General features: G+C 36.5%; 3 protein-coding genes across 5 annotated transcripts; 1 reads left to right on the top strand and 2 right to left on the bottom strand.

Moving 5' to 3' along the window:
* Positions 1–20,759: 20,759 nt before the first annotated feature.
* LOC113302144 (gamma-glutamyl hydrolase 2-like) lies at positions 20,760–31,356 on the bottom strand. 2 transcript variants are annotated; one of them, XM_026550992.1, is made up of 11 exons: positions 30,630–31,356; positions 29,970–30,056; positions 28,451–28,540; positions 27,930–28,024; positions 26,051–26,111; positions 24,862–24,951; positions 24,699–24,761; positions 23,198–23,286; positions 22,113–22,205; positions 21,943–22,020; positions 20,760–21,323 (listed from the first exon to the last, which is right to left on the bottom strand). In XM_026550992.1, exons 1-10 carry the CDS (start codon positions 31,119–31,121, stop codon positions 21,981–21,983), a joined length of 1,200 nt encoding a protein of 399 aa, XP_026406777.1. In that variant the 5' UTR covers positions 31,122–31,356; the 3' UTR covers positions 20,760–21,323; positions 21,943–21,980. The 2 variants fall into 2 exon arrangements, with proteins under 2 accessions (XP_026406777.1, XP_026406776.1); XM_026550991.1 differs by lacking the exon at positions 20,760–21,323 and having other exon boundaries at positions 21,703–22,020; positions 30,630–31,355.
* Positions 31,357–34,548: 3,192 nt separating this feature from the next.
* Positions 34,549–39,687, bottom strand: LOC113302143 (phosphoribosylamine--glycine ligase-like). 2 transcript variants are annotated; one of them, XM_026550990.1, is made up of 6 exons: positions 39,392–39,687; positions 38,680–38,998; positions 36,983–37,372; positions 36,452–36,825; positions 35,521–36,051; positions 34,549–35,242 (listed from the first exon to the last, which is right to left on the bottom strand). In XM_026550990.1, exons 3-6 carry the CDS (start codon positions 37,269–37,271, stop codon positions 34,784–34,786), a joined length of 1,653 nt encoding a protein of 550 aa, XP_026406775.1. In that variant the 5' UTR covers positions 37,272–37,372; positions 38,680–38,998; positions 39,392–39,687; the 3' UTR covers positions 34,549–34,783. The 2 variants fall into 2 exon arrangements, with proteins under 2 accessions (XP_026406775.1, XP_026406774.1); XM_026550989.1 differs by lacking the exon at positions 38,680–38,998 and having other exon boundaries at positions 39,392–39,675.
* Positions 39,688–59,206: 19,519 nt separating this feature from the next.
* Positions 59,207–60,148, top strand: LOC113305798. Its single transcript, XM_026554799.1, has one exon. The coding sequence runs from the start codon at positions 59,207–59,209 to the stop codon at positions 60,146–60,148; it is 942 nt and encodes a 313-aa protein (XP_026410584.1).
* The last annotated feature ends 11,941 nt before the right edge of the window (positions 60,149–72,089 follow it).

Here is a 72,089-nt window from a genome sequence, read left to right as displayed (position 1 = left end):
GCAGAGAGTTGTTTTTGACTTGCATTGGCTATCCTAGGAATATCAGCGTTAGAAAGTTCAATGGTTATATCTTCCTTTTTTGTCAGGCTTAGGAAATAAATTGTTAGTCCCATGTCATCTACATACTTAACGACAATGCTAATTGGTTGCCAAATTCTTGTCCATACCTCCTCCTTCAAAGGGAAAATGGCAGATAATTTGTTTATTTCCTTACACTCAATGTATCTCTTAACTTGAGTCCTGGGTTTTACCATGCCTCATGCAATCTTATTCCAAGAAGTTTGATGCGATATCTTCACAAGCCCCCATTTCCCTGAGATTTATACATAAACTTATAAATAAAAAATATCGCTTAAATAAAATACAAAATCACAAACCTACATAACCGTTAATGATCTCTTCTCTGCTTCCTATAATCATAAGTAAAAAGTAAAAGAAAATCAAAAATAACGAAAGCAAAAACTCTACTAACCAATAAATCTCGGCCCCAAAGGGAAAGATAAAAGAATCCATCCTTGGAGATAAAAATTCAACTAGCACACTCACAAACTAAATCAGATCTAAGAACCGGGAACAATTGTGAGGCTGAGTTTGCTACAGAAAATTACCATTACTTTATTACTGTTATTAATAAAATACACTACCTCCGCGATGAAAATGATTCTTTTTTCTAATTCTCTTTGGCCAAAAATAAGTCAAATCGAAGAAGTTATAGTATCAAAGGGATAATATATTGTTGTGAAATTAGGGTAAGAAATCGCTCCAAGGCACGAATGAATCGCTGTCTTTTAAGAATGTTTTTCCCCCTCTACAGATCACAAAGGGTTAGATTGAAAACCTTCTTTCAAGATACAATGGAGAATTTTCTGTAGCGAATTGTGATTATCCGGACAGACCAGAAGAAACTCTTTGTAACCGACGATGTTTAATTCTAATATAAAAAAAAACTAAGAGATTTTTTTTGATCATCTTTGTTGTTGGCAGTGGATGCCTATTCATAGGAAATAAGACGTCAGTTGGATACGTCCTTTCAGACCCAACAGACACATCTCAGGTCTATTCATACATGCATGTTCATATATGTCAGTTGAATTTTGAATCCACAGATCCAAGAGACACCTTCCTGACAGGACACAAAGCCCTTTGGCTTGATCCTTTCTTTGCAGCAACAACAACAACACATAATAAGTATAAATTTTGTGAAAACCCTCCAACATTCCCCACCGTTTTCAAAAATTTATGAACTAGAAACAAATGAAAACAAAAAACTAAAACAGGCTGCGTCACCGAAATAACTGCCTACGTACCCTTTCGGGATCAAGCCACCGTAGTTCATGCAATCGATTAAAACAGTATAATCAATATAGATACTAAGCATCATCGTAGGAATTAGCACATAGATGAAAGTAGCTTCTGGCTTTGAACTTTCACTTAGTGTGAATTACTCAAAGTTCAATCAAGGTGCTATGGTGAAGTTGTCTGGAACCAAGAACCTTGTAGTGATTGTACCAGAATCATTACACATGTTAATTCCCATTAGGAGAGTATAATTCTTTGTTCCTACACGTTGATGGCCTTGCGTAATATCCTGATTTCATGAGTACTTTAGAGACGGTCTAATCTCATAGAAAGCGGCCTCACTTTCTTACTCATATAGGTGAGTTTCACAGTAAGTGATTCTGCGAGTCACTTCTTCATACACAAACTCATTAAGGATTAATGTTAATCCAGCCTAAACCTTGCAGAATTTATACACTAAAGGTTTTGAAATGGGATCTATGAAATGCTTTAGTGTATCTCCAATGTCATACATCAGCTTGTTAATACCCTTTGAACTTAATATATATTTCAGTACTTAAGTAGGGTTCCTGTTGTAGTATGAATCTACATAGACCTTAATCCCATTCCTTGAGATGTTGTCGCAATCATCTCTCTTGGCAATCCTTTCGTCAAAGGATCTGCTAAGTTTCTCTTTGATTCTACATAATCAACTGTGATTACTCCTCTCTCGAGTAATCCTCTAATAAATTGATGTCTTAGACTAAGATGTCGTTGCTTACCGTTGTAAGTCTTTTGTGCAACTTTATACAAGGTTGCTTGACTGTCACAGTGAACCATAATGGCTGGTGTAGGCTTCGTCCAGATTGGGATATCTATTAATAGATCTCTCAACCATTAAGCCTCTTTACATGCGTCTGCAAGTGCAATAAACTCTGCTAACATTGTTGAGTCAGAGATACATGTTTGTTTATTGGAACTCCATGATACTGCAGCACCACCCATCGTGAATATCCAACCCGAATTGGATTTTGAGTTAGACTCAATATTATTCCAACTTGCATCACTGTAACCTTCAAGTACAGTGGGTTCACCTTGGAATTGTAAACCATAGTTAATGGTCCACTTTAAATATCTGAGAACTCTTGATACGGTATTCCAATGTTCTCTTCCTGGATTGCTTGTGAATCGACATAATATTCCCACAGCGTATGCAATATTGGGTCTTGTGCAATGCATAACATACATAAGACTCCCAATCACACTAGCATAATTTAACTGGTCACAACACCTACTAGTATTTTTCATCAATTTGACATTAGGATCTACAGGAGTTCTTGCTTCTTTACAATCTGAGTGATTGTACTTTTTAAGGATGTTTTCAGTATAGTGAGACTGTGTCAATGTAATTGATCCTTCGTTTCTCACTATTTTGATCCCTAAGATCATATTAGCTTCCCCCAAATCCTCCATATCAAAGTTGGATTCCAGAAACTTCTTTGTTTCTATCACACATTCTATATTTGGACCAAAGATTAACATATCATCTACATACAAACAAATGAGAATACACATTCCGTTCTTGTATGTAGAGTAGATACATTTATCTGCTTCATTCATTTTGAACCCATTAGATATCATCACTTTGTTAAACTTTTCATGCCATTGCATAGGCGCTTGTTTTAGTCCATAAAGATTTGAAAAGTTTACATACTTTCTTCTCTTGTCCAGGCATAACAAAGCCCTCAGGTTGTTCCATATACACTTCCTCTTCCAAATCACCATTTAGAAATGTCGTTTTTACGTCCATTTGATGAACAACTAAATTGTGAACTGAAGCAAGAGATAACAACACACGTATTGACGATATTCCTGCTACTGGAGCGTATGTATCAAAATAGTCTATACCATGACGTTGGGTATAGCCTTTAGCAATCAACCTTGCTTTGTATTTGCTAATAGAACCATCAAAATTATATTTTCTTTTGAAAATCCATTTGCTACCTATTGGTTTACAACCTGGAGGTAAATCAACCAATATCCATGTCCCATTGGACATTATAGAGTTCTTTTCATCGTTAATTGCTTCTTTCCAAAAGATAGCATCACGAGAAGTTATTGCGTCTCTATAAGTTAAAGGATCCGAGTCGTCACTAACATTCACCTTAGTTTGGTGTGTAATATTATGAATATTACCTTCTAACAAACATGTCGTCACGAAGTCAGGACCATAAGAATTTGCAATCCTTTGTCTCTTACCTCTTCGTGGATCTATAATGACTTTCGGTTCTGCTGTACCACTTGTACCAGACGTGACACTTGGTCATATTACCTCCTCACGAGTCCTTTTGGAACTACCAGAGACAATATCTTCAGAAGATGATTTGTTCATATGCTCAAAGAATTCAGCGTCAATGGATTCAATAATATCATATGAATCTAATTTCAAGAACCTATAGGTGGTACTATTCTTTGCATAACCAATAAATACACACTTATGGGTCTTATTTCCTAACTTAGTCATTTCTGGGTTTGGTTTTCTAACATAAGTAAGACATCCCCACACTTTCAAACGTTTAAGATTAGGTGCTCGATTGAACCATAGTTCATATGGAGTTTTGTCTATCTTTTTAATAGGAACTCTATTAAGGATATAACATGCACTAATAAGTGCCTCACCCCAACAACAATCGGGCAGTCCAGAACTTATCAACATGCAATTAACCATATTCACTAAAGTTCTATTTTTTCTTTCTGCAACACCATTTGACTCTGGTGAATAAGGTGGTGTATATTCATGGATTATTCCATTTAATTCACAGAATTTCTCCAATTCTTTGTCTTTATATTCACCCCCTCTATCAGAACGAAGAACTTTAATTTTACGGTTTAACTGATTTTCAACTTCTGCCTTGAATATCCGAAACTTGCTTGCTGCTTCATATTTACTTTTCATTAAGTATACATAAGCATATTTCGAATAATCATCAATGAATGTTACAAAGTATTTTTTCCCTCCACGCGAAACTTTACTATGCAAATCATATACGTCTGTATGAACAAGACCAAGAAGTTCTCTTGATGATTTAGTTACTGACTTATTGACTTACAAGTAATTTTTCCTTGCACACATATTTCACATTTATCAGTATTTTCAACATTGCACTTAGGGATGAGTCCTAGTTTATGCATATTTCTAACAGTATTGTAATTAACATGTCCTAATCTACCATGCCATAAAGGAATAGACTCAACAATATAAGCAGAATCAGATTTTATTAAATTCATACGGAACATGCCGTTACAGTAGTATCCCTTGCCAATAAATATATTATTCTTGGACATTATAAGATTGTCCGACTCAATAACTAACTTAACCCCTCCCTTATTAAGACGACCTCCAGAAATTAGGTTTTTCACCATATCTGGAACATGAAAAACATTGGACAAAGTAAGAAGTTTTCCAGAAGTGAATTTCAAATCAACATTTCCGATTCCAGCGACATTGGCACGAACATCGTTCCCCATTCTAACTTCTCTTGGTGTTGTGCACTCTTTGTAAGTCTGAAATTGAGACTTATCATTGCATATATGAACGGTAGCACCAGAATCATACCACCATCCATCCTCAACTATAACTGAATTGGCTTCCTCCACAACAACAATCAGTTTGGGTTCACTTTCAGATTCAGTTACTGTATTGATTTGATTCTTCTTGTCTTTCTCGTCCTTAATACGAGCCCTGCACTCTCGTGCATAATGACCAGGATTCTTACAGTAATAGCAATCACCTTTGGGTTTCTTAGATTTTCCAGTCTCGTTCCCATGGGGATTTGACTTTCTTTTCTTCCCATTCATGTGATTCTGGGAGGATTCCCCTTGAATCACATTTGCTTTCTCTGTATCATGGTCATTATTCTTGTCTCTCTTACGAAATTCTTCCTCAATACGTAGATGACGTATAAGGGATTCTAGGGTATGGGTTTTCTCCTCATGCTTCAATTTCTTCTTGTAGCTATTCCAACTGTTAGGTAATTTTGCAATTACAACACCAACTTGGAATGCTTCAGGAAGATCAATTTTAGCATCCTTGAGTTTACTGACAAAGAGACCTAACTCATGTGCTTGGGTAACAACAAAATCGAAATCATTCATCTTATAATCAATGTAATTGCTAATAAAAAAACTTTTGGTTACTTGCCTCTTCAATGCGGTACTTCTTGTCCACTGCATCCCACAATGCCTTTGCTCCTCCTTCAATGGTTCGATGTGCACTATATACACTATCAACAAGTCGATTCAAGATATTCCCTCTGCATAAGAAGTCATCAGTCTTTCACTTTTGCCTTTGTTCTTTCAATTCCCTTTTCTTTGCCTCATCGTCACCTTCTTTGTCTTCAGGGATTGGTTCAAGGTCGTCGCTGATGATGTAACTCATATTGACAGTAGTGAGAAAGAACAAAACCGCTTCCTGCCAACGGGTAAAGTTGTTTCCATCAAACCTTTCAAGACGAGTGAGATCCTGATTCATTACTTGAAGAGATTGTACTGTCCTAGTGAGCGATAAATGTTGTACGGTAGACATTCTTAAAACTGTTGTGAAATTAGGGTAAGAAATCGCTCCAAGGAACGAATGAATCGCTGTCTTTTAAGAATGTTTTCCCCCTCTACAGATCACAAAGGGTTAGATTGAAAACCTTCTTTCAGGATACAATGGAGAATTGTCTGTAGCGAATTGTGATTATCCGGACAGACCAGAAGAAACTCTTTGTAACTGACGATGCTTAATTCTAATAGAAAAAAAAAACTAAGAGATTTTTTTTGATCATCTTTGTTGTTTGCAGTGGATGCCTATTTATAGGCAATAAGGCGTCAGTTGGATACGTCCTTTCAGACCCAACAGACACATCTCAGGTCTGTTCATACATGCATGTTCATATATGTCTGTTCATATATGTCTGTTCATATATGCCTCTTCATATATGTCAGTTGAATTTTGAATCCACAGATCCAAGAGACACCTTCCTGACAGGACACAAAGCCCTTTGGCTTGATCCTTTCTTTGCAGCAACAACAACAACACACAATAAGTATAAATTTTGTGAAAATCCTCCAACATATATCCCAAACATTCAAAATACTTTCTTTATTAGATTTAATCATTTCAAACAAAGCAGTAATCTTCAACAAAAAAAGAAAAAAAAGAAAGACATGTACCACTAATACCTTTTGTAAAATATGTTATCGCATATACATTTTATTCCACCAATCCAAAAGAGCTATGGAATTAGAAGAAACACTTGCCATTTTCAAGATTGATTTGATGAACATCCCCTATGAATCTATGATGTATCTAAGTTTTTCGATCGCATACAAAATTATTTTAAGTCCATTTAATGACGGAACGATGTTTAGTTGATGTTTTCACACATCAAGAATATAACTAGAGGGTATTTAAACAATGCTCCCTATCCGAAACCTAGTCAAAACATGTTGTTTTGGTAATTGTATTAACAGCAAAACACGGATCCTTTTTCTCTTTGATTTTCCTCCATATTGCAGGAAAACGTATGCATGTGAACGGTATTAAACCTGCGTAAGAAAGTGCATATGCCTCCGCAGAAACGATTTTGACGTAAGGTACGATATAATTAATAGTTTCTGTTGTTATTGTTACCAAAAGGTTTGATTCGATTTGGTCGGTCACTGAAGCTCATATTGATTGCCAACAAAAACCAAAAAAAAGTTCGCGGTTTTGTAGGGTCATTATGTTGGACACAGAAGCAACAGAACATGAATAAAAGTCTACCCTTTTCTTTTCTTAGTTCCTTGGCTGGTGTTTAATGCGCGCGCAATAAGTGCATGCAGTCCCATGTGTATTACTAGTAGAGATTTGGCACACAAGGAAATAGCCCCTGAGTGAAGTAACAACGGCGTCACTGATGACTTATTGAAAATGGGTACGTATTTTCCAAAACTAAATTAAGCACATAATTGTTCGAGTTAAAAAGCAGATCAAAATTGCAAAAAAAATCTATATCATGCAGTGCATATATGTAGGCCACCACCAACCCATGTTATGTAAGTACTCGAGCCCTAATAACAAGGTGGTGCTACATGTCGTAGGACTACCACTCCAAATGCATGCTACGTAGGTTTGAGGCTAGGGTAAACTAATGTCAGTGTCTTGTCTATCCCATATACCATGCACGTTGGATGCCACTCTAATCCATGGTATAGACACGTTAAATTGTTGGCACAACTTCAAGCGAATTGGGACAATATACGGCGTCATATACATATATGTATGACCCTTTAGTAAGATTTTCAATGCATTATTGCACAATACAGGTGAGAGATACGTCATTTTTGAGCCCCAAAGTGCTTTAACTTAAAGAACAGTATATCATCGTTCACACTTCCACACAGTTACACACCACATGAAGGGGGCGTAACAATTAAGGAAAAACATCTAGTCATATGAGAAAAGGAAAGAACACGCTTAAAATTAACCCTAACTAGCTGGTAGTGAATTTGGATGCAGCAAACAGGTCATGGATATTTGTTACAACACCTTTTTAATCAAACTAGATTGGCTAAACTAGACTCTGAATTAGTGTTTATCTCCGGTTTTACTGCAATTAAGCTACACTACGCCAAATTCAGAAATTTGGTACACTAGCTAGCATACCTCACAAAACTACCAGTTTAAGAAAGTTCCAGACTGATTATTTTTTGAAGCAATGACACAAATTGGTTAAGAACATACTAGTGAGCGTTAGGTAATGATATGCGGAAATGCTTTGTATACACCAAGATTTCTATACCAAATCCATATACTATACGTGTCAATCAAATAGCGGTTACGTATGATTATTGTACGAGACACACCATTCTTTAAAGGTTTCACGGTACACCATTCATGGACCTAGAATTTAAATGGTGTACACTGTACACATAGTGATGTATAGATTTGGTGTATAAGTAGCAAGTAAAGCAGATGAGATGATATGATATATGTACTTATGTTTATCCATATATATTGCGTGCACCAGTAGTTGGTCCCTCGGTTTTCAAGTCAGCGTAGCTTTGAGTGATATTAATGATTAAATACATGAGCTTTATTTTTCACCCGCATTAAAGGTTGTATCAAGGATGTGAATTTTAGCTGCAGCTATAAAATAATTTGTACCTTTGGTGTTAAGCCGGCATATCTACGTGGCCTGAGGAATACACACCCCCAACGGGATGGTTATCTTGAGAATGGTGATCACTAGACCCTGGTATATCACCAGGCTCGTGCTTAAAGCCGGTTTCAACCTGGAGCGTAACAAAAATATCTGCATCTATAACCTGGTAAAAGCAGTAAGCTGCTCAGAAATCAAATCGAGCGACTTTGAGGAAATTTGAAGAGGTGGGGAATGAATAGCTAACTTACATGGTTAAATAAATCTTTTTGCGATCTTTTGGTAAACATGGCACTGATTGAGGAAGCCCGGAACAAACGGGAGGTTGCAATAGTCTCCATTAGTCATAAATCCACATATAAAGCAGTTAATTGAAAATACATAGTAACCCTATAAAGTGAACTATGCATACTAACAAACAAGAAGCGAGGAAATGGGACGATGCTGCAACTTGGTGATCTAAAATGTCGAATAGAAATTCCGCATTGCAACTTGGTGGGTCATGCCCAATATTTGTCGGTGTCTGCGAGTTTTTGGGTTGAGTTGAGTAGGAAGGGTTAGGTGACTGTTTTGCATCTTTACAATAACTTCCAATCCCATACACTCTGGAATAGTTGAAGATTGCCTCAAGATCAAATAACGCGCTTTGGAGCTTTAATTTCTTTAGTAGCAAAAATCTAAAAAGAAAGGAGAAATTTAGATGATCTAGATAAGGGTCCACTAGAGAATTAGCTAGTATATGGAACAAATGCTATGGCTTAATTTGAGGCTTTGACATCTATCAATCCACTATTTCCAACTTATCTTTTCTGTTTCATGTTAGTGGAGTGTGGACTGCATATTCATGTAATGTACTGTAATGTAACCTTTCCACCATGGCCTAGGCCGTAGAACTCTTGAGAACTTCATCCGAATTCAGCTTATTACTTAATTTGATTAATAACAAAAAAAAAGAAAAAAATTGAGTTATATTCCTTCCCCGCCCTCATGGAAAAATAGAACCGACTAATCCTAGAATAAAAGGTCGAGAAACTTTTTACACGATATAATATGTGTATAACTTGAAATAACTTGTAGGTTACTATATATGGAAAACACAACTTTGCGGATACTATAGTTAAAGAAGAAAAAATAAAAGTCTTCGAAATTTATCTTTGAGCATTAAGAAAAAAATTAGTAAATACACTGCTAATTTACAGCAAATAATTATCTTTTGTAAATATTTACAAAAAATATTTACACTGCTAATTAAGAAAAAAAATTAGTAAATTAGGAAAAAAAGAATATTTACAACAAAGATTATTTTGTAATGTTAGAATACGGTCATCCAACTCAAAACCAATTGGCAATGAGTGGAGAGGTCCTAAGGAATTATAAACCGCAGGATCTTAGATTGCCCAACAATGTGAGACTAATAATCTCAACACGCCTCCTCACGTATAGCCTCGTTGGGTCTAACACGTGGATAATTAAATCGGATGACACGGAGTAAAGGCACGGTTTAATGACTCGTCGCAAATAGCCTGCTCTGATACCATGTTACATGTTAGAATACAGGCATCCAACTCAAAACCAATTGGCAATGAGTGGAGAGGTCCTAAGAAATTATAAACCGCAGGATCTTAAATTGCCCAACAATGTGGGATTAATAATCTCAACATGTAATTATCTTTAGTTTATAACTAAATTATGCAAGAAAGAAATGATTCAAAGCTTGTATATACACTGCAAGAGTTAAGCAGTGCTGTGAAAATGATTATACTATGATTTCAATCCTAGTTGATTCCTTCTACTGTTTGATTCTAAATTTCACTGCTGTTGTTAACCTAACCTATGAGACTACGACGTTCATTTGTAGAGATGACGCACTGATTATTCTTTCTTCATAAATAGGCTGCTTAATATGATCCTAAGCCAAATTCAGGATTTGACTACAAAAATCAGGAATAATGAAGCAGCCTATCTGGTGAAATGAATTGGTCAGAACTCAGAAGAGATTATTCTGATGGCCAAAAGTTAAACTTAGAAAACGTTATTTCAGAACATGACATACATCTTGTTTGTTTGCAGCTGACTCGGTGTCTGGATCTGAGTCAACCTCTGACTCGGGCCGAGTCAGCAGTCAAACCGTTTGTTTTGCATTTTGAGTCAGATCTGACTCGACCTATGACTCAGACATAACCCCTGACTCGGACCCATTTGAGTCAGGTAACAAAATACCCCTGACTCACGGGATCAAACCACTGACTCACATTTTTTTGAGTCAGATGAGTCAGATCTGACTCAAAACAAACATATCGAGTCAGATCCAGATGAGTCAGGTGATTTCACTCAGATCCAGATGACTCAGATACAGACGACTTAGATGAGTCAGGAGTAAACAAACATGGTGATAGTGAGAGATTGTTTTGGTACATTATCAAAAAGGTCAAACTTTGAATATAGTATTTAATTTCAATCCCACTATAATAAAAATTAAATATGATGAGATAATCCACATCATTTTCTAATTATTTCCTGTTTAATTCCTCATCATTACAATGCCATAATAATATTTTTTCTCCATTTTTGGTGATAATACATACACTTGATCTTCTTCGAATCAAGGAAAACTCAAATCAACAAATTACAAAATGTAATTCAACATTAAAGAAATAGAATAAAAAAACTCTCTTGTATTGTATTCTGTACATAGTAATTGATCATGATCATATTGTTAGATCTAATTTGATCTAATAACCTCACCAAATGAATTAGAGAAAAAAAAATCCTATCTATTAAGAACAAAAACTAACAAATCAACTAAGATGTGTTTACAACAATCGACCTAATGTCCCATACCAGGACTAGGAACGGATTTCAGAAGCCGGTCCATCCGAGAACCTTCATCAACCTTATCATTTTTAGCTGGAAGATCATCATGCTGAGTAGCTGTAGTAGTGGTGGTGAAGAGGTTTTGATTGGAGGAGAGTTTCCGATTGATGTTGTTGATCATAGCATGACCTTTTTTGCTAGGTGTAGATGAACGAACCGGCCCCTTTGGAAGAGAACTTAGAATCAAACTATCTGATAATGAAGATGGCATCCTTCTGGCATTTGATAAAGGTATTGATGAAATACAAAGCAATAGTACCACACTCATGATGAAGAGAATCAAAGTAATACTTTTTCTGGTTGTTGCCATTATAAGAACCAAAGGAAGAATGAATGAACGAATGAATTGAGTTGTTGATGTTGTTGATGATGATGATGAGATTTGTAAAGTTTGATGAATGAATGAATGAATGAACGAATGAAAATCAGTTGTTGTTGTTGAAAAGTTTTTTGCAGAGGTAGGTTTTGAATGAGGAGTTTTGATGGTAGAGTGAATTGTAAAGGAAATCTTGTATATATAGGAAATGCATCTATGTAGAGAGCACTGTTTAAGACGGAGAAAAGAGAGTTAATATGACACGCCGCGTGAGAAGTTGAGAGAGAGAGAGAAACGTGGAGAGGAAGTTAGTTTTGGTATACACTACAATGGAAAGGAAGAATGAAGAGAGAGTCAAACTTGTGGGGATGTTGTATGGAAAGAGCCAAATTGTCTTTGTAAACGAGGATGGCCGCGTACGTGGTGATTTCTGCTTAGTTGTTGAAGTAGTAGTAGTAGAAAGAGCGCAAGTCACTTGGCTGGCCATTTACTTTGGGACTTGGCGTTTTTATTACATAGTCAATACTGGTAACTGTCCTTTGGAGCAGCTATGTTAGCACCGTCAAAAATTTATATCCACACTCTTCAACTCCACGTGTTGTATGACTACTAATACAACATTTTTGTTGGGGTTTAAAGAGTAGATCTTGATCATGTGTGTCTAATCTCTCTATATTGTACCATGGGGTTTAGGTGCTGCCGCTTAGTTGTCCTGACTTGTACTTGAGTCATGACACATAATAGGTATTTGGTGTAATCCATCTCATACTCGATAACACAACATTCTCACAATATCTAATCTAGTTTCTTGGGTTTTCTCCTCCCTGTATGACGTGAAGAGTGACGTCAAGATATGCCCCTTTGGTAAGGATGTTTTTCCTGGAGAAGTGGCCAATTCGATTCAAATCTAGCATTTACCTTGTACTTACGCATTTCCACACAATGCCACTCCTTGTTGGTTTCATATAAGGTTTTTACATGTCGTCTGTCGGTTTGAAAATTAATTATTAGTTCGTTAATTAATTACAGTGGCACCTTAAATTGACTGTACATTGATGGCAGCAATTGTGTAGTGTGTCCTGTAATTGGATGCACACTTAATTAATAATGTAATCAACCTTGCTATTTGTTGTCATAAATGAACATTGATTGCCGTCGGAATATAAAGTTATCTTAATTTCTCAGAAATTTTCATTGATTCGGCAATGATTATTCACTCGGTGATGACTCAGATCCCTAGCTAATTAGTACTCCACCAGCCGTCCAAATCCCCTATCTATCTACAAATTTCCTACTACTACCCAAAATCCAGTATACATGCCTATCATATGTTTTCGGTATTGCTACTTTTTCTCTTTCGTTTTCCCATTTGCCATCATCTGCGAGGCCACAGACAGTGTTACTTAATTCAGTCTTGCTGAATTTACAAATTGTGGTTTTTCAGCCGTATAGTAAACACTTTTACCATTTTTAGGCAACTCTACAAGATTAGGAACTACTAATCCCTAGCTACAACTCTGACAAATACGTAGTTTATTCGTTCCTAAGAGCTACATAGTTACTTTCCGGGTAGGCACATTTGGAATCAGTTTAAGGACAATTTTTTAGGTGGCCATAAAATGTCAAACTTCAAACTTTTGAAACTTTTGAATTTGGTAAATTTCTTTTGAGACTTCAAAGTCCAACCACCATGGGGCCAAACTCATTCGAGCGTCAGTTGACGATTACTATTTTGCCTTCTTTGTGCTTGCTCACCACTCAACACATTTTATTTAAAATTAACTATGACAAAGGGAATTATGTAGTTCAAAATCGGCTACCAACATTCACAAACAATTCACTGAAAACAAGCTTGGGTAAATAGGTTAAGAAAAAAAAGACGAAGAGCTCCACCCCGTCAACCCGGTATAAGTGAGACTAGATTTGTATCCGTGCATTTCTTTTAATTTGGTGTGCCCCGTCCCGTGGCAATGCATTTTTGATTTGATATGGGCGGTTTCATCTTGCCTCGTCTCGATGCATTTTTGATTTGGTGTGCACGGGGGGTTTCGCCGTCCCGTGAAGATATGTTTTTGATTTGGTGTGGCAGGGCAAATACATTAAATAGGTGGAGCATATGCGCAATTTTTTTTTCTTTTAACTTGGTGTGCCACGTGGAAATGCATTTTTGATTTGGTGTGCGCGGGGTTTCGCCTCACCCCGTGACGATGCATTTTTGATTTGGTGTGCGCGGGACTTTGCCCCGTCCATGGTGATGTATTTTAAATTTGGTGTGGCGAGGTAAATACATTAAATAGGTGGAGAATATTTCATTTTATTTTCGCAGAAAATATGTGGATTATTTTTCATTTTTATATATTAATTTGATAAAAAGAGTCATAATATAGTAGTTATTCGATTTCCAAATTTAATTTGGACTTCAATTAAATTCTAAACACGTTTTCCTTTTAAGCTTGTAAATTTTAACCAATCACATATAGCCAAGTGTCGTCACCTAAATATGGAATTTGGTTTTCTTTTTATAATCTTTTTTCTACTCCTTTTAAATCAACCAAACGTTGGCAAATGCCCTCACCAAAACGCTCGTTTCACAAAACTAAAGAAAAACCTATTTCGATCGATAAGAGCGAGGATTTCCTTACCATTCAACATGAGAGCTTTACTTGTTTAGGATTTTAAGTCTTTAGATTCAGATCCCAAACTTTTTAATACGACCGGTAAATATTTGACCAATTTAGTAGTTGGACACTTAAAATTCACTAAAGGAACCAGAATACATTTGATATGATTAATTAATCTTTAGAGGCTCCATTGGTTTCAGCTACTTATTATAGTAAAAATGGCTCAACGTGGAACAGAAATCATTTTGGTAAAATTATGAACCATATTAAATGTCTTAAAGGTCAGTTCTCTTTCCTTCAGAACCAACAACATAGTGAAGTCAATGCAGAGAGAATTAATCAAACTATCCTTCAATTGAACTATTGGAAGAAAGTTGAAGCTGATTTTTGGCAACAAAAATCAGGTGACCGTTGGATTAAGGAGACTGATAATAATACGAGGTATTTTCACTCTTTAGCAAACAAGAGAAGAGTTGGGAATCATATCTCAGCTTTAAGGAATGATCAAGGACAATGGTTCCATAATCATAAAGATTTAGAATCACTTCTCATTAACCATTTCTCTAAGATTGCTCAAACATCGTCTCCTAATTTTCAGTGCAACTTCTTTGATATCGTTAACCCAATTATCACCCAGGAATAAAAAGAGATGTTAGTTTCAACTCCCACTGAAGAGGAAATTTATTCTGTAGTAAAAAATCTACGTAGTTGGAACTCACCGGATCCTGATGGATTTCCTGCGGGTTTTTTCCAATCCCAATGGTCCACTGTGGGTGATGATATAGTTAGACTGGTGCAACAATTTTTTAGAGACAAAACAATGGCAGCTCAGATTAATCAAACAATGATTTGTTCAATACCTAAGACTCAGCATCCAACTACTCCTAGTGAGTATAGACCAATTAGTCTATGTAACATTATCTACAAGGTCATTTCGAAACTCTTAGTTACAAGGATGAAGCCTTTGATGGAGAATATAATATCTCCAACTCAGGCAGCCTATGTACCAAGGAGTTATATAAATGATAATATAGTGATGGCCCATGAACTAGTGCATACAATGAAGAAGTCTAAGAAAAAACAAGGTTTAGTGGCTCTAAAACTGGATATGTCGAAAGCATTCGATAAAATGGAGTGGTCTTTTATTGACAAAATGCTACTCTCTCTGGGCTTCTGTGAAGATTGGGGAACCTTAATCCAACAATGTATATCAACAACAACTATTTCGATATGTTTAAATGGAAGTCTCACTCAATCGTATATTCCAACTAGAGGGCTTAGACAACGAGATCCACTTTCCCCTTACCTTTTCATTATATCTATGGAATATCTTTCAAGAAAACGATTAATAGAAGATTTTTGTTTTCAGAAAAAAAAAAAAAAAGAAGAAGAAAAATAGAAGAACCTGATTGAAGTGGGTGAAAATGAATAAAATTTTAAGCTTTTTTTATTTCATTATTATTACTAGGAGTTAATTGGGATAAATTAGTACTATTAATATTTAATAGAAGTTAAATTGATAGTTTCAGCGGGCCCCATATAAAATGCCTAAGCGCCAAACTAGGCCGGAAAAGACACTAGTGACTATCATATCATATAAGAAGTGCATATTCTTAAAATGTGGGTTAGTTTTCTTTCATTTCTTGTGGGCTTGCTCGGTGACCAATATAAAACAATAAAAAACTCCCTAAACTATAATTGAAATACTAATACCATGAACCAAATTCTTACCTCTTTTCTAGTTTTTTAATGATCATGCCACCATGTCCAAAACCACTGAACTTATTTAAATGAATTAGGAAGATCTCTTCTAACTATCATAGATCTTTCATCTTCATATGGTCAAATGAGATCTTTTGTTTTCCCTTAATTGACATGTTATATTGAAAACTAAGTTTCTCCAAGGGATACTGATTTGTCATCCATTTCTATAATAATAAAAGTCACAATTCATATACTCCCTCCGTTTCTAAAAAATAGGAAGTTTTTTTTTTGGATATGTCAAAAAATAGGCTTGTTTACATATGTGGAAAGTCAAATGTTATGATTTTACGACTATACTCATAGAGGGATCACTTCTTTTTTTCCATTTTCTCTCCTAATACAAAAAGGGGACCACTTTTCTCTCCTCTTTCTCTAATAACAAATGAACGGGGATCAAAGAATAGATTAGGAAAAAATATGGAAAAGTGGCTAAAATGATTAGTTTTCTTAGGAATATCTATGTGATGTATGTTGTGTGTTTTTACGAAAGAAATATCTCAAAATCAGAAAATCCAAAATATTAGTCATGATGAACCTAATCCATCGAGACACCAACTGATTAGGAACTTAAAAACCGATTGTGGTCTTAAATTTTGTAATTTTTTTCAATAACTTGGTGATTTGAGTGGTGAAAGAAAACCTTACTTTCATGTTATGCACATTCCATAGAACATGGAATTTAGTCCTAATCTTGCCCGGACAAAAGGAGAGAAAGTTGAAACAATCTTCAACTTTGAAAAATGTTTTATCTTTATCATATACTTTTTAGAACTATTTTGCGTTTTTCTCTCCTCCCAAGATCGCTAATTAGCGTTTCCTCCCCAAAAAAATTGAAATTAGTGGATCCTCCCCTCGTTAGTTTTTCCATCCATTGCTCAGTTAGCTGATTCAGTTGTTATGCACGCGTGGCAGAATGATACACGTGTTTCATGACCTTCCTAAAATATCCTCGTCTTCTTCGGTGATTCAATTTTATCATAAGTCTTTAATACGCCTGGTGCTGTGAGGAGACAAAAATATCAACAAGAAATCCCAAAATTCATACGATTGAGATAGATTTAGGAAAAATACCGTACACAACCACCACCAATTTCTGTAGCAGAAACCCTCAACCCCTTCTGAATCTCATCAATTTTTCTATCAAATTGCCACCAAGATCGAATTTATCTCAAACACCAACATCTCTGTATCTACAGCAGCAACTCGTCATCTCTTACATTAACGACATCTCCATCTTCTTTAATCACTGCTCAATATCTCTGCAAATCGAGGACAACCTTAGATTCAATTTCTACAACAGTTCAAATCCCATTCTTTAAAGAACCCTGATTCCAAAATTCAAAAACCCAAAACCTATCAGCACATCTTCAAACACAAAAAATCTACCAGCAACATCTTCAAATCAAGCACCACCACATCCATCGATAAAAACCCATGCTAAGGATGTAGAAGAGATGCAGGTACCGATTCCATTTAACAAAAATTTCTCTCAATTTCAGAAATCTTCTCGCAAACCCTTAATTCCTTTTCATAAATCTTCAATCCCATACACTGCAGTAGCATCAAATTCTGGATAAACCCATCTTTTTTCTTTCACCATAACATTGATTTGTATACGTGTTTTGAATCAAGCCTGCAAACTGGCTCAACAATTTCAATGAGGAAATCATAAGCTTGCTTTTAGAAACGTGAGCAGTCTCAAAAATTAACCAACCATCATGACATACAAACAATGGTCGATTAATATGATCTTCTCTTAGTTCAAAGTTGATAGGTTTCTCTTCTTCCACCATATTCTGATTTCTTTAATTCAGTTTCTATTTTTTATTTTGATGTTCAATCATGTTCTTCAATGATTCTTGACTACATCACCAGATTCAAACCCATCTTCTTCACCGATTTTGTATCTCTTAGCCTTCTTCACTGATTCCATCCTCCGAATCTTCACCAACAAGATCTTAGATTCTTACAGCAACACAGAGAAATGGGGGTGAACTGAGAAAACGGGAAGAACAGTTCTCTCACATGCGACCTAAGTTGTTGACGATGGTGCCTTTGGTTTAATTCACGGAAATATATGAGGACATTTTGGTAACTTTAACCGACACGTGTATCATTCTGCCACGCGTATGTTCTCACTGACTCAGCTAACTGAGTAATGGATGGAAAAACTAACGAGGGGAGGATTCACTAATTTCAATCTTTTTGGAGAGGAAACGCTAATTAGCGATCTTGGAAGGGGAGGAAACGCAAAATAGGTCTACTTTTTAATTTATTTTGTAGATGATGGTTGGACTCACGTCACATGAGATCTGACTTGATACAGGTAAGTAGCTAGGTCACTTAAGGAGGAGGAGGATTAGGTTGACCAACTTCCATTGATATACTTATTCCAGCATCCTAACGAGCCTGTTTGTGAATAAACTAACATGACACTTTCCTAGGGGCTTTTTTTTTATCCTGCAAATCATCTTTTGTTAACAAACAAACAAAGAAAAAAATCTAAGAAAATAGATCAAGTGATTTGTTTTTGTATTAGGACCACATTAACAGAATGAGATAATATATGACACCCGCTAAAAATAAACAATCGGGTGTTCATTCTCATGTGGGAATTCATTTGCGGCACCAAAATCAAATGGCATCAGCTGTCATCTTAGAAACCTCTCCTCTCGCTAATTTCTTCCAGGACATGATTGATGAATTTTGGTCTTGTGATTCGTCTCATCCATCAAATGAAAAGTAGACGGTCATTTCTATGGGGCATTTGTCCCATGTTCTCCAGGTCGTCCTACCCTTTTTTCTTGAACATGTTTATTCTTCGGCATCTTTCGAAAAAGTAGTGTGAGAAAGGCGTTAATCATGACCTGTATTAGATTTTTGTGGTCAAATATTCGGATTTTTCTTGGTGTTAGGTACGCCGTTAGATTAGATTCTTTATGTTAAGTCAGCTTAGTGACAAGATTTCATGTACACATATACTAGGCATACTCTTAGACAGGGGTGTAAATAATACCCGAAAATACTCGGCCTGTTTATATCCGCCCGAGCCCGCCTGTACCCGAAGTAGTCCAAAGCCTGTTATGGCCCGTCATGGACCATCCGGCCCGGCCTGGATTAAATTATTGGGCGGTCTCGGGCATTGCGATTAATTATGATGCCCGGCCTGATACCCGGCCTGGTGCCCGGCCTGAAAGCCTTCTATGTACCATTAATCATTTAATATCCTCTTAAAAAGACTTAAAAGTTACAATTTTATAATTGTCAACTTTGTGTCAAGAAAAATAAAATATATAATTGTTTTTACTTATAATTAACCTTTTCAAAACATTAATGGTAATATATTTTCTTATTAGAAAGTTTATTATACTCTAATTAATTATTTATTATAGGCTAAAATTAAAAATTTGTCAGTGTAATTTAAATATAAAATAATACTATCACTTACGATATGCGATGTTGAAAGGAAAGGATATTGTATTTAATACTGTTCATTTGAAAATTTAAACTTAAAAAAAAAAAAAAAATAGTGGCTTGTCCGGCCCGATCTGGCCTGCCCGTATAAAAAGAGGGCTTTGGACGGTCTTTGGGTAGCAAATTATCTACTTGTGCCCGGCCTGTCCGGCCTGAATTTGTTTACGGGCTCACAAATATTAAGCCTGGCCTGCCCGAATTTACACCCCTACTCTTAGACCTTGAATGGCCACATGGCAAGGCTTAACCTCCACCTTTGTTATCTACTCCTACCTATAACGTTCTTTTTAATCACTGACCAACTCCCTTGATAATCCCTAAAGATCATTTCAAATCCCAAATTCAGATCGCCAAAAATCTTATATATACATATTTAATGCACATTGAGATTGGATTAATGATTGAACAAAATCATGATTTGAAGTTATGAATATAATTATAGAGGCGTGATCATGAAAATAGGTTACCTTTTCATAATCCATTGCTCTAGAGTCTAGAGTAAATATTCTTGAAACCTACTCCTAAGTAACTGCCAGCATTCTCGATTATCTAATTATCAACAACACTTGATTTCTTATTTAGTAGAGATTATACTATACTCCCCTAACTAGGCCGGCTTGTTTAAGGGGCAAAATATGGTTCTTACTAGAGAGACTCGTGTTATCGCTAGGGGGAATCCAGAGTTTGCATTTTTCTAAGAGTTTTTTGTTTTTGTTTTGCCTTAACAAAACCGATTTTTTTCTTTATTTCCATTTGGGGGATTGTTGAGAAACATCCTACTATCCAAGTAGCCGTATTAAACAATCACAGATCCCCTTAAATGGCTTCATTTTGATTTACTGGAGCCTTCTACATCTCATTCTTGCCAATGTTGCCGTTGCCAACTAGTGTACAGTTCCTTAGATATGCCGTGATGATTATATTAAAATTTTCTCCTAAAATTACACAGAAATCGCCGGGGCTAGTCTCTAGAGTGACACTATAAAAAGATAGAAGCAGATATGTTCTTCCCCCTCAATTGTAAAAGAATCCAATTGGTGTGAATGCGCGCTTAATGCTGTTCCTTGTTAGCACAATCTTGAATAAGGAACACTAGTCTTGTGTGTGAACTATGATGGTAGGCACATGATTTTCTTTGCAGTTGGTGAGTATTTTGTCCGACCCACTTGGTTCTACCCTTCTTTTGCATGCGACAAATTTATTAGAGAATATAATGAGGTTACAGTTTGTCTCGAGTCTCAACTCTCAATTTGTCAACTTGACTGATGTTTACGAAGTATACAATTTCCTTACCGACGGACCCATTTCTCCCTAGTTTCAAGCAACTTTGAGAAATCCAAATTTTGAGTGGAATGAAAATGTTGACAAAATCACCTTTTAGGAGCTCATGAATGGGAAGTTCAGGAAATAGAATCTGTCGGTAAAACATTTTAATTTCAACGAGAAGTATTGCCTCCTAATATATGAACAAAGTTACTCATGTGTCAAGCAGACTTGAACACGTCAAGTTGCCACCACAGCATTCGCCATTCAGTTTTATAATCATGCCCCTCTTTCCGTATTCACCAGTTCAGTTTCGTGTCACACAGGCTTTCGCAGCAGATGGGCCACCGAACTCAGGTTACCGATTTTCTCTTCAGCGTGCATCAGAGAAACGTTTGCATATGATTAAAAGGAAAGGAATCCGTAACTTGGGACTTGGAGAAATAAAGCACTAACCCTGCTCATGAATCATTTAACTTTGGGATAGTGTAGGATCCATTGCATGCATCAAAAGCTCGTAATGTTGTCTCCAAAGACGACCAATAACTGCAATTACAGTTGCAATTGTTTAGTAAAAATAAATAGGAATTTTAATCCTCTTTTATTCATAGGAAACACTTTCAAGAATTTCAGTTACTTGACCATATCTCTGCACCACCGAAAGGGTCCTCGGAAAGACACTATGAGCTAGGTCAACTGATTAAGTGGGAATTGGTAAGATGTTAATACTTTTGATTATCCTAATGCCAAGCTTAAATAAAAGCACTTGTAATATTATTACTAGGTCCACAGTGAGAGACTTGATGAGATCCCACAGAAGATTTTAAGTGATTCCGTTTATATCCTTCATAAAGTGCAGGGTTTAATGGCAACGGGGATGGAAAATCTCAAGTCATCCAAAGACGAAATCCACATGTCATCAATGTGTATAAATAACCGACTGACTTATAAACGTTACTTTCATTATGCGATAGGATTCCCACCGGAGTCTGATCTAGGCAGTCTACTAATTGGAACTGTAAACCAGGTATACAAGCTTCAGATTATCAGTGCCAGCGGGAATCTCTAGTTCCAAACTTTATATTTCAAACAATTTGCTCAGTAGTCAGTCCCTTTACATTTCATTACCCATATATTTAACAAGAGATTCATGGTATGTACATACAGTCATTATTTCGTGAGAGGCAACCTAGAAATATTCAATTACAGTCGAGAGAATATGTAAACCTCGTCAAAGCCCCTCCTACATAAACCAAACGGAAAGGCAAAGCATGTTAGACGGTTACAGAGATCATCCAAGTACACCTAGACAATGGTAACACATCCAGGACTTACCCGGCCTTCCCACAATAAGTAGGATTGTAATTGTAAATAAGGCTGTCGAGGACTTTTCTGGCTGGTGGCCTGTTTAAGGACTTTCTTGCCTCACTGTTCAAGAAGAATGAGATGAGAGATATCAGTAAACTCCCATGATAACATATAGAAGCCGAAGCAAAATAGCTCAACAAAAAACATTTGTGTTCCTAAATTTCAGTCACTATTTGCATATGGGAAACCTCCTTTGAAGTATTTCTCCTCCAAATAAATCTTACTCAATTCTTTTTTACCAGAGAATTTGCTAGCCAATTATGCCATATGCAGATGACACCCAGTCGAGTGCTTCATGGCTTCAGATCTGAATGTAATCGCAATTGTAACCCTCAAATATGGAGATGCATTCGTCTAATGTGGTGATTTATATATATAAAATAAGAAGAATGGGAACTTATGACAAATACTGCAAGTTGGTTCAGATACCAGTACCCAAGGGAGAACATTTCCTGATACTCAGTGGGTTTGAACGAAATTGACTTGTGAAGATATGCTATCCCGCGCATAGGCTTTCTCAAAGAAGAAACCGAAGGATTAAATTTACAGAACAGACACAATTTAGTCATTCGAGAATTATGATCACTAAACAATACAATGTGACTACTTGCTTGGGCCATTCTTACAGCACATATTGAGGATTACTAACTCCCTTATAAGTCCTAATCCTAGTACCTGACATAAGCCACTGATATATTACATGCACTATGGAGACAGCTTGATCTATGGAGTTTGACCTCGGCTGCATGAAATGTAAGTCCTAACCTAATTAGACTTACGCAGACTCGACTGAGAATCACTGGCACACCCGTACTCAGACATGGCAGAGCTTGCGTTCTAGATTCAAACCTAAGACCAGTGCAACAGAATGTATCTTAAGGTCATTTTAATCTGTTATATATCAATGTAAGAAAGTCAGTAGTCATTTCCAGAAGAAAAAAAAACATAAAGAAAGTCGGAAATTTCCAGGTTTTTATTACGCAAATGAATAACTGCGAAAATCTTGTGACATTTTAAAGATCTATAGAAGGAAATGGAAGCAGCAATAATACCTGATAAAATAGTTAGCAACATGCTGAGTAACTTGAATCGCATCTTCGGAGTGGGGAATCGTTGAGTATCCCCATTCAAAAGCATTTTTCTACAATACATTTAGATCAGTGTTTGCAAGAATAAGATTGCATTTCCATCGTGAGCAACAACAGTATGAACAAATTAGACACGTTAGATAGATACATGCACAATATATGTGGCTTCTTGGAGCAGTAAACTACTATTCACAGAACCCAGAAATGAAGGTAACAAAAAACACCAAACTAGTGATACTTCATAAAAAGGAAACCAAACCAAGATGATGGACTATGTTGATTTCCAAGTTGAATGCCAATCTATGAGGGACAGAAATAAATAACAAACTACACAGCAGCATAAAGTGAGCTTCATATCATTTTATAGCAAGATCGAAAAGAATTGTAAGATAGATAACTCAGCCTTTTCCATGTTCCAGAAGCTCGGATGACCAATAGTTCTCTCACTGGTGACATACAATTGGTTACCTTTTCAGAAAAAGTTAAGCAAATGAAACAACCACCGAATAGGCCTAATATACCTCTCAGGATTATAGCACAATTAGGTAGTAAACTGAACACCCTAAGAGCATGTTTGGTTGGAGGGAATTGAATCTCTTACCCCAGAATACAAACTTATGGGAGTGGTAAGTTCCCTCCTCTGGAATATGAATCCTGGGGATGGATTCCCTTCCCACCATCCAAACATGCTCTAAGAGCTACCATAAAGGTATGCTAAATAAAGACAGCATGCACGAGAATAGTGGACTTCAAATTCCTAGATCAATGTCATTTATGGGTTCCCAGAACACAATTCCGTTCTCATGTTTGGTAGATAGAATAGAGGAGGGATGGAAATAGGATTCCTCCAAAAACCCATGGGGGTGGTATGTTCCCTCCTCTGGGAATATGAATCCTGGGGATGGATTCCCTTCCTGCCATCCAAACATGCTCTAAAAACTACCACAAAGGTATGCTAAATAAAAACAGCATGCACAAGAATAGTGGACTCCAAATTCCTAGATCAATGTCATTTATGAGTTTTCCAGATATCTGAGAACAACCAAGATAACCTCCAAACTCCAAAAACATAGAAGTAAACCAAGATTTAGAATTTGGAAACTCGGTATAGTCATATTTTCAGAACATGAAAAGGGCTGTGTGCTTATCCTCAAGTGAGAAGGTATTTATGCCTTTTTGTGAGCTCAAAAGTCGGGATAATGTAGACAAAATCACATCATGAAGCTAAAGAACAAAAAGAAAAAAATGAATCCGAGCCTGTACAGTCACCCTTACAATTTTGATGAATAATGATCTGAATATGACTAGGATTTATTATTCAAATTACAATTCTAACCGGAACCTACGCAATAGGAGTTGAAATTGGATTCACATCCATCAACAGAACATAAGTTGAATTAAGTATAAGTAGTTCCCATTTCAAGTTGCGATGAAACACATCTGCAGGAGTTAGAAAGAAGAATACCTCTGGGTGCCACTGGACGGCGGTGACCGGATAGTCGCGTGCTTGTACAGTTGAGACGTACTCCTGGTGAGAAAGTGCCAGTAAAATAAGGCCCTTTAGAAGTGTATTAGAAAATAGCAATCAAGCTTTCGGAATAACTAACAGAGCATTACATGCAAATTACCTGGTCGTCTTCATCTGTGCATGTAGTCACGACCCTAAAAAAACTGCACAATGCAGAATTCTCATGAAACCTCTCTGGCGATACACCATACTGTGACACAAAAATGAATTCAGTCCTATAACGATTCAATATGGACAGGAAGGACTTTATTGGGATTCAAAGGAAGAAAGCTTTAAATCTTTTGAAATTGTCAAGACTTCAAGAACCAAAATTCACTCATATGCTTTGTTTATTATTGTTAATTCGGTGCAATATTAACGAAAAAATAAAAATCACATCTGCCATGCTGACATTGATTTTGAGTCAGGAGTTTACAAAAAAATGAATTGATGCATTCATTACATGGCATGGAAGCAACAACCATATGAAACTTCAAACTCATGAAAAGAATAAAAGTAAAAAGCCCACACTAGGCATTGATATTGTGGAATCAGCATGTTGACTTGTTAGCGATGACTTCCCTGTGGACATTAAAGTTCATTTTTATCGGTGTAGCACTGTGGGTGGAGTAGTTCTAAAGCTAATTTATTCAACTTATTATCTAATTCTTTTGTCATAGATATAAGTCTACCACGCCAATGTTGCCTATTGGCCCTATTCTAGCAGGAGGAAATATCATTCTTAATGTTTTATAAAAATAAAACCGTCTAACTGTAAGTCTACTTGAAGGCTTCATGGATGCATCTTTTTCTTTTGGGACAATTCCTCCAAACTAATTATTGATGCAACACAGTTGTGAACTTGTTCACGCAAAAAGATATCGAAGATTCTCAAGAGTGATGAACAAAGGAAAAACTAAATCTACCAAGAAATGTAAACTGCTACAAGAGATTCTAAAGGTCTGTTATTATAGTGGAGCATGAGATTCTCGGCTATGTTCAATTATTCGAGCCATATTAGAAATAGGCTCAAAGAAAGGAGATGTTCACTGATGACTGGTCAGTTTGGGGGCAGCTCAATCAAACAAACTTCAGCAAGGATCAACAAACATGTCAGTGATAACTGAATAAACCCAAAGTTGGTAATGTTCTATTGCATAATGAAAAGAACGATTGTAACTTGTAAGTCTGCTTTCTGAAAAATCTACATTTTATCGTGTGTGATGGTTTTATAGTGTTTGGAGCTATCACATTACCAAACCGAGATGCATAAGACACACTACTTAAAAAAAAAAAAGAAAAAAAGAAACCTGATGGTTTTGCATGGCAAGACAGTCTGTAGTCAATTTTTGTAGCAACTCAGGAGGGAACCTGCAAAACCGGAAAAACAGGTTAATTTAACATATGAGCACGAAGGTAACATAAATTTCAACGAACTGGAAATTCCAAGATAACACTGGGGTCCAGGAGAAAAAGATTGTGTCCTGAACTGCACACTCAAAGATCAGGTTGATTTTCTATCTATCAAAAGGATTTGGGTTGTTTGTATCCTGAATAGGATGTTTCCAATTCAGTTACTTCACTGAAAAAGGTGCCATAATTTAGCAATTAGCAACCCAATACTGTGAGTGAAACAATGCTGGAGACCTTACTGTGAATGATGGTTTACTAAGGTAAACACAAGTTCATGCAGCAAGCAAGAAAAATATAAATGCCTAAACCCACCTCATATGGTCCTTGCTTACGGCATGTTAAACTTGAATAAAACAATAATACATGTTGGTGCCCTGGACCACTGTGAACTAATTTTTCAAAATAAAATTCATTTGCAGATCTTGAAACTTTCTGTGCAACAAGATATATAACATTGGCAGCTGAAATTGATTTACATTCGATAATGAAGGGATGATGCAGAAAAAGAGTAGTTAAATTTGAGAGCTTGTGGGTCGGCCGAATGAAACCCACTACATCTTACCTGGTCTCTATGGGGAAAAGTATTCCGGTGAATAAGTCAAAGCCAAGCATCGAGTTTAGTGAGTCTAACGTATCTTGGTGGTACCGGAAAGGAGAAGGTCTAAACATACTTTGTTTTGTACAATTCTTTGACATAAAATATGTGACGGTTCAAAGTGAAACTTTAGGATATGGTGAGATGAGGGCTCATTCATCTCACCCACCCCTGCAGAAAGGGTGCTATTGTTTCCATGGTTCAAAAATCTGTTGAGGTGTGTCAACCCCGACTCATTCCGAAAGCCTTTCCATGCCTTAAACCCAAAAATGTTTTCTAGAAGAGTCCCCCGAGGCATTTTTGTGGAGAAGACCAAAAAAATCTCACTGTATTTTATTTTTCAAGGATTAACAGTCAAGGGACAAACTTTAAATTATAGTTCTTCTATTACTGCCAAAATACAGATAACAAAGAAGGGAAGAAGATGTAAGACAAAGAACTAGGTAAAATTTCAACACTAGTTAAAATAAGTTTTACAACTCGAGGCGGATAAGGTGTATGTCTCTGAGGCACTACCTTGCCTCTTTGAACCGCATCACAACGCTAAACGCATATAAAAACCTTAATTGTTTCATTTCAAAAAACTCAAAGCAATGGTGAGAGCACAACATCAAATCCTGTTAACCGCATAAAAATTGTAGGCTACACCCGACAGCTACCTAGAAAACAAAATGTATGCCAATTGAACGGATGAAGTTTTTCTCTTAACTCTTAGCTAAATTAACAGTTCATGCAAGCAATCAGGGTCCACATAGCACAAATGTTTATGGAGAAAAAAGGTGAAACAAGGTCAAACTTGTCTGGGATAAAAGAAATCATTGAAAACCAAAAGAAATGAAAACCCAGGAGGGCCCAGGAAAGATCATTTAACATACTTCAATTTCACATTTTGCCAAATGAAATTGAGCTTACTTAAGTCCACTTCGACACATTGTTAGCACAACAAGAAAGTAATTCTTTACATACATTTTACACTTTTTAATTGTTATTTTTGATCAGGATAACGATAAAAGAATCCCTGACCAATCTATGCGATGCATCTGTATCATGGTCCACATAATGTCAACTTCGTCAGAAAATACAAAAGAAACCCTAACCTACAAAGTATTTGTGGACACTTCATGAGTAGTATATTAACAATCAAAATACTAGAAAATCAAAATAACGGGGAAAGCTTATACCTTTGAAAAACAGTGCCTTCAATATTGGTGGGTTTGATGAATTGAAGAGTAGATGCATGATCATGTGCGCTGAACTTTTCAAGAATGTCAGTATCCTGAAACCACAACATGTGACAGAGAACAATTATACCAAGAGCAGTAATGCTTTACGTAGCGAGATAAAATTCAGTTGGGCAGTGAAAGATGCAATCAAAGATTAAAACCCAAATCCGTTAGCATCGACACTTAAGGAAACAGCAACTCGATCTAACTAGAGAACATGCTAAGAGGAATAAGAGATTAATTTTGGAAGAAACGTGTCCTCAAGACACACCAGTGTATGCAATCACTTTGTCTCACTGTCTTAGACTAGACTACCAGACAGCAAAGAATGAAGGCTGAAGTGCAACTACATTTCATCAAACAAAACACGAAAATAACTTAATAATGAATGTATCTCACCTTGCTGATAAAAAATTCAGATAAATATAATAATATACCCAAGATGAAGTCAAATAAAGAACAAAAGGATAGCAGCTTACCTTGCTGATAACCATGCTTAACAGTTCAAAGCCCAAGCAGATTGCAAGTAAAGGAAAATGGTCACCAGCATCGTTTCTCTTCAGAACTCTCTACATAAATAAATCAAATAGATGTCACATAAGAGTTAATAAACAATAAAATGGATGACAGTGATATTAAAATCAGGATACACATAGCAAGCTAATAAGTAAGTGCACCACGAGAAAAGAGTACTGACAGAGATGTACAGGAACGCCAACTGACAGCAAACTAGGAAATACGTTTCTGCTATGATTTGTATTGCGATTGGAATCAAATGGCAATAGAGGGCAGTAACTATAAATATATATCTGTGCAAATGAAGCAAACTTTAAAGTGACCCAACAAGTTAAAAAGTGTCCTAAAAGAAGACGAAAGTATTTCAAGGTGGAAAAGAAAGCGAAGCTGAAAAGAGAAAAGGTGTGCAGACCTAACACGGGACTTAAGCAACTAGAAAAACCTAACACGCCAACAGTAATAATCAGAGACAACTTCCAATCTGACTCCCTAATATATTCCAGGCGGATAATCTGTCCCTCTGAGGCTTTTAACCAAGTAATGAGTCATATATTAGTCAACACAAGGATCAAGTTCCTTGACAATAAACTAAGGGCGAAAATACCATTAGGAGATTCACTCCACACCTTGATAGAACACGAACACCAAAATCCATCCATGAGACCAAAGAAGCGGAGCACAAAACTGTTGAACATATAACCTCTTGATCGCTTAATAGAAGCTTCCAATAAAATATAGAGCTTTCAAAGAGAATGACAAAATTCAGTATAATATTTCTTCATTCCTAAAGATTAAGATAATCCAGCTTCGCCATAAAGGCTTCACTTATGATGAGAAAGCAAAGGATGACCAAAATTGTTCTCAATATGCGGGGATATCACCAGACTAGCTTGTGAGGCACTTAACTATTGCATTCCTGATTTGAATTATTATCAGAGAGCTTCAATGTTCTGATGATCCAAAATGGATGTTTGTCGATAACCCATAGTTCTCACATCTTGGAGCCCCATAACTTCCCAGATAGTTTCCCAATTCAGGACCACGAGGTAGAACATGGTAATAGAACTGACAGATGAAGAACAGCCATTAAACGCATCAAACAGATACTGGTTCCAAGTAATTTCAAGGTAACCAAAAGTAACAACACACCTCAGGCTGCAATTTTTATTCAACCTGAGCAAAAGACATTTAGTTCCTGACCCTTTCTTATCAAGGCAGTTGATGTCCAGTTTATAGTTTGAACTGATTGGTGTTTCATATCAACACCGCATCGTGGTACCTAGATGCAGACATACAATTGATCTGAATTTTGACAATAACTTTAGACCATGATCTAACAAAATTACATCAAAGATGAAACGTTATAGAAATATAGTAACTAGCAATAAAAACATGAAACAAATTTCAACCATGCTTTATCCTTTGTCTGCAAATATCTACTGAAGATAGCAAGTTAGTGCAAAGGATAACACAACAATTTACCTTAAAAATTCCCTCAACAACCTCGCGGTACAAGCCAGTTTTAGCCCACCCCCCAGTAAAAAGCACTCCATTAACTAGGTTGAGCTTCTGTATACAACACGAGGTGCATCCAATCAGTACAACTTAAACACATATGAACATTCAAGGAAAACTTAACAGGTAGCTCTATCAAGAGTTTCAACTAACAAATACACAAAACAACCCTCAATATTTCAACATCGTACACTTGTGCTTTATATGAAATTAGTTCAACAAACATTCACGACCAAAGTTCGAATGAATCAACTTCTTTGAGGGTAGACCAGTTCAATTATATTATGCAATAACATGCAATAAACCCAACATGGGCTTGGAAAAAAAGATTGCACAAGTACAATACCTTTTTCCATTTCATTTCTACTGTTTGGGTAGCAGTTCTGAAATGAGAGGAAGCATCCATATACGCCAGACCGTAAGTTTAGCCATATTATAACAGATGTACAATTACACCAGAGCACTCATACATATTGATAATAAATATTTGCAAACATCAAAGGCATACAACTACAGAGAGGCCTTGCTATTGACTTACATAGAGAATATATCCAATGAACACAAGAAACTACCAAACAAAACGCCCTAACAAATGAAACAATATCATTTAACGAAAGAAAAACTTACTTCATAAAGAATCTCCTCTGGTTCATTATAAATAAGTGGAATCACACGAGCACCAGCAGATTCAATAAACTTAACATAAGAAGCAGCTATATAGGAAGCATTTTTATCATTATTTAACCTCCCAGAAGCACCATCACCAGGATGTGTTAATATCCCAATCACTGGTCTATAATACAAACTAGAATCAGGAGCAATACAACTTCCTCCGGATCGTACAACACTATTCTCATCATCTCCTGCAAATCGAATCGTTTGATGAGCTGCTTTTACTGAATTCAAACAATTCGTTAGTGAAATCAATAGAGATACCCATAAATAATTCATAACTACTTCCGTATAACGAGAATTCAACGCCGACGAAGAAGAAGATGACGAAGGAGAAGAAGATACTGCTACTAATGATAACGATGATGAATTCTGATGAGACGATTCTGTTTCGTTTCGATTCTCTGAGTAATCAGCTGATGAGTTACAGAGAAATCTAGCATGCATTTTTTAGGGTTGAGTTAGGGTTGGATAGAGAAATGAATTTGAGAAATGAAATTAGGGTTTTGTTATTATTTTGATACATTGATAAATGGGAAAAATGAAAAAGTCGCTCAACTTTAATTGTGAGAGAAGTTGAGACAAAATGAAGAATCTCTGACGGAAGTTTAGTGTTCGAGGGGAACTACTTTATTAATGGCGGAAAGAAGAAAGTTTCGTACTACTACTACAAAGAAAGAGGAGGAGAATACTAGTGGTGATGATTTGAACTCTGCTACGTACTAATCAGGAGTACCTACTCTTTATCATCTGAACCGTTAAAATTGAACTAATTTCTGTTTTTTAGAAATGGATGTGTTAGAGATTATGTACACGTGTCGACGAACGAGTTTTTACAAGTGTTGTTTTCAGTGTAGGGAAGAGACAAGAAGGCTGGCAAATATCGAAAATGATTGATACACTGTCAAAAATGAGCCGAGTGTGCACTGTGAGAGAGAGTGGTGGGTCCATTCATGCCCCACCCTGTCGCAATGCAAAAAGGATGATATTTAGGCCGTTCCGTTCTCGGTGCACATCAAGGGATATTTTCACGGTGTGTATCATTACTCGGCAAATATGTTTGTTTTCGCTTTCGCTGTCCTAGGGGAGGAACAAATTGAGCATAATGTATTTGTATAACATATAGAAAGCTTTGCCTGAACCTGAATGAGTGATAGGAGCTTGCAAGCACAAGTCTGGAGACTTTTGTGGCATGCCTTGCTAGTTAGTGGTGATAGTCAAAAATGTACTGAGATTATTCTGCACCGTGTAATAGTGCATTTGTTTGTCTTGTGAATCTTGATTTACGTTTTCTTGTAAGTATCCGGGATATTGCATAATACTGCACCATGGTTGAATAACCGATGTGTTTCAAGTAGAAATGGCTGAGAAATGAGCACTTTTAACCCTTTTTTTTTTCTTTTATGTGGATTGTACAAGAAGATGATGGATTATCTAGGCATGGATAGTGTAACAAATGGCGCAATCGACTATGAGCAAAAGTAAGCCCATGTTTGTTTACTCCTGACTCATCTGAGTCGTCTAGATCTGAGTGATTTGGATCTGAGTGAAATCACCTGACTCATCTGGATCTGAGTCGATACGTTTGTTTTGAGTCAGATCTTACTCATCTGACTCGGAAATAAGTGAGTCAGTGGTTTGGTCCCATGAGTCAGGGGTATTTTGTTACCTGACTCAAATGAGTCCGAGTCAGGGGTTATGTCTGAGTCAGAGGTCGAGTCAGATCTGACTCAAAATGGAAAACAAACGGTCTGACTGCTGACTCGGTCCGAGTCAGGGGTTGACTCAGATTCAGACGCCGAGTCAGCTGCAAACAAACAAGTTCTAAGAGTAGACTTAACTAATTAGTAAAACTTGACTCGGCTAAAAGTATCAACAGTTTCCCTGCAAATAACTGAATAAGGGCCACCGAACGCTCTACTCTTCGCAAATGTTCTTATTTTATTTATTTTATGGAGAATTGTATTAAACTGGGAACTTAAACCAAAAGTCGATTAGGACATTTTGGTTTTAGTTAGTAACTCGTTATAGGGCGTCATGGCTTATTAGAGGGGCGGCATTCTAATAGGACAAAAAGAGTCATTACATGATCATTCAATGTGTTTCTTATAAAAAAAAATACTGGAAATGACAAATTAACCCTCATAATTGATAATTTAGTTTAGTGATGATAATCAAGTTTAGTGTTCGTGATTAGTTTCACTTATATTAACTCAAAATCAAAACCAAAATCAGATTTTTAGAGTTAAAAAAAAAGTTTAGAGGAGAAGGTCAATCTCAATCAATTGAAGAAATTAACCATCAAAATGAAGAATCATGACCTGAAAATGACCGGATATACTTCTAAATTAGTCCCAACTAGCTTTTTGTCGCTCAAAGTTATCTAAACTACGTAAAAAACTCAATTCTTTTACATTTTTAAAGCTAATTACGGTTGGAATTTTGCTCATAACCAACCGTAAATCGAAGTTACGGTTCGTAAAAGATGAACTACCAACCGTAACTGGTTAAATTTGAAGAAAACCCAATCGTAAAACCAGTTACGGTTGGTAACTAAATGCTCGAAATCAACCGTAACTCAGTTACGGTTGGTAACCAAATGCTCGATACCAACGGTAACTGAGTTATGGTTCGTAACCAAATGTTCGATACCAACTGTAACTGAGTTACGGTTCGTAAACTAAAATGGTTACCAACCGTAACTGAAGAAAATTCTCAGATATAAGAACATACGGTTGGTAATTGAACTATTACCAACCGTAACAACATCAAAATATCAAGTTACGGTTCATAATTGAGTTAAAATCAACTGTAACTCACATAAATCCAGAAATTTCAATTTCAATTTTCATCTAAAACCCTAATTTTTGATAGAAATTAAACTTAAATCGAACAAAATAAACCAAATTGTAACTGGGTTTTCAAAACATACCTCATATAAATCATTACACTACACTTGATTAATTTTCGAATCGTCGATTAATCGAAGACGATGAAATTTTGAGTTTTAATGGAGGAGGTTACGGTTGATGGGAGGAGGAGAAGAGAAGAAGAAAGAAAACAAATTTTCTATTTAGCTTTGATTTAGGTTAAAAAATGTGGAGGGTAATCTAGTTAATTTACATCCCCTATAAAACATCCCCTAGCCAATTAGAGGGACATTACTATCACACTGCCGCCCCTCTAATAAACCATGCCGCCCTATAACAGGTTACTTTAGTTATTGGCACTAGAGTAGGGTGACTTGCAATTTTGTTTTAAAGCTACTAGGGTGCTAAATTGGATCCAATCAACAAAACTCCGCCAAGAAAAAAGGGTGGGCGCATTTTGGGAACCCAGACAAATAAGTTGATGTGAGAAAATGCTGGAAATTAAAATTTTGTTTCGGGTCCCGGTTAATGAGACCATGATCTTTAAGATGAGTGATTCCATATGAAGATGTCGAAAATTGTGATTGAAACGCAGGTCAAATTAGGACAGGGAGGTGCACATAAATTAGTTAGTACTGTAAGGTGTTGCGTCTGCCGGCCGGATAAAACCTTCAGAGAAACCTGGTATGGATTGTAGGCTCAAGGCTGCAGCCGTGTTGCTTTGCCAGTGTGTCAGTAACCGAGCTGGAAGAACAAAAAAGAACAAGCATGAAAATGAAAATAGGTAAAGCTGACAACCATTTCCCTTACAAACACTTCATCCACATGACAATAACATCGTATCTCGAAGTCCTGGGAGACACCCAAGTTGTATTCAGGCCCGTCAATCTCATAATCAACTAATTGAGCTATCAAAAGTAATCAATTTTCAAAAACATAAGAAAAAGTGATGCATATGAAAATTTAACAACCCATTAAAGTGAAAGACCAATTTCAACAAACACTAGGAGGAACGAAAATTATAATGTCAGTTTTTGTGATTCTTCAGAAATTCCATTCAGAAAGACATAATGGCTGATGCAACCTTGAAAGTTTGTATAAAGAGTAATCTCTGCTAATTTAATATAATGCTAGCCTAATACTGTAATACATGACATTTCCTTGAGTTGACAGTATAAGCTAATTTTGACCAAAATGATAGTTTATAATCTTTTTAAGCTTTTGAGACAACACACTAATTCACCACAAATTTCGCCAAAATGATTTCTTAGGAAGTGCTCTCCAACCAATATCTCGTCTAAAAAATCCTTCTGGCCAGTTAATTTTTTCAACAGTTTCATAAGCTTTATCCCGTGCCTCTTTCAAATCTTTTCCTGTTGCTGTAACCCCAAGAACACGACCTCCAACAGCAATGTAATTGCCATCGTCGTTGGTTGATGTTCCTGCATGAAAAACTTTAACCAAAGAAGAAACTTGTTTTTGTTTGTGTTCTCTTTCTTCATCTTGTAGCATTTCTTCTACGTCTTTGAGATTTCGGATCACAGTATCTTTCATGTATTTTCCAGGGTAGCCTTTACTTGCCATCACCACCACCATGGCTGAGTCAGAGGACCACTTCAATGACACATTATTCAACTCTCCTCGGCAAGCTGCAAGTAGAGCTTGTGCTAAATCTGATTCCAACCTAACCATCAAAGCCTGGGATTCATAGTTCAACAGATAAAATCAGAGAAGTGGGAACAACTACATCATAAATCTAAACATATTACTTCTGAAATTAAACAGATTGATTAGTAATGTAGAGCAATCAAACTCTTTTTGTGTGACAATCCATATATTATAACTAATTCAATGATTGCAAAAAGAGGTCCATCAATATTTCTACAAGGTAAGATAATTATCGAAGGTCTTATGCACCATGATATACTCTATACATATCTTATATAGAATATAATAGGGAGGAAAAGAAATCTAACCTGGCATTCAGGGTCTCCAAACCGCACATTGTACTCTATAAGTTTTGGTAAACCAGTTCTCTTTTCAATCATGAGACCAGCAAATAAAACTCCAACAAATTTACATCCTTCTTCAGACATTCCTTTCACCGTAGGCAGAATTATAGATTCCATTATAAAAGACTTAATGTCTTCTGTTACTATAGGAGCCGGTGAGTATGCACCCATTCCCCCTGTATTAGGTCCTGTGTCACCATCCCCAACCCGTTTATGATCCTGAGCAGATTCAAGAGGTATGGCTGTCTCACCATCGACGAGTGCAAAAAATGAAGCTTCTTCTCCCTCCAAGAATTCCTCAATAATCACACGACAGCCTGCAGATCCAAACACACCTTTTACGAGCATTGAGTCAACAGCTTCATATGCCTCGTCCAAGGTCATGGCAACAACAACTCCTTTGCCAGCGGCAAGGCCATCAGTTTTAATGACGATGGGTACTCCTTGCTCTTGAATGTATTGCTTTGCTGCGGATGGATCTGTAAATGTTTGATACTGCACAAATGAAATATTAATTAATATAGAAAAACCCTGCGAAGTTTATTAAGCAGCAAAAGAAAGGAAAACAAATGAATTCCCAAGTATTGTAAACAGAAAAAAACAAAATAAGTCTTTAGGATGAAAAATCTAAACAAATTTCTAGCTCTTATATAAGATGACACATCATTTCCCTGGAGACACATAGAAGAAATATACATTTGGAAGTTGATCAGGAAGTATGTCTAGAATAACCTATGTTACTGTTGACGACGAGATGTTTGACATGCTTAACGAACATTAAAAAAGAATTGTCACCTAAGGATACTGAGAAGCATTAACTTAAAAACACAATAAGTCATGAAAACGTGATAAGACGAATACGAAGTGAGAGAACAGAAGGTGAGTCATGACAAACCTTAGCAGTGGGAATTCCATACTTGTAACACAACCTCTTCATGAAATCCTTAGATCCCTCCAAAGCAGCAGCCTCTGCTGACGGACCAAAAGTAGGTATCCCAGCCTTATTAAGAATATCTGAAAGACCTGCAACCAAGGGAGCCTCTGGTCCTACCACAACCAATTTAACTCCCCACTCTTGACAAAACGATATCACCTTTGAGCTGTCAGAAATGTCAAGGCCGTGTACACAGGTGGCACACCCTGAGTTAGCAATTCCATCATTGCCAGGAAGACAAAATACTCCATCAACAGATGGAGACCGCTGCAAGGCATAACAAATTGCGTGTTCCCTTCCTCCACCTCCAATAACTAACACCACCAACCTCTCTTCTGCACATTGGGAAAATTTCATATCAATTTAGGGTCTTATCAAACTCACATATTATTAGTGTTTCTCATAACCTAATTTTTTAACATTACCTTTCAATTTTATCATTACCATATTCGTGAATAAATAAAAAAGTGACATGTATATTGTAATTTTTACCTGGAGCTTTATCGTAATAATCGAAGGTAATTGCACTGATACAACCAGATTTCTCTGAATGTTCTGAACATCTCTTGAATTCACCAGAAAAAGATGAACGCCTTGGACTCGAATTCGGAAACAGATAAGATTCTCTGATTATGGCAGAAGAATGAATAGGGTTGCATCTTTTAGGTTTACTAACGAATACTGAAAATGAAGGACGATTTAAGGAAAAAGGTTTTGTAAATCGATTCTCATGAAAACTCAAAAACGCTGTTGAGGGATTATTGTATGCAACACATGCCATTGTGGAAGCTGAGAAACTCTTCTTTTCAAAACTCTAACTAGACTACCCCTGCCACGGTGGGGAGCCGACGAAGAAATGGACCTTCTCAAAATGCCACACCCCTGCAAATCCACCAAATAAAACTACTTGGTAAGCATAACAGGGGAACTCAAGAGAACGAGAAATATGTATAATGGAAATAATGTGCACGAAAGACCATCAAGGGTCACTGTGACTCACAAAACAGAGCAAGTGAAATTACAAGCTATAAAACTAAATGAGAAGCTGACCACAGTTTGATAGCAACAGAATGATTGTTGTTGAATTGCGTTACAGTACTTATCAAGAGGTGATCCTTTTGCTCAATTTCATTAACAAAAAGAAAGAAAAATATATGGGAAAGTTTTGATTCTTTACTTAATCACTGAAACAACTTATCAAACAATTAATCTGCTGACATAAACAAAGTAGAGAAAAATTGCTTTGGGTTCAGGGAGACAATTTATCCAACACTGAACCTGCTAAGATTGTAGAAAGTCCAAGACAATCTATCAAACACTTTCAGCTATTGAAACTAAAGAAGGTAGATTCCTTACTGTGGCGGAGCCAGGATTTCTAAATGGGGGGGGGGGGGGGGGGGGGGAGGAGGACGGGAGGGGGGCGCTAAAAAAAAAATCGGCAAACAAAGAATAAACCAAATGTTATATTAAAAAGAAAGCCAAGCCGTATACAAAGTTACAGTAAGAGCAAACCCAGGTCTCAACAGATAAGGGTTGTAGCTGCAAAACAAAAACAAAGTCTACAGAGGTATAAACTGCAGATAGATTGAGTGATCCAGATGCAGACAACTTTCACTCCTGCAGATAGATTGAGTCTATAAGGACTGTGCTCCAGCAAGCGTGTGCCTCCATAACCTACAGAACTAGATAAGGTGATGCAGGGGAGCTCTCATTTATCTGGTTATAAAGGGTTTGTGGCTGAAGCGAAGCAAGATCTGTACAAAACCATTCATGGTATTCGTTGAAGGCCAGTTCGTAATACAAGATACAAAAAAGATTGGGTGTTCAACTAATGTTAAGACTCTCTTTGGTTATCTGTTCAGGATATGACAACAAATGCTATATGTTAGTATCCCAGTCAACACGTATAATGAATTCGTAGCTTGAAGTTGTTTGTACAAGTACTAGCTGACGAAAAGCTCGCTGTCACTGAAATGGAGGCAATACTGATATAATGATCTGTGTAAATTACTTTTTTTGAGTTTGTTCAACTGAACTATGTAAATGGTTCAACTATCGTACTACACTTTCACCGGGTACTTAAATAAAACAACCACCTGGAAGATACTTTCTTAATACTAAATGGTTCAATCAATCAACATAACACACTGCAGGGGCATAAAGTAAAGCACAGACTCCCAACTCATAACCTTCTTTGACTGCAAACCCATAAACAGCGACTGCAGCAGTTTGCAATGGATGCACCAAGCCTGCAACAGTCTAAACACGCTGCAGAGGCAGGAAAAAATAGGAAAACACCATTGCAAGTAAACTGCAATGCACGGCAGGAACAGAAACTGTGATGCAGGTGTCAACAGTTAGGATGTGATTACAACAGATTGCAAAACACGAACTGTCTCCAAAGCACTGCCGCATCAGTTACACAGTTCTAGACTCTCATTAAAAATCCCGCTTCACTGCCTAGAGAAGTCTGAACCATTGCAATAGCTCCCAGACTTGAGCAAGCCACTGAATTAGCAATTGTCATATCAAACCCCTTAAATTAATATTAAAACAAGTTCCAATGCATCCAGAAATCAGAGCAAAACTTCATAATTTCAAATTTTTTTATAAAACCCAAACCCTAGATGCTAACTAGTTGTAGACAATTTCAATAATAAATGACTCAATATCATTGTATCAATATTAGGAAAGCAATTAGCCAATAACTCTCGTCTGTTGATCGAATTCGAAATCAAACCGCAATAAAATACCAAACCCTAAAAAATTAGAAAAACATAAACACTAAACACCAATCAATTTTTTCAAAATGTGAAGTAAGAGGAGGAAACAATTGAGGTATTTGGGTACTAGTGAATGATAATAACAGATAGTAAAAATGATACATGAAAAATCTCTTACCTAAAGAAATCGTGATTAACACTGCATTCACCACCCCCTTAAACAGTTAAAATGATTTTCTCGGCTCTCCTTTTCTCTCTATTCTCACTCTGTAAACTAACCACCGATTGAATTTTGGAAAGTGAGGGTTTAAGGGGTGGACTAAATTTCTTTGACTTGGTGGACTAACCCAATTGACCAGGTGGACTAAATTATAAATTTCATTTTGCTAAGGGATCATTTGTTAACATAGTAAGGTTTTATAGGAAAAAGAAGGGGGCTACACCGCTACAGCCATGATTGACCAGCCTCCGCCACCACTGTTAAGAAGAGAATTAATGTCTACGGTTTATTTGGGTTTATTTTTTTGTGACAGGATCCGTAAACAAAAGGTATTGACAAAACTGACTAACATGAGGATGTTATTAGGATATGATTCATGCCGTAACGGATAGATATTGGGTCGAAATAGATTATAGAGCTATTGAATATGGTTCTACATATCCGAAACATTGCTTCTGATTGATCCATTTATATTGGTCTATATAGGAATTTTGATCGATTGACAAGAAGGAGCTAGCTTCACTTCAAGATCGAGCTTATAAATATTGTTCTTTTGCTGCTGCTAATATTGAATTAGAAGGAATTTAGTATGTATATGAAACTTGACTATGATGATTTTTCAATATTATAATTTTTTATTTTTATTTTTTATTTTTATTTTTTTTTGTGTTGATAATTTACAAACTGTACCATCTGGCAGAAAAGAAGTGGTTTTCCAAGTTCTCACCAACTAACTACCTAGACAAGGCTACTTTCAAATGCATCCGATGTACTGCCAACATGACTCGATAAGACTATACAGCCATTTTACTGATGCCCTTGACTAAAGTAAGTTTTTGAAGGGAGTTCTTAGTTTTGTTTTTTGAGCTCTCTTTGTTGTTCTTATTCCAAGTTTATTATAACTTATTTGGTTTAGTTAGGATTATTTTGTTCCAATGTGATATTCTTGAGTATACAAGTCTGATAGTTGTCGTGCACAAATCACATCCGTGCTTAACGGGCTCTGATACAAATCACATCTGTTGAGGTGCCATTATATGTCTTCATGTGTAGCAGTCAATCAGCATACAGGTTGGGCCTCACCAAATTGAACAGTGAGTATATAATAATTATCCGGGATTCCGGATGATTTATCGCAGAATTTTAATTAGCTTAACATATTTTAATTAGTCATATTTTAAATATTTTTACTAATTTTAATTAGTCTTGACTCGGTTACCTGATTAATAAGTTATTCAGTATACAGTTGAGTTGTTACCATGTGCAAACTGATATTTTCCATGTATCTTTACTGTATTGTACTTCTGAGCTCTGTCTAATAAATAATTAAAATTACTTGCGCTTTCAGTAAAATTATTTTGTTTAATTCTTTTAGATGCAATTACAATAAATTCTGCAAATATTAGGCTAACGACTTATTGAAGACATGTAAGTATGCTAACCAAATATGACGCCAATGAAAAGATATAGTTCACACCATTTTGGAAAAATATTAGGCACTCACATTCAGTGCACGAGTGATAGATACATTTTTTGGTCTAATTTGTCCTCAATATTCTGTATCGTTAGTACTCGATTTCGTATTTATTTCAGTGTTTTGTGTGTTTGTAGGTATTTCTTTGGAAATAAATATTGTTGGAAAATTCGGCTCGAAAAGTTGCTCGAGCACCCCGGAAGACAATTGCTATACGGACCCCCATTTTTGCTAAGTGTCACCCACGGCTATATGTAGTCCATTTCTGTCCACATCACCCATTTTTATCCACAACACCCTTCTCCCTCGTTTGAATTAATTTTTTTGGCGGGAAACTGTTTTTTCACCTGCAACATATTCTTCTTCGGATTTGGAGGAGCTGCAGTGAAACTCAATGGCTGAATTTGCACGGGATGACTTTACGGAGCGTAACAGGCGTGGTATGGTTGATTGTTTCGATTAGAATTGGCTGCATCGTCGGATTGAAGCTAAACAGGGCAAGCCATGTTCACAAGGGAGACAGTCACGGGATTACAGCGAGTTTGGACGTGTACCGCACGCGTTGGTTGCTTCAGAAACGTGAAGGAGTTAAACAATGATTCTATGCACGTATCCAGACGCGTGCAAGAGAAGAAAAAGGGAAGAAAATATTCCCGAGAATATTTTCTTTGCTGCCGGAGTTATGAGGATTATTTGGAGTAATGGGGTGATATTCGAAGGCCTCTGTGGGTATATATAGGCTTCTGGTATCACATTTAGGGGGACAGAGAGTTTGGGAGAGGCGGAGAGCAACAACAGAATAGAAAAAAATCGCACCAGAGAACCACCATTTCTGCTGCTGTTGAAGAACACGAAGAACATAAGACGCACACAGAGCAGTCTTATATGCTATAGTGAAAACGACAGCCACACGAGGGTCGCAGAGATATAACAACAGCAGTTTTTTTTATCGTTCTTTGTAACAGTGTTTTGCAACAATTATAAGCGTTGCAAACACCCGATTTTCATTATTTTCTCTCCATTTCATCTTTGTAAACAAATTTTGAACATGAATCAATATTTTGAGCAAGTTTATACAATGATGAGCTAAACCCATCCTCTGGGGCGACGGAGGAAGCTATTTCGCCAATGAAATGTGGTAATCTCTATTTTATTTAATTTATGTAATTATTATATGATTATTTGCCTTGATAAATAAATAGATAAAATGGTTTTTGTTAAACAATTGTTATTTCAATTGATGGAGCATGCTAGCCTAGGGTTTTAATGTCCCATACTTTCGATTTACAATTGTTATTTCTAAAAAATCAACTTTTGCAATATTAAGAATCAATTTGAATGAAGGATTTGCATAATTATAATTAGAAAATATAAATCACTTTGATATTGGTAATTAGTGGAATTCATAGCCCCAGTCTTCTCCATATTTTTCATGTCATTTTTATTTAAGTTTCCTATATTTTTTTATTTAAAATTAAGTCTAAAATCTGCTTTCACAAGTCTTGAACGAATCTTATTACTACAACAACATTGAAAATCACATCAATTTTTGGCGCCGCCGACGTGGACTTGTCTTTAGGCTAGAGTTTTTAGATTATTTTTTTTAGGTTTTTATTTTATCTGTTCTTCTTTACGTTTTTGATTTTTTGTCTTTTTCTTACAGAATTCGGAATTTGGAACGAAAGAAAATGTTGCCAAAGCTTTTGGTGAATACTTAAAGACTTCGAGTGAAAGGAAAAGCGAAAGGAGCGAAAGAAGAAGATTTTTTTTTATTATTTTATAAAAAAAGAGAAAAAAAAAAGAGACATTTTTATTTTTGTAGATTTTTATTTTTTTTAGACTTTCTTCTTCTTTTGCACTTTATATTTTTAGACTTTGGACTTTAAATTTTGGGACATTATTTTTTAGACCCTACGGAAGGGTAGTTTAAATATAAACTGTTTGCAGAGAAGGACGGTGATTACGATATCACCTCGGCCCCTCGGGTTCGTACATGACATAGGAGTCTTGGCCCGAGTCGACTACAAAGGTTCATCCCCCGTCTGGTACGGGAGGTAAGTTTTTCGAAATACTCGCGAATCCCCTGTTAGCGAGTTACTGTCTTCCTTCGTATGCATATATGTTGAGGACTTGAAAACGGCTGCTTTAATTTCCTAGTAAAGGGCAAGGACTGGCCATACAAGATAAGGGTTCGGATTTCATCACCGTTCTCTTCTTGCCCGCCTTAGAAAAACGACACCAAATGCGAACCTAAGCCTAAAATTTTGACTAGAACGAGACCGATAGGGTAACGAGCTTAACAGGAAAGTCATTCGAAAAATATTGGTTACTCTTTTAAGCATACTTCGAAGTTCTTGACGGTTTCTGTAAGTTGAATGCGTGGCTGCGCCGCCTTGTAATACCGGTGAGGCCTTGGGTATCAAAGCTCCACCGAGCTCCCCTCGCCTCTATTCAACTTACTTTAACTCGGATTGATTCCATAGGGGTTTGCTTAAATTGTAACGAATTCCCGTTCGAAGAATGAGAAGCTGGTCTAGAAACAATCTAAGTGGAGCCATCATGCTTTTTGTTTGCTAGAAATCAGTAGGTTTACTGTGGTGGAGTCAGCCTTGTTTGTGTTTGCATAGAACATCCCTTCCTTTTTAGGACTTTTCTTTTTGATTTTGTTTTTCTAGTGTATGCCCGAAGTTTTTAAACGGTCTTGGAAAAGAAACACTCTAGGTCGTTTGATTAGTGACAAACCTAGTAGTTCTTCTTGTGAAGGCGGGGAGCTCGGAGACTCTTCTTTTGAGAGCCCCGTTTTTGGAAACTTCAGTTTTGAGAATCTTTCCATTCGTGAGGATAGTACCCCTAATACTCCTAGTCCTTTGGTAGTGCCAGAAATGGCAACTTTGAAAGCTTTGCTAAACCCAACTAGGACCTCTCGTCCGTCTTGTATCAAGTTAGTTGAAACCGAGGCAAATTATGAACTGAAACCTGGGACTTTACAGATGCTCCCAATGTTTTTAGGGAAGGAGAATGAGAACCCCTATTTTCATGTTAGTGAATTTGAGGAAGTTTGTAATACTCTGAAAATTAAAAACCTAAGTGATGATGCGTTGAAACTTAGGTTATTCCCCTTTTCCTTAAAAGATAAATCCAAATCTTAGTTGTATAGTTTGGACTCTGAGTCAATTGAAACCTATGATCAACTTACTTCTGCATTTATACATTTGTTTTTTCCCAAGGCATAAAACATCGTCTATTAGGACACAAATATGTACTTTTTCCCAACAAGAGGGAGAATCTTTATATAGGTACTTAGAAAGGTTCAATGACTTGATATCTCAATGTCCTCATCATGGTTTGGAGAAGGTTAGGTTAGTTCAGATCCTCTACGAGGGTTTAGATTATTCAACAACAACCATGGTTGAGTCCTTATGCACAGGTGGGTTTGAGAATAAAACTGTTGATGAAGCGATGACATTTTTGAATGAAATCGCCGATAAGACCCAACAATGGGAAAATATTAGGGAACCCCAAAAAACAATTCTTCTAAGTAGAGGAAATGTTAATAGGGTAGAAGGATCTAATGAGTCAGATGCCAAAAGGTTAGAAGCCTTAGAATTAGGTCATTCTAGTGGTAGTAGTGGAAGAAATGAGCCTTTTTGGGAAGGCCATGTTGTTGAAGAGCAAGCCAATGCTCTTTATAACAACACTAGGTTTGATAACCGACAGAAGTTTGACCCATATTCAGAAACCTATAACCCTCCAAACCTTTCTTGGTCCAAGGGCCAGAATCAAGGTCAGTCTAGTAATGCTCAGGTTCCCCCAGGTTTTGGCTATACTAAGAATCTTTCAGCTCCGGCACAGTTTCAGAACCCTTCGGATAATAAGATTATGAGTTTAGAAGAGTCTCTTGCTTTGTTAACTCGTAACACTGTGCAGTTTCAGCAATCTGTTGCTTAAGGTTTAGAAGAAAATAAGAGAATAGGTCAGGCTAACTCTCAGGCTATTTCCGAGTTGAAAACCCAGGTTAGTCAGATAAATGAGTCTTTAAGAGAAAGAGGTAAGTTTCCTAGTCAGACTCAACCAAACCTTAGAGGAATTAATGAAATAGGTGAAAGACCATCTGATCATGTGAATGCTATTAAAACCCTTAGGAGTGGTAGAGTGATAGACAACAAGGTTTACATGCCTGATAGTGAACATGTTGTAGTTCACCCTTCTGAACCAGAAACTGAGGAGACTGATAGAGTCTCTAAATAGACCAATGAGGGTCATATTGAGCCCGACTTTGTTCCCAGAGCCCCGTTCCCCCAGCTGCTAGTTCCGACTAAGAGGGAGTCCAACTTTAATGATATATTGGAGGTTTTTAAGAAGGTTACTATCAACCTCCCATTGTTAGATGAGATTAAGCAGATTCCCGCTTATGCCAAGTTTCTTAAGGATATGTGTACGCGAAAGCGAAAAATTAGTGTCCAGAAGAAAGCCTTCCTAGCTAGTCATGTGAGTTATATTATTCAGAATACCACTACTCCTAAGTATAAAGACCCAGGTCCCCTACTATTTCTTGCACAATAGGTAAATACCGTGTCGAGAAAGCTTTGCTTGACTTAGGATCCAGTGTGAACTTACTGTCATACCATGTGTACCTTAAGCTAGGACTTGGTGAGATAAAACCTACCCAGATGACACTTCAGTTAGCTGATAGGTCCGTTAAAATTCCTCATGGTGTGATCGAGGACGTTCTTATTGAGGTCGACAAGTTTATTTATCCGGTGGATTTTGTTATCCTAGATACCCAACCTGTCCCTGACCCAGAGAACCAAATACCAGTGATTTTAGGTCACCCGTTTTTAGCTACATCCAATGCGATCATTAACTTTCGAAATGGTATTATGAATTTGTCTTTTGGTAATATGACTATTGAGCTGAACATTTTTTATATTATTAAGCTACCCTCTGAACTAGATGACTCGAACATAGAAGAGGTGAACATGATAGGAACATTAGTCGAGGAGTCATTACCAAACACTTTGTTAGAAGATCCATTAGAGAAATGCCTAGCCCACTTTGGGATTGATTTTGATGATGACGATGTGATTAATGAGGTGAATGCTTTGTTAGATTCAACCCCTTTGATAGACACTAGTAATGGCTGGAAACCTAAGTTCGAACCTCTAACCGTTTCTGAGTTTACCCTAGATCCTTCGTTAGAAAAGCCTCCTAAGTTGGACCTTACACCATTACCAGATTCCCTGAAGTATGTGTTTTTAGGCCCATCTGAAACTTTACCTGCGATTATAGCATCCGACTTGGATAGTGATCAGGAAAGTAGGCTAGTGAATGTCCTTCATAATAACAAGGAAGCTTTAGGGTGGACCATAGCAGACATTAAGGGTATAAGTCCTACTGATTGTATGCATCATATCTATTTAGGGAGTGACACAAAACCTTCTAGGGAGATGCAACGTCGACTGAACCCTAATATGAAAGAAGTAGTTCGAACCGAGGTTCTTAAGCTGTTAGATGCAGGCATTATCTACCCCATTTAAGACAGTAAGTGGGTCAGCCCCGTTCAGGTTGTTCCCAAGAAATCCGGTATTACTGTAGTCCAGAATGATAACAATGAGTTAATCCCGACCCGAGTGACCACGGGTTGGCGTGTTTGTATTGACTATAGGAAATTGAACAAGGTCACTAGGAAGGACCACTTTCCCCTTCCCTTCATCGACCAGATGCTAGAGAGATTAGTGGACATAGTCACTACTGCTTTTTAGATGGCTATTCGGATAATCAGATCGTTATTGCCCCAAAGACCAGGAGAAAACCACTTTTACCTGTCCCTTTGGTACCTTTGCGTATAGACGCATGCCTTTTCGGGCTTTGTAATGCCCTGCGACTTTTCAGCGTTGCATGATGAATATTTTCTGACATGGTAGAACGGTTCTTAGAGGTCTTTATGGATGATTTTTCAGTGTTTGGTTCGTCTTTCGATGAGTGCTTGCATCATTTGTCACTTTTGACTAGGTGTAAGGAAAAGAATTTAGTGCTTAATTGGGAGAAATGTCACTCATGGTTCGTTCAGGAATGTTCAGGGCATATCTTTGTTTTGGGTATGTTTTATTTTTTTTTTTTTTATGGTATTAGGTAGATAAGCCAAAGTGCCTTATTAAAACTTTACAGGTCCCAAAAACCGTAAGAGATATTAGGTCATTCTTAGGGCATGCAGGTTTTTATCGTCGATTCATTAAGGATTTTAGCTTAATTCTAGACCTCTTTGCAATTTTATTGCAAAAGATGTTAAGTTTGTCTTTGATGATGCTTGTTTAGAGGCTTTTGAGAAGCTTAAGAATTACTCACTACCGCCCCCATAGTCCAGGCACCCAACTGGAACCTCCCTTTGAGATCATGTGTGATGCTTCAGATTATGCTATTGGTGTGTGCTAGGTCAGCGAGAAAAAAATTACTTCATGTGATTTATATGCTAGCAAAACTCTGAATGATGCCCAGTTGAACTATACCAATACTACGAGAAGGAAACTGTTAGCCATTGGTTTGCCTTAGACAAGTTTAGACCTATCTCTTAGGTTCTAAGATCCTCATATATACTGATCATGCTGCTTTGAAAATCTTTTGTCTAAAAGGATACAAAACCTAGATTGATTAGGTGGATCCTTTTGTTGCAAGAGTTTTTCCAGACATTAGAGACAAAAAGGGTGCCGAAAATGTTGTAGCAGACCACTTGTCTAGGCTAGTTGTTAGTTCCCTGATGATTCCCTTCCTATAAGGGATAGCTTTCCTGATGAACAATTGTTCTTTTTACCCAATTACCTTGGTATGGAATATAGTGAACTATCTTGTTACTGGTCGAATGCCCCAACATTGGGTGTAAACAAGATCGTTCTAGGTTTTTAGCTGAGGTTAAGCATCTTTTGGGATGATCCTTATTTTTTTAAGTATTGTCCAGACCAGATTATTAGGAGATGTATACCTGAGAGTGACCAGTCCAGTATTATTTCCTTTTTGTCATGATCATGCTTGTGGGGGTCACTTTAGTGCTAAGAAACTGCTGCTAAGATATTGCAGTGTGGATTCTATTGGCCTTCGTTGTTTAAAGACTCCCACAGTTACTGTGTGACTTGGGAACGTTGCCAGAAATTAGGAACCATTTCCCGTAGGAACATGATGCCCTTGAACCCTATTTTAGTGTGGAGGTCTTTGACGTGGGGGGTGGTATTGACTTTATGGGTTGGTTCCTAATTCTATTTTGGTAACTTATACATCCTTGTCGGTGTAGACTATGTCTCTAAGTGTGGATTGAGGCGGCTGCGTGTAAAAAACCAATGACCATAGGGTTGTGATTGAGTTCTTGAAAAATAATATACTACACGTTTTGGTACACCGCGAGCTATATTAGGATGGAGGGTTCGCACTTTTGTAATGGACCTTTTAGCTTTGATTTGAAGAAGAAATATGGTATTACACATAAGGTAGCTACCTCGTATCATCCACAGACTAGTGGTCAAGGTTAGAAGTTTCCAATAGGGAGATAAAACGTATATTAGAGAAAACAGTTAATCCTAATCGGAAAGACTGGTCGTCTAGGCTTACTGATGCCTTATGGGCTACCGTACTGCGTTTAAACCCCCATTGGAATGTCACCTTATCGATTGTGTATGGCAAGGCATGTCACTTACCTGTTGAGTTAGAACATAGAGTTATTGGGCTGTTAAGCAGCTAAATTTTTCACTTGACAAGGCAGGAGCCCATAGGAAACTCCAGCTCAATGAGTTGGAAGAGATTCGAGTAGAGATGCATACGATAGTGCTAAGGAGTATAAGAAAAAATGAAACTTGTGCATGATAGAAAATATCTTAAGAAAGTCATTTTCCAGGTCAAAAAGTTCTTCTGTATGATACCCGCTTGCATCTTTTCCTGGGAAGTTACTCGGTGGACGGGTCCTTTTATTGTTCGCACTCTTTCCTCATGGAGCTGTTGAGATCGAGACACCGGATGGTAGTAGTTCTTCGAAGGTTAACGGTCAGAGATTGAAACCCTTTTAGAGCCCTTTCCTACAGGTGATATTGAGGCGGTCCCTCTGGAGGACCTGTTTACCTTGATGCCATCGAGGCGATTGTATGTTTGTATATAGTTTTTGATTTCTCCTTCACCAGGTACTATCTTTCCGACTTCTCTCTTTACTAATTCCTCATGTTACTTTATGTTGGTATTGCTCTTCATTAGAAATATGGAGGACAATGTTAGATTTAAGTTTGGGGGTGGGGAAGAAACTTTTGTTAGCTTTTAGTTGCAATAAATAAACTCCAGAGCCTAGAAATTTATGTTATAAGGTGGCACTAACCAATCTAAGTGGATGGAACATCTTGGTGTAGGAGTTGAGGAACCAATCTGATAGATGGAAACATCTAAAGAGTCTATTCATAAAAGCACAGAGCTCAGGTGTTAGAATTAAAAAAAAACATGGGTAGTTTCCGCCATAACTCGTTGAATCTAATCCCTTCTGTTTTTATTTTTGTAAGTGATTTGGTGGGGCACACGATCAAGTTGTTACCATTGCTAGGGTGAAATAGGTGATGAGATAAAAAAAAAGAAAAAGAGGACCAGACCATTAAACACGGAATAAATCAATAAGTCGACACTGGTGCCCTTGTATATGCCAGTTGGTTGACCTAGAGTTAGGTTTATCGACCACTGGTCCCCTTGTATATGCCAGTTGTGTTGATATTAGTCAGACCGGTATCTCAGTCCATTAGGATAGGTTCACCTTGGCAGAGGCCTTCAGACAGATATGGGAAACACCGTTCACTTTAACCATCTCTTATCCATCTTCTTAATCTTTCCATGTGATTGGTTGACTCCGGTTATGATGTACAGAAACTATCTGAGTAGAGCTCTGTCACTTATATATGAATTTTAGTATGCTGAGTGCAAACTCGTGTACAACAATTGGAATTTCGCATCAGGGTACTTCCTCCTGTAGTCAATGAGAGTATGCCAACCAAGGAGATTCTTTAGTGCTTCCAAGGTTCTGCATAGATAGCTAGGGTCTGGAGTAAAGGTTTTGTGGGTACACCTCTGGTAAACCCTCCGGAGACAACACTCCGCCACTAGGGCCACCTAGTGGTTTAACGGCTTGCTGCACGTGCTAAGTGTAGTCATTTTTATTTTTAGATTAGATTTGCTCGAGGACTAGCAAATAATAAGTTTGGGGGTATTTGATAGACCATTTTTGTCCAATTGTCCTCAATTTTCAGTATTGTTGTACTTATTATGGTGTTTTGTGTTTGTAGGTATTTTTGGAAATAAACATTTTTGGAAAATTCGGCTCGAAAAGTTGGTATAGGCACCCGGAGGACACATGTTATTCGGACTCTCAATTTTGGATAAGGGGCACCTAACTGATAAGGGGCACCCCAGGAACCAACTACTAATCGCACCCCATTACTGGTAAGGAGGCTCAATCTTCTTCCTTGATTTGAAAAGAAAAAATTGGCGGGAAATTTGGTTTCACTGGTAAAGAATTATTATCTTTAAGATAAGAATATCTTCTTGCCTTACAAACATGAAGTTTTGAAGAAAAAGGAAGTTATCTTGTATTAAACAAGAAAGATATCCTTAGAAGATTTTTCTTGGATTTTATTCTGCGATTTAAAGAAGATATGGGTTTAGTAAAGAAATATATAAAATAAAGAAAGGAAAAATTCTGAAGATATTTTTAATTAAAAAGAAGAAGATTTTGGAGTTATGGAAGAATATATTTGAGTGATGTGTATTTGTGTGTATAAATAGAGAGCTGGAGAGTTTTTGGGAGAGAAAAGAAAATCACTGTTTTATCATTGTTTCTCCCATTTCATCTTTGTAACACCCTTTGAGCAATAAAAACGAATTTTGAGCGTGTTTCCATGATGATGAGCTAATTTCGCGCAACCAAGGCAATGGATGAAGCTATCTATGCATGAATGATTGGTAACAATTTTATTTTCTCTAATCTATAATTTTCATTCAATCACCGCTTTTGTGGAGTTCTAAATGTTCACATAATTTTCTTAATTACTTGTGATTCAATTTGATAGATTATACTTTGTTTAATTGATTGATAGTCTATTCTTAGGGAATACAATTAATATTGGGAATATGTTTTTATGTGTGAATTAAGAAATAAAGGACTTAAAGGATAGTTAGACTTTTGAAACATATTTGGTATCGTTCATTCATGTATAATAGTGGAATCTAGTGTCTTGGTTACTTTTAATATCTTGAAATCAATTTTGCAATAAGTTTTCTATTTTAAGTTTTATAAGTCTAAAATCTTTTGCTTTCACAAGTCTCAACGAACTTACTACTACAACATTATTGAAAAATATCATCAGGCACAAATCTAGTGTGTGCTAACATTTGTCTCAATAGTTATAACTTATCCTTAATTCTCTATTATATATACGCCATCTTTTTTGGATCCGTTAACTTAATAAGCAAGATAATATTTCCTTTAATATGGTACTATTCCACCTTAAGTGTCTTTCTTTGGGTTAAGGTACCCCTTCAGTGCCTTTCTTCAATGAAATTTCCTTTTTACCGATCAAAATGGTACCATTCCGAAGTCTATAGCAGTTACCTATCAAAGTATGTCAATATTTTTCAATCACACCCAATGTATTAGTTTTATGGATAGAATGCAAATTTGTGGATTCTACACCTTACTGGGAATCGAACTTTGTCATAATTACTGAATAAGAAGGATGACTAATGAAAATCACATTGACGCACACATAGGTAAGCCTTGGCTACCTGGCATATCTTTTGACGAAACATGTTAAACATAGTTGGGCTATTGATGAATTATTGTTAACATAGCCGGATCTAAAAGAATTTGTTAACTCCTAATAATTTGTATTCTAAAGAAAACAAACCGTTATTTTTACGTGAAATGTGAAACATTATCTTATTATTGGAACATAAAAAATGTTGGCAAAATAACCTATCGGGCGAAGCTCGGCTATGGAACATAAATTTTTATCTGATGCCATCGTTAAGTCTAGAGCTCAGTCCCGGGGTTTCATGCTTGTGGGGTTTCTATTTTTAACCTCCTCTTAGTGAAAACTGCACAGTGCTACTGGATAAACATCGTATACATGAGGAAAAAAGGAGAAAATTTGCTCGGTCTTCTTTGTCTTGTCTTAATTCTGAACGTAGTTCACCATCCATCGAACCATGGTCTTCCCCCTGGGTAGCATGTTGCGCAGTCACTATACCTCATTAAGAGTTCAAGCAACTCGGATATTATTCTGGTTGTGGATCCCTGCCTGCACTTCATCCATAAAGGGCATTAATATGGAGTGCAAGATACATTACACATATCATCACCTAATAATCATTGAATCCAAAAAAGCATATATACCAGCAAGGACTACCCATGTCCTTCCGTTCTCCTGTAGATAGAGTTAAACAAATACTCTATAACGTTGATTCGATTTGCCCATTATTTGATCCTGCAAATTAAATTAATACTTAATCATGCAAGAGACCGACAGGAAATACGAAGTTTTGGATAGTTACATTGTTTGCAATGGAATTTAAAGGAGATGTGGATTTTGAGATTGCACTTGGCACTTATATACCATCTCTAGATTATTTTTTATTTCTTTTGCGTTATGTGACTTTTTATCACCATAGTAGCAAAATTAATATATACAATATAATTGAGTGAAATTGTTGGATCAAATGTTAGTTTATGTGATTTTCGAATCATATGGTCATGTTCTCATGCTCAAAAGGATGTTGTTAGTTTTAATAATGCTGCTTCAAAAATGTATTTGGGTTGTCAACAACAAAAGCAGGCCCGCAGTAAAGTTCCCACTTTTGGTAGGTAGAGTCCGGCCGCGCATTATGGATCGTTGTTTATTTGCCCTCTTAATTTTCTTGTAGAGCATGCTAAGATCACCGCCCACAACTGCTTCACCATAAGAAGTGAAAATAATTAAAATTGCATTGGGACAGAACTAATGCTATAATAATTGGAATGTACGTGTTTGCAGTATTTGACTCCAGTTCTTCAAAAACAGAAAACGAAAATCTGTAGGGTGGAATTTTCACTGTGCCCATTAAGTCATCTTGGTTCCGTGTGAAAATCATGAATCGAGTCATCTATACTTCCCCTTCCACCATGTCAGTTGGCTGATTAAAGGTCTTTTAGTACTCACGGGTACAGATTTGGAGGTGCTACACGTGGTTTGTGCAGCCATTGAAATTGGGAAATCTAAATAGGGTAGAGAGATCGATAAATATAAACTTTGGTCGAGCAAATAAATCAATTACAAATAAATACCTGTTGTTATGGAGTAGTAGATAGAGCAAGTAGGTGTGAGAAGTTTGAGGCTTTGAGCAAAGAATGTGAACGGTAGTGAAACCTAATGCAACTTTATATAGGCTTCACTTTCTTCGTGAACGGTATTATCATCTTAATTAAGGGATCAAAAAGGAGGAGCTCATAATGGAAGTTTGATTTTGGGAACAAATAATGGAAAATTGTAACTGTTATGCTTTAATATTGGGAATCTGTAATTGGTGGTGGTTTTATCATCATAATAACCGATCAAGTTGTAACCGTTAACGCTTTTATCAGTGATATCTGTCCATATGTAAAATCACGTATTAGTGGGTAGATCGCGACCGTCCTTTATGTTCTCGATCTGTATATTTCCAAACACATATTAGGTGCACCATCTTAACCGTCCTTTATGTATCCGTATTATAGATCTCTGTCCATTGATGAAATACCATTGTTCCTTATAATATAGATATATCCGACGGTTTATAAATTTGATGACATGTCATATAATTGATTGTAGGTTTGTGTTTGGTTCGTAAATAAAATGAACATAAACCGTCATCTTCTCCTACACGATCTCTGCTCTCAATAATCTACAAAATCTTCGTTATAGTTTGGAAACTCTATTTTGATGTAAATATGATGATCCTTAGAAGCTTAATTAATTACCATTCACTTTGTTCACTGTTCAGAATTACAGATGTAAATGTGGATCTCTCTCATCATGTCTCATGTCACAACATAGTAACTCAAGCCACTTTCATCCATCAAAAGAATAACCCACACTTTTTATTCACTGGGGTTAGGATATCAAGCCATATTTATACGTACAATAATTCTTGCAATTCAATTGAGATTTACAACTGATGCAAGAAATAATTGGTTACACTTTAGACTGAAATTCCTTCACTATGCTCACGCTCCGCTAATTTTGGTTACGCCAAACGCATACAGTATTAAACAGTGTGTCATGTCAATCAAACCTGTAAACCGTCAGATATATAGCAATCAGACAGCTAGAAAGTTTAGTCAAATCATTTGTCAAACCCTTTGTTAGTCGATCCCCTTCGTTATTTTTTATAGTAACAGTTGCATTTATTCTAAAGTTTGATTGTGTGAAGTCAGTCGTTGACATTAGGAAATTGCAACAACGGTCAATTTCAATTCAAAAAAAAAAAAAAAAAAAGGCTAAATCATTTTAGAATCAGCCATGATTATTTTGATGGACCTATTAACGTGAATCTAAGACATTAAATACGAAAACTTGAAGATCTTCAACATAACAGCTACAGAAACCGAAACCACATAAAAGAAAAGATTAAAAAAAAATGAAAAAGAAAATGAAAATCAAAGCAACAACAACTTTGAAGACTTTTAGATGAGAGATTACAATGAGAAGCCATAGATTTTACCTTGTTCAAGCTTCAGATGAAGTACAAAAACCCTAACTTTCCTTTGCTCTTCTATTTTTCACTTTTTTTTAGTGTTCGACTGTCTGTCACTAGAAGTTGTAACTTAATGTTCCCGGTCACGGTTCATAATAATTCTGCCCCCTCACTCACCAACTGATCTATTAGGTAGCGGAATAGTGGAGTTCTGTGAAATTTGGGGTCAAAGCCCAATCCATGTCAAACCTCAAATACCACACCCCCAACCAACCCATAAACCAGCTCCTGCTAGTCGAGGGGCTTACCCAGGACCATCTTATAGTTTTTGGGTGCTCTAGGCGAACTCAATATATGGAGCTTTTTTTTATGGTTATTCACATTTTTTCATCTATAATTTTTTGATTTCACATCCATAAGAAAAACTCACAAGCAAGTTGTACCTCCAAAAAAAAAAAAGTATAACAAGTTCCCAGCTTTCTTACGTACCTCTAAGTATCGAAGGCATAATAATACTTCTAACTTCCTCAAAAAATCTTCTAGTTCTATTTAAAGTTCCATAAGTGTCTAAGTCATTTAAAATTCCAAAATGTTATGGTATCTTGGAAAATATTGTTCAAAGTTTAAAACGACAAAATAAATATGTGTTGACGCTGACAGCCATAAGATATCATGTTCTTTGTGTGAGAGCATACTTTTTTTTTCTTTTTTGTAGGGAATTCATTGATTGTCAAATAAATGCCTAAATCAGTCAATCATTTTAAAGGAATTGTGAAAAAGCGGTGGTCTAACAACCATACCCAATATTTCACTTAGCAATTTGTATGGACTAACTCCAATATACTTCCAAGAGAATCAACTAAGCAATCTTGAGAAAAGTATATCCAAGAGTTATATCTCTATTTCTCAATTCAATATGCAATCAAACAAATAGGAATTTGCGATCCCGATTGAATATAAGAAATAACTTGGACGGTATCAAAAACCAATATCCAAATGTCAATCAATTTAATCAACAACCAACTGTTAGATTCACAAGTGATTGAACTTACGCACAACCTGTGATATTTCAATTATATAGACAAATATAATGCGGAAAAGAAATAACACAGACACCAAAAATTTTGTTAACGAGGAAACCGCACATGCAAAAAAAAACCGGGACCTATTCCAGATTTAAACACCACACTGTATTAATCCGCTACAGACACTAGCCTACTCCAAGTTAACTTCGGACTGGCATGTAGTTGATCCCTAACCAATATCACACTGATCAAAGTACAGTCGCGTTCCTTATGCCTCTAGAACCACGCCGGATTCTGCGCACTTGATTCCCTTAACTGATCTCACCCACAACTAAGAGTTGTTGTGATCCAAAGTCGAAGACTTGATAAACCAATCTGTCTCACACAGAAAAGTCTACTTAATAGATAAATCTGTCTCCCACAGATATACCTATGAGTTTTGTTCCGTCTTTTGATAAATCAAGGTGAACATGAACCAATTGATACACCGGACTTATACTCCCGAAGAACGACCTAGTAATATCAAACACCTCACAATAATCTTAATCGTATGATAGCAAAACAAGATATTGTGGAATCACAAACGATGAGACGAAGATGTTTGTGACTACTTTTTATCTTGCATATCGGAGATTAAATCTCGAGCAAATCTTATAGAAGATAGTACTCAATCACGATAGAAAACAACAAGATCAGAAGATTCAGAACATACAACTACAGAGAAAATAGTTGGGTCTGGCTTCACAATCCCAATGAAGTCTTCAAGTCGTTAACCTACTGGGTTGGGTCTGGTTGTTAGTCGCAACTAGTATCACACAGGAGGTGTGGGGATTAGGTTTCCCAGTTGCTAGAGTTCTCCTTTATATAGTCTTCAAATCAGGGTTTGTAATCAATGCTACCTTGGTAACAAAGCATTCTATATTCACCGTTAGATGAAAACCTGATTAGATTCAACCTAATATTTTCAACCGATACATCGAACTTAGCTTGTTACACACAAATGAAAAGTGACTTCATTTAGATATGAGTAATCGTACCTAAACGTGTACACCTTTGTTGGCTCAAAAATAGTTAACCAAAGTTAGCCATATGAATACTTTCATATCAACCTCATTCATCTTAACCATAACTAGTTCAAATGACTCAAATGAAACTATTTCTAGAGTTGTTGAATTGCTTAATTTCTCATAGAAGTATAAAGATACAATTGAAGCAAAATCAATTTTGATTCACTCGAATCAAGTCATGAACATTATATCCACGGATTGCAAAATATTGCATTCCTTATTGTATAAACGTATTAGTTCATGAACAAATCGATTTTAGAACTTAACTTACTCAGGTATGCATATGCATACGGGTACACATACCTAAGTACCCGGACTAAGTTTGGATTCGCCAGTATGCGAAGTGGTACGCATACCTTCCAAACTCATCAGAAATTCCCGGACCTGAACCTCACGCCAGTACGCATACCGATATGCGTATAAGGTTCCCGGACTTTCACTAAACCAACCAGTACACATACGGGTATGCATACTATGGTTCCCGGACTTGGATTACATATATGCAAGTACGCATACTATGCTTATATCCAATTGTTCTAAACTCCATTTCTATCATTGAAACATTCTCGGAAGACGACAATAGCTGTCTCACACAAACTATTAGCTTCAAAGCAATTTTCAAGTGATCGAATGATCAATACGAAACATTCTGAGTCTACATCAAATGACTGTCTCACACAAATCATGTAAGATGTTACAAGGAGATTTTCACATGATCATCTTTTGACTTTCGTCAAGAATATAAGATGAATTTGGTTAAAGCGAAATCCTACAAACACATATTTCGAGAAATATGTAACCGAGTTAAACTCAGCTCGAAATATCAAATGTGCATAATTGAAGTCTATATAGCTATACGACTTTTGTCTCAAATAGGAGATAGAGTAGATAGACTGTTGAGTGATATATGAGTTCAAGTCTCCACATACCTTTTGTTGATGAAGTTCTACAAGATCCCCTTAGTAGTTATCCGTCTTCAATCGACGAACACCATGAAGTCTAATGCTCAACTATACTTTCTATCCTAATACTTTGCTATAAGTAGACTAGAAATCAATACTTATAGTTTTGGCAACTAAACTTGACAAACAAGCTTGATATAGCACGCCTCTTGCGAGTTCGACCGAGCAGTGCTCCAACAATCTCCCCCTTTGTCAATTTTAGTGACAAAACTATCAATACATATGGATTACAAAATAAATAAACTTTGTAGCTCTCAATCCAAATGTTTGATTTCCTTGGCTCTTCAACATTACTCGAGATCTTCGTCACTTCCAAGTACTCCAGAGATTATGAACGTGTTCAACTCAGCATCATCGTTGTTGAAGATCCGTATCTATAACAATGAGAAAACATTTGCTCTCAATCATTGTTATACAGTGTTATAGTATTATTACACAACATCAAAGTCCAATTGCATCACAACTTTGACAATAATACTATGGTGATATGTATCACCCCCCCTTAGTCAATACTTTATCTCACATGAAAACCAATCCCCCTTACATAATGATCTGTAAACCATATGTATTTGTAGTGTGAACTACACATTAATTCTCCCCCTTTTTGTCAATATAAATTGGCAAAGGTACGAAAACTAGTGGGATCCTAATGAAATTTCCACAAAGATACTTCATAACCAAAAGAGAACATATCAACTTTGTTTCGATGATTTCACATAGCCGGAACTAGTGTATTCATCAAGGAGTTTATAAAGATACAAGAAAACTCCTACAATATTCCAAAGCCGCACTCCCTACAAAGATTTGGCAATTAAGCACAAGTTCAATTAAGAACTCTCCCCCATAAAATGTCATTCCCGAAAAAACAACAAGGGCGACCTTACTTTCACAAGAAAAGAAGGATTTCTTTGGACATTAACAAATCACGTGAAACATGATTTTATATCCAAAATACTCAATTAAATTAACCATAAGAGAACCCATGATTAATTTAGTCGGAGACGCTCAACATACGAGAACTTTTGGAGCCGCACAGTATTTACACAAAGATGTAGATCAGGGAAAGACCAATACTGTGTAATATTCAAAGATTCATTCAATTTTTCATCAATATTTGCATAGAGACGTATAATAGACTTAATCTTTGTAGACATAGTTCATCCTATCTTCCATCAATATTCGCATAACGACATAATAGGCTTAACTTTTGTTGTTCAAAGTTCATTCTATCTTTTGTCAATAAAGACATATGATAGACTTAACTTTTGAGCAAATATGGGACTATTATAGTTCACAGACGCAAACACACATATCCCATTACAAGTTGCTTCGACCTCTTAGCTTCCATAGCCGGGGTGGTTAATTTATTGTTGGTAGGAAGGTGTCCGGCTGTTTTAGAGGAGTTTGTTTCCAGTGCCCCTTTAACGCCTTTGCTCAAGACTGGTGGTGGGTAGAGACCAATTATTGTAGGCACGGTTTGGAGGAGGTTTTACTCAAAGTTAGCTGCGAGTTTGTTTGGTAAAGAAATGGCCTCCTACTTAGGTAATCATCAGTTCGGTGTGGGGATCCCTTGTAGGGGAGAAGTTATCTTACATTCGGATAATAGGTTATTGGAGTTGAAAGGGGGACATGATAACATGACCATGCTTTTAGTTGATTTCTCCAATGCTTTTAATCTTGTGGACAGGACCACTATGGTCAGGGAAGTCCGAAGCAAATGCCCCAGCATTGCCAGGTGGGTAGATTTTTGTTATGCTAAGCCTGCCAGACTTTACTACAACGAATTCACTTTATATTCGTCCTTGGATGTTCCACAAGGGGACCCGTTAGGTCCCTTGTTGTCCGCCCTTACTTTACATCCACTCGTATGTATGATTTCTTTGCAGTGCCGGCTTGACTTGCACACGTGGTATTTGGATGATGGCACGTTGGTAGGGGATACATTGGAAGTGTCGAAGGCCTTGAGCATCATTCAGTCAGAGGGTGGTAGTAGTGGGATTCATTTGAACATCAAGAAGACCGAGATTTTCTGGCTGGTGGTGGATCCTAGGAGTTTAGATGACAGTGTTTTCCCGTTGGACATTGGTAGGCCTTTTATAGGGGTCAAACTGTTGGGAGGATCGGTCAGTTTCGATCTCCAATTTTGCAGTGATCTAATTTGGGCCAGGGTTGATAAAACTGTCACCTTAATGGATGTTATAAAGAAGCTGAAATACCTTCAAAGCAAGCTCCTTTTTTTACGCAGTTGCATCGGTGTCTCTAGGCTGTATATTTCCTTGAGGACCACCAATCCCCTTGCTTTGGAGAGTGCTAAAAACCTTTATGATCAACAATTGTTTCAATTTTTGAGACATATTGTTACAGGTGATGTTGCAGGCTTTGGTCATCTACAGCAGCGCATTGCCACCTTGCCGATGAAAGATGGCGGCCTTGGTGTTTACACTATGGAGGACACAAACTATTATTGATATATCGCTTCCATGCTTAATGTATCCTCCATTGATGTGCCCGTACGCATACTGACGGAAGTTTTCTACCCGAAAATTTTTGCTAAGGTTGGAAACCAAAACCAACTCAAATCCAGTTGCTTAGGTACGCATATCCGTACGCATTCTTAAACTGGTTACTTTATCAAGTCGGTCAGTTCATGAACTTAAATAACAAAAGAGAATACATATTCATTGTAGAAATTTTCATTCTTCGAAGCTGTACACATCATTTCTGACATGATTCGAAACTAAAACATTGTATAAGTTTTCCAGTAGTTACACACAAATGCCACTTCCATTGCCGATGACCGTTGTACACAAATGCCAGTTCTACGCTTATTCAGACAAACTAGTTGGTACCTGCTGCTGAGAAATATGGGGCCTTTTCATCAGCACTGGAATCCTGCTGAACATTCAAAAAAGTAAGCCAGAATTTGAGGTGGTCTTTGCAATGAGTGAGTTTCTAATGTTCATTTGATTTTCCAGAATCTTCTTAATTGAAGGTGACACATTGTTGAGCATGTGGTACCTCGAATATAAAAAAGCTAGCTATAAAACACTACATTGCTACTACACATCAGCACCCAGCTGGGATTCCGCTGTACATATTTGAGTCCAGTTCATAGAAGACCAAAAATGGGGAAGATGAACAGGTGAAAAATCCTCAGACTTTCATCATTTTTATCAGATTTAGTAACCATTTTCTGAAAACAACTTGATCAATGTAGTTAAGAGTATATTCAAATCTCAAAAAGATAAAAAGAGAGAACATGTAATATAAAGAAACCATCATGCATATATGGAAATCGACCTAGTTATTGTACCTTGTGGTCTTGCAAGTTGCATAATGCAACACAGGCGAGAGACGGACCTAATATCCTAAAAACGGCTTGTTTTGGTGGGAACTTTTGGTTGGGTGAGGGAGCAAGTAAAGAGCACAAACAAGCAAGAATCTTTGAAATTAGATTACTTCAAGTTGGAAAAGCATACTTTTTTAAGGTTTTCTCTAGTGGAAGCATTTCAACATCAGGATCTACGTAGCTAGCACATATTGTTTGGTACTAACTATAAATTTGTAGTAAGTGTGAAAAAAATGCCGAAACACTGAATCAGTCAAGGTATTTGTTCATTTTAAGTGTTTGTTCTTTTTTCAAATTCAGCTATTCAAGGATCTAATGAACCCTGATATTTCGTACTCCATATGTATATAATCTCCAAAACAAAATTCCCTAACAATTTTAGATAGCCTTTATTATTATTATTTTTATTAAAATAAAATAGATAAAAGCAAAATATCATTGTCTTCTTAATATTTTAACAGAACCAAAACAGACATTTTTTTTTTGAAGACGGTGGGAGCATAACAAAATCATTCATCAATTATCATTCATTAATTATCATTATTTATAATCAAAATCATAGTCTTATGGGGGTCACCTTAGTGCTAAGAAGACTGCTGATAAGATATTGCAGTGTGGATTCTATTGGCCTTCATTGTTTAAAGACTCCCATAGTCACTGTGTTACTTGTGAGCGTTTCCAGAAATTAGGAAGCATTTCCCGTTGGAACATGATGCCCTTGAACCCTATTTTAGTTGTGGAGGTCTTTGACGTGTGGGGTATTGACTTTATGGGTCTGTTTCCTAATTCTTTTGGTAACTTATACATCCTTGTCGTTGTAGACTATGTCTCTAAGTGGATTGAGGCGGATGCATGTAAAACCAATGACCATAGGGTTGTGAGTTCTTGAAAAATAATATACTTACACGTTTTTGGTACACCGCGAGCTATGATTAGTGATGGAGGGTCGCACTTTTGTAATGGACCTTTTAGGCTTTTGATGAAGAAATATGGTATTACACATAAGGTAGCTACCTCGTATCATCCACAGACTAGTGGTCAGGTAGAAGTTTCCAATAGGGAGATAAAACGTATATTAGAGAAAACAGTTAATCCTTATCGGAAAGACTGGTCGTCTAGGCTTATTGATGCCTTATGGGCTCACCGTACTGCGTTTAAAACCCCTATTGGAATGTATCATTATCGACTTGTGTATGGCAAGGCATGTCACTTACCTGTTGAGTTAGAACATAGAGCTTATTGGGCTGTTAAGCAGCTAAATTTTTCACTCGACAAGGCAGGAGCCCATAGGAAACTCCAGCTCAATGAGTTGGAAGAGATTCGCAGAGATGCATACGATAGTGCTAAGGAGTATAAGAAAAAAATGAAACTTGTGCATGATAGAAATATATTAAGAAAGTCATTTTCTCCAGGTCAAAAAGTTCTTCTGTATGATACCCGCTTGCATCTTTTCCCTGGGAAGTTACGTTCTCGGTGGACGGGTCCTTTTATTGTTCGCACTGTCTTTCCTCATGGAGCTGTTGAGATCGAGACACCGGATGGTAGTAGTTCTTCGAAGATTAACGGTCAGAGGTTGAAACCCTTTTTAGAGCCCTTTCCTACAGGTGATATTGAGGAGGTCCCTCTGGAGGACCCTGTTTACCCTTGATTGACCATCGACGCGATTGTATGTTGTATATTAGTTTTTGATTTCTCTCTTCAACCAGGTACTATCTTTCTGACTTCTCTCTTTACTAATTCCTCATGTTACTTTACTGTTTGGTATTGCTCTTTCATTAGAAATATTGAGGACAATGTTAGATTTAAGTTTGGGGGTGGGGAAGAAACTTTTTGTTAGCTTTTAGTTGCAATAAATAAACTCCAGAGCCTAGAAATTTATGTTTATTAAGGTTGACACTAACCAATCTAAGTGGATGAGAACATCTTGGTTGTAGGAGTTGAGGAACCAATCTTATTAGATGGAAACATCTAAAGAGTCTATTCATAAAAGCACAAAGCTCAGGTGTTAGAATTAAAAAAAAACATGGTAGTTTCGCCATAACTCGTTGAATCCTAATCCCTTCTGTTTTTATTTCTTACGTGATTTGGTGGGGCACACGACTCAAGTTGTTACCATTGCTAGGGTGAAATAGGGTGATTGAGATTAAAAAAAAAAGAAAAAAGTTTGAGGCCAGACCATCAAACCAACCGGAATAAAATCAATAAAGTCGACCAATAGTGCCCTTGTATATGCCAGTTGTGTTGACCTAGAGTTAGGTTTATCGACCACTGGTCCCCTTGTATATGCCAGTTGTGTTGATATTATTCAGACCGGTATCTCAGTCCATTAGGATAGGTTCATCTTGGCAGAGGCCTTCAGACATATATGGGAAACACCGTTCACTTTGAACCATCTATTTTTCTCTTTATCCATCCTCTTAATCTTTCCATGTGATTGGTTGACTCCGGTTATGATGTCTAGAAACTATCTGAGTAGAGCTGTGTCACTTATATATGAATTTTAGTATGTTGAGTGCAAACTCGTGTACAACAATTGGAATTTCGCATCAGGGTACTTCCTCCTATAGTCAATGATTGTATGCCAACCAAGGAGATTCTTTAGTGCCTTCCAAGGTTCTGCATAGATAGCTAGGGTCTGGAGTAAAGGTTTTGTGGGTAAACCTTTGGTAAACCCTCCGGAGACAACACTCCGCCGCTAGGGCCACCTAGCGGTTTAACGGCTTGTTGCACGTGCTAAGTGTAGTCATTTTTATTTTTCTAGATTAGATTTTCTCGAGGACTAGCAAAAAATAAGTTTGGGGGTATTTGATAGACCCATTTTTGTGACCAAATTGTCCTCAATTTTCAGTATTGTTGGTACTTATTATGGTGTTTTATGTGTTTGTAGGTATTTTTGGAAAATAAACATTTTTGGAAAATTCGGCTCGAAAAGTTGGTATAGGCACCCGGAGGACACATGTTATTCGGACTCTCAATTTTGGATAAGGGGCACCTAACTGATAAGGGGCACCCCAGGGAACCAACTACTAATCGCACCCCATTACTGGTTAAGGAGGCTCAATCTTCTTCCTTGATTTGAAAAGAAAAAATTGGCGGGAAATTTGGTTTCACTGGTAAAGAAATTATTATCTTTAAGATAAGAATATCTTCTTGCCTTACAAACATGAAGTTTTGAAGAAAAAGGAAGTTATCTTGTATTAAACAAGAAAGATATCCTTAGAAGATTTTATCTTGGATTTTATTCTGCGATTTAAAGAAGATATGGGTTTAGTAAAGAAATATATAAAATAAAGAGAAGGAAAAATTCTGAAGATATTTTTAATTAAAAAGAAGAAGATTTTGGAGTTATGGAAGAATATATTTGAGTGATGTGTATTTGTGTGTATAAATAGAGAGCTGGAGAGTTTTTGGGAGAGAAAAGAAAATCACTGTTTTATCATTGTTTCTCCCATTTCATCTTTGTAAACACCCTTTGAGCAATAAAAACGAATTTTGAGCGTGTTTCCATGATGATGAGCTAATTTCGCGCAACCAAGGCAATGGATGAAGCTATCTATGCATGAATGATTGGTAACAATTTTATTTTCTCTAATCTATAATTTTCATTCAATCACCGCTTTTGTGGAGTTCTAAATGTTCACATAATTTTCTTAATTACTTGTGATTCAATTTGATAGATTATACTTTGTTTAATTGATTGATAGTCTATTCTTAGGGAATACAATTAATATTTGGGAATATGTTTGATTATGTGTGAATTAAGAAATAAAGGACTTAAAGGATAGTTAGACTTTTGAAACATATTTGGTATCGTTCATTCATGTATAATAGTGGAATCTAGTGTCTTGGTTACTTTTAATATCTTGAAATCAATTTTGCAATAAGTTTTCTATTTTTAAGTTTTATAAGTCTAAAATCTTTTGCTTTCACAAGTCTCAACGAACTTACTACTACAACATTATTGAAAAATATCATCAGGCACAAATCTAGTGTGTGCTAACATTTGTCTCAATAGTTATAACTTATCCTTAATTCTCTATTATATATACGCCATCTTTTATTTGGATCCGTTAACTTAATAAGCAAGATAATATTTTCCTTTAATATGGTACTATTCCACCTTAAGTGTCTTTCTTTGGGTTAAGGTACCCCTTCAGTGCCTTTCTTCAATGAAATTTCCTTTTTACCGATCAAAATGGTACCATTCCGAAGTCTATAGCAGTTACATATCAAAGTATGTCAATATTTTTCAATCACACCCAATGTATTAGTTTTATGGATAGAATGCAAATTTTGTGGATTCTACACCTTACTGGGAATCGAACTTTGTCATAATTACTGAATAAGAAGGATGACTAATGAAAATCACATTGACGCACACATAGGTAAGCCTTGGCTACCTGGCATATCTTTTGACGAATAACATGTTAACATAGTTGGGCTATTGATGAATTATTGTTAACATAGCCGGATCTAAAAGAATTTGTTAACTCCTAATAATTTGTATTCTAAAGAAAACAAACCGTTATTTTTACGTGAAATGTGAAACATTATCTTATTATTGGAACATAAAAAATGTTGGCAAAATAACCTATCGGGCGAAGCTCGGCTATGGAACATAAATTTTTTATCTGATGCCATCGTTAAGTCTAGAGCTCAGTCCCGGGGTTTCATGCTTGTGGGGTTTCTATTTTTAACCTCCTCTTAGTGAAAAACTGCACAGTGCTACTGGATAAACATCGTATACAATGAGGAAAAAAAGGAGAAAATTTGCTCGGTCTTCTTTGTCTTGTCTTAATTCTGAACGTAGTTCACCATCCATCGAACCATGGTCTTCCCCCTGGGTAGCATGTTGCGCAGTCACTATACCTCATTAAGAGTTCAAGCAACTCGGATATTATTCTGGTTGTGGATCCCTGCCTGCACTTCATCCATAAAGGGCATTAATATGGAGTGCAAGATACATTACACATATCATCACCTAATAATCATTGAATCCAAAAAAGCATATATACCAGCAAGGACTACCCATGTCCTTCCGTTCTCCTGTAGATAGAGTTAAACAAATACTCTATAACGTTGATTCGATTTGCCCATTATTTGATCCTGCAAATTAAATTAATACTTAATCATGCAAGAGACCGACAGGAAATACGAAGTTTTGGATAGTTACATTGTTTGCAATGGAATTTAAAGGAGATGTGGATTTTGAGATTGCACTTGGCACTTATATACCATCTCTAGATTATTTTTTTATTTCTTTTGCGTTATGTGACTTTTTATCACCAATAGTAGCAAAATTAATATATACAATATAATTGAGTGAAATTGTTGGATCAAATGTTAGTTTATGTGATTTTCGAATCATATGGTCATGTTCTCATGCTCAAAAGGATGTTGTTAGTTTTAATAATGCTGCTTCAAAAAATGTATTTGGGTTGTCAAACAACAAAAGCAGGCCCGCAGTAAAGTTCCCACTTTTGGTAGGTAGAGTCCGGCCGCGCATTATGGATCGTTGTTTATTTGCCCTCTTAATTTCTTGTAGAGCATGCTAAGATCACCGCCCACAACTGCTTCACCATAAGAAGTGAAAATAATTAAAATTGCATTGGGACAGAACTAATGCTATAATAATTGGAATGTACGTGTTTGCAGTATTTGACTCCAGTTCTTCAAAAACAGAAAACGAAAATCTGTAGGGTGGAATTTTCACTGTGCCCATTAAGTCATCTTGGTTCCGTGTGAAAATCATGAATCGAGTCATCTATACTTCCCCTTCCACCATGTCAGTTGGCTGATTAAAGGTCTTTTAGTACTCACGGGTACAGATTTGGAGGTGCTACACGTGGTTTGTGCAGCCATTGAAATTGGGAAATCTAAATAGGGTAGAGAGATCGATAAATATAAACTTTTGGTCGAGCAAATAAATCAATTACAAAATAAATACCTGTTGTTATGGAGTAGTAGATAGAGCAAGTAGGTGTGAGAAGTTTGAGGCTTTGAGCAAAGAATGTGAACGGTAGTGAAACCTAATGCAACTTTATATAGGCTTCACTTTCTTCGTGAACGGTATTTATCATCTTAATTAAGGGATCAAAAAAGGAGGAGCTCATAATGGAAGTTTGATTTTGGGAACAAATAATGGAAAATTGTAACCGTTATGCTTTAATATTGGGAATCTGTAATTGGTGGTGGTTTTATCATCATAATAACCGGATCAAGTTGTAACCGTTAACGCTTTTATCAGTGATATCTGTCCATATGTAAAATCACGTATTAGTGGGTAGATCGCGACCGTCCTTTATGTTCTCGATCTGTATATTTCCAAACACATATTAGGTGCACCATCTTAACCGTCCTTTATGTATCCGTATTATAGATCTCTGTCCATTGATGAAAATACCATTGTTCCTTATAATATAGATATATCCGACGGTTTATAAATTTGATGACATGTCATATAATTGATTGTAGGTTTGTGTTTGGTTCGTAAATAAAATGAACATAAAACCGTCATCTTCTCCTACACGATCTCTGCTCTCAATAATCTACAAAATCTTCGTTATAGTTTGGAAACTCTATTTTGATGTAAATATGATGATCCTTAGAAGCTTAATTAATTACCATTCACTTTGTTCACTGTTCAGAATTACAGATGTAAATGTGGATCTCTCTCATCATGTCTCATGTCACAACATAGTAACTCAAGCCACTTTCATCCATCAAAAGAATACCCACACTTTTTTATTCACTGGGGTTAGGATATCAAGCCATATTTATACGTACAATAATTCTTGCAATTCAATTGAGATTTACAACTGATGCAAGAAATAATTGGTTACACTTTAGACTGAAATTCCTTCACTATGCTCACGCTCCGCTAATTTTGGTTACGCCAAACGCATACCAGTATTAAACAGTGTGTCATGTCATCAAACCTGTAAACCGTCAGATATATAGCAATCAGACAGCTAGAAAGTTTAGTCAAATCATTTTGTCAAAACCCTTTGTTAGTCGATCCCCTTCGTTATTTTTTATAGTAACAGTTGCATTTATTCTAAAGTTTGATTGTGTGAAGTCAGTCGTTGACATTAGGAAATTGCAACAACGGTCAATTTCAATTCAAAAAAAAAAAAAAAAAAGGCTAAATCATTTTAGAATCAGCCATGATTATTTTGATGGACCTATTAACGTGAATCTAAGACATTAAATACGAAAACTTGAAGATCTTCAACATAACAGCTACAGAAACCGAAACCACATAAAAGAAAAGATTAAAAAAAAATGAAAAAGAAAATGAAAATCAAAGCAACAACAACTTTGAAGACTTTTAGATGAGAGATTACAATGAGAAGCCATAGATTTTACCTTGTTCAAGCTTCAGATGAAGTACAAAAACCCTAACTTTCCTTTGCTCTTCTATTTTTCACTTTTTTTTAGTGTTCGACTGTCTGTCACTAGAAGTTGTAACTTAATGTTCCCGGTCACGGTTCATAATAATTCTGCCCCCTCACTCACCAACTGATCTATTAGGTAGCGGAATAGTGGAGTTCTGTGAAATTTGGGGTCAAAGCCCAATCCATGTCAAACCTCAAATACCACACCCCCAACCAACCCATAAACCAGCTCCTGCTAGTCGAGGGGCTTACCCAGGACCATCTTATAGTTTTTGGGTGCTCTAGGCGAACTCAATATATGGAGCTTTTTTTTATGGTTATTCACATTTTTTCATCTATAATTTTTTGATTTCACATCCATAAGAAAAACTCACAAGCAAGTTGTACCTCCAAAAAAAAAAAAGTATAACAAGTTCCCAGCTTTCTTACGTACCTCTAAGTATCGAAGGCATAATAATACTTCTAACTTCCTCAAAAAATCTTCTAGTTCTATTTAAAGTTCCATAAGTGTCTAAGTCATTTAAAATTCCAAAATGTTATGGTATCTTGGAAAATATTGTTCAAAGTTTAAAACGACAAAATAAATATGTGTTGACGCTGACAGCCATAAGATATCATGTTCTTTGTGTGAGAGCATACTTTTTTTTTTCTTTTTTGTAGGGAATTCATTGATTGTCAAATAAATGCCTAAATCAGTCAATCATTTTAAAGGAATTGTGAAAAAGCGGGGGTCTAACAACCATACCCAATATTTCACTTAGCAATTTGTATGGACTAACTCCAATATACTTCCAAGAGAATCAACTAAGCAATCTTGAGAAAAGTATATCCAAGAGTTATATCTCTATTTCTCAATTCAATATGCAATCAAACAAATAGGAATTTGCGATCCCGATTGAATATAAGAAATAACTTGGACGGTATCAAAAACCAATATCCAAATGTCAATCAATTTAATCAACAACCAACTGTTAGATTCACAAGTGATTGAACTTACGCACAACCTGTGATATTTCAATTATATAGACAAATATAATGCGGAAAAGAAATAACACAGACACCAAAAATTTTGTTAACGAGGAAACCGCACATGCAAAAAAAAACCGGGACCTATTCCAGATTTAAACACCACACTGTATTAATCCGCTACAGACACTAGCCTACTCCAAGTTAACTTCGGACTGGCATGTAGTTGATCCCTAACCAATATCACACTGATCAAAGTACAGTCGCGTTCCTTATGCCTCTAGAACCACGCCGGATTCTGCGCACTTGATTCCCTTAACTGATCTCACCCACAACTAAGAGTTGTTGTGATCCAAAGTCGAAGACTTGATAAACCAATCTGTCTCACACAGAAAAGTCTACTTAATAGATAAATCTGTCTCCCACAGATATACCTATGAGTTTTGTTCCGTCTTTTGATAAATCAAGGTGAACATGAACCAATTGATACACCGGACTTATACTCCCGAAGAACGACCTAGTAATATCAAACACCTCACAATAATCTTAATCGTATGATAGCAAAACAAGATATTGTGGAATCACAAACGATGAGACGAAGATGTTTGTGACTACTTTTTATCTTGCATATCGGAGATTAAATCTCGAGCAAATCTTATAGAAGATAGTACTCAATCACGATAGAAAACAACAAGATCAGAAGATTCAGAACATACAACTACAGAGAAAATAGTTGGGTCTGGCTTCACAATCCCAATGAAGTCTTCAAGTCGTTAACCTACTGGGTTGGGTCTGGTTGTTAGTCGCAACTAGTATCACACAGGAGGTGTGGGGATTAGGTTTCCCAGTTGCTAGAGTTCTCCTTTATATAGTCTTCAAATCAGGGTTTGTAATCAATGCTACCTTGGTAACAAAGCATTCTATATTCACCGTTAGATGAAAACCTGATTAGATTCAACCTAATATATTTCAACCGATACATCGAACTTAGCTTGTTACACACAAATGAAAAGTGACTTCATTTAGATATGAGTAATCGTACCTAAACGTGTACACCTTTGTTGGCTCAAAAATAGTTAACCAAAGTTAGCCATATGAATACTTTCATATCAACCTCATTCATCTTAACCATAACTAGTTCAAATGACTCAAATGAAACTATTTCTAGAGTTGTTGAATTGCTTAATTTCTCATAGAAGTATAAAAGATACAATTGAAGCAAAATCAATTTTGATTCACTCGAATCAAGTCATGAACATTATATCCACGGATTGCAAAATATTGCATTCCTTATTGTATAAACGTATTAGTTCATGAACAAATCGATTTTAGAACTTAAATTACTCAGGTATGCATATGCATACGGGTACACATACCTAAGTACCCGGACTAAGTTTGGATTCGCCAGTATGCGAAGTGGTACGCATACCTTCCAAACTCATCAGAAATTCCCGGACCTGAACCTCACGCCAGTACGCATACCGATATGCGTATAAGGTTCCCGGACTTTCACTAAACCAACCAGTACACATACGGGTATGCATACTATGGTTCCCGGACTTGGATTACATATATGCAAGTACGCATACTATGCTTATATCCAATTGTTCTAAACTCCATTTCTATCATTGAAACATTCTCGGAAGACGACAATAGCTGTCTCACACAAACTATTAGCTTCAAAGCAATTTTCAAGTGATCGAATGATCAATACGAAACATTCTGAGTCTACATCAAATGACTGTCTCACACAAATCATGTAAGATGTTACAAGGAGATTTTCACATGATCATCTTTTGACTTTCGTCAAGAATATAAGATGAATTTGGTTAAAGCGAAATCCTACAAACACATATTTCGAGAAATATGTAACCGAGTTAAACTCAGCTCGAAATATCAAATGTGCATAATTGAAGTCTATATATACGACTTTTGTCTCAAATAGGAGATAGAGTAGATAGACTGTTGAGTGATATATGAGTTCAAGTCTCCACATACCTTTTGTTGATGAAGTTCTACAAGATCCCCTTAGTAGTTATCCGTCTTCAATCGACGAACACCATGAAGTCTAATGCTCAACTATACTTTCTATCCTAATACTTTGCTATAAGTAGACTAGAAATCAATACTTATAGTTTTGGCAACTAAACTTGACAAACAAGCTTGATATAGCACGCCTCTTGCGAGTTCGACCGAGCAGTGCTCCAACAATCTCCCCCTTTGTCAATTTTAGTGACAAAACTATCAATACATATGGATTACAAAATAAATAAACTTTGTAGCTCTCAATCCAAATGTTTGATTTCCTTGGCTCTTCAACATTACTCGAGATCTTCGTCACTTCCAAGTACTCCAGAGATTATGAACGTGTTCAACTCAGCATCATCGTTGTTGAAGATCCGTATCTATAACAATGAGAAAACATTTGCTCTCAATCATTGTTATACAGTGTTATAGTATTATTACACAACATCAAAGTCCAATTGCATCACAACTTTGACAATAATACTATGGTGATATGTATCACCCCCCCTTAGTCAATACTTTATCTCACATGAAAACCAATCCCCCTTACATAATGATCTGTAAACCATATGTATTTGTAGTGTGAACTACACATTAATTCTCCCCCTTTTTGTCAATATAAATTGGCAAAGGTACGAAAACTAGTGGGATCCTAATGAAATTTCCACAAAG

This window comes from Papaver somniferum, chromosome 8 (assembly GCF_003573695.1).
Source record: "Papaver somniferum cultivar HN1 chromosome 8, ASM357369v1, whole genome shotgun sequence".
NCBI classification, from domain to species: Eukaryota; Viridiplantae; Streptophyta; class Magnoliopsida; order Ranunculales; family Papaveraceae; genus Papaver; species Papaver somniferum.
This window is presented reverse-complemented; position numbering and strand designations above follow the sequence as displayed.

Coding starts and splice junctions, on each gene's coding strand:
- LOC113302144 (XM_026550992.1), bottom strand. CDS start 31,121: ATGCATGCTAGATTTCTCTGTAACTCATCAGCTGATTACTCAGAGAAT. Junction 28,541..29,969: donor TTGTTGAGGGAATTTTTAAG/GTAAATTGTTGT, acceptor TTATTTATGTAG/AGAGTTCTGAAGAGAAACGA. Junction 22,206..23,197: donor GTTGCTAACTATTTTATCAG/GTATTATTGCTG, acceptor CTTCTTGAACAG/TGAGGCAAGAAAGTCCTTAA.
- LOC113302143 (XM_026550990.1), bottom strand. CDS start 37,271: ATGGCATGTGTTGCATACAATAATCCCTCAACAGCGTTTTTGAGTTTT. Junction 36,052..36,451: donor ATGGAATTCCCACTGCTAAG/GTTTGTCATGAC, acceptor TCATTTGTGCAG/TATCAAACATTTACAGATCC. Junction 35,243..35,520: donor TTGGAGACCCTGAATGCCAG/GTTAGATTTCTT, acceptor TATGAATCCCAG/GCTTTGATGGTTAGGTTGGA.
- LOC113305798 (XM_026554799.1), top strand. CDS start 59,207: ATGGCCTCCTACTTAGGTAATCATCAGTTCGGTGTGGGGATCCCTTGT.